General features: G+C 31.2%; 5 protein-coding genes and 1 long non-coding RNA gene across 14 annotated transcripts; 2 read left to right on the top strand and 4 right to left on the bottom strand.

The window, feature by feature from the left end:
- Positions 1–2212: 2212 nt before the first annotated feature.
- On the bottom strand, positions 2213–3582 carry LOC129289283 (extensin-like). Its single transcript, XM_054926060.1, has 2 exons — positions 2617–3582; positions 2213–2521 (listed from the first exon to the last, which is right to left on the bottom strand). The coding sequence occupies exons 1-2, from the start codon at positions 3580–3582 to the stop codon at positions 2213–2215; spliced, it is 1275 nt and encodes a 424-aa protein (XP_054782035.1).
- A 10559-nt stretch (positions 3583–14141) lies between these two features.
- Positions 14142–18519, top strand: LOC129288743 (probable receptor-like protein kinase At1g80640). The gene is made up of 10 exons (XM_054925476.1): positions 14142–14611; positions 15391–15561; positions 15665–15906; positions 16009–16141; positions 16237–16300; positions 16382–16478; positions 16570–16669; positions 17662–17780; positions 17900–17989; positions 18079–18519. Exons 1-10 carry the CDS (start codon positions 14515–14517, stop codon positions 18229–18231), a joined length of 1266 nt encoding a protein of 421 aa, XP_054781451.1. The 5' UTR covers positions 14142–14514; the 3' UTR covers positions 18232–18519.
- A 980-nt stretch (positions 18520–19499) lies between these two features.
- Positions 19500–23115, bottom strand: LOC129287790 (ribonuclease 3-like protein 1). Its single transcript, XM_054924036.1, has 5 exons — positions 22842–23115; positions 22540–22723; positions 21754–21865; positions 20426–20714; positions 19500–20222 (listed from the first exon to the last, which is right to left on the bottom strand). The coding sequence occupies exons 1-4, from the start codon at positions 22965–22967 to the stop codon at positions 20549–20551; spliced, it is 588 nt and encodes a 195-aa protein (XP_054780011.1). The 5' UTR covers positions 22968–23115; the 3' UTR covers positions 19500–20222; positions 20426–20548.
- Positions 23116–30956: 7841 nt separating this feature from the next.
- LOC129289282 (transcription factor bHLH18-like) lies at positions 30957–35721 on the bottom strand. Its single transcript, XM_054926059.1, has 5 exons — positions 35689–35721; positions 34634–34888; positions 34350–34559; positions 32385–32810; positions 30957–31040 (listed from the first exon to the last, which is right to left on the bottom strand). The coding sequence occupies exons 1-5, from the start codon at positions 35719–35721 to the stop codon at positions 30957–30959; spliced, it is 1008 nt and encodes a 335-aa protein (XP_054782034.1).
- Positions 35722–39442: 3721 nt separating this feature from the next.
- On the bottom strand, positions 39443–44207 carry LOC129289578 (plasma membrane ATPase-like). The gene is made up of 15 exons (XM_054926368.1): positions 44096–44207; positions 43850–43969; positions 43629–43727; positions 43397–43534; positions 42962–43295; positions 42551–42918; positions 42354–42473; positions 42146–42268; positions 41955–42059; positions 41566–41875; positions 40858–41372; positions 40532–40705; positions 40234–40416; positions 39962–40143; positions 39443–39854 (listed from the first exon to the last, which is right to left on the bottom strand). The coding sequence occupies exons 1-15, from the start codon at positions 44141–44143 to the stop codon at positions 39758–39760; spliced, it is 2916 nt and encodes a 971-aa protein (XP_054782343.1). The 5' UTR covers positions 44144–44207; the 3' UTR covers positions 39443–39757.
- LOC129289579 (uncharacterized) lies at positions 39721–43511 on the top strand. 9 transcript variants are annotated; one of them, XR_008588168.1, is made up of 6 exons: positions 39722–39871; positions 40005–40072; positions 40526–40645; positions 40865–42062; positions 42190–42763; positions 42855–43511. It is a non-coding gene; the product is annotated as an uncharacterized LOC129289579 (long non-coding RNA). The 9 variants fall into 9 exon arrangements; XR_008588164.1 differs by having other exon boundaries at positions 40005–40197; positions 40297–40645; XR_008588163.1 differs by having other exon boundaries at positions 40005–40645; positions 40865–41054; positions 41205–42062.
- Positions 44208–58322: the final 14115 nt, after the last annotated feature.

Below are 58322 nucleotides of genomic sequence, written 5' to 3'. Positions count from 1 at the left end.
TTTCAAACAAATTTCAATTTTTATTTTAAAATTTTATTGTATAAAAAAAATACAAAACATATTTTTGAGATATTTTAAAAATGTAAAAAATTTGTGAGACTTAAAGTTTACAAAAGAAGATTAAAATACTTTTTAAATATTATTTTGAGATATTTTACAAATTAAATAATAAAAATATAAGAATGTGAACATTTTAAATGTTTTAAGAAAATATCTATCATAATATACTTAAGTATAAGTTCTCTGAGCACAAAATGAATAGCCTCTGTTGAAACTTTTTGTTCTTCGTCCGCTCTATCGAGAAGTCAACATCATCTCGAGACTTCTACTTTGACTGTTGGCTCTTTGTCTTCTTCGTTTAAGGTATGCTTTGCAATTTCTCCTTCGCAAGATGGTCAATTTGGAGTTGTAGAGTTAAAGTATCATTTTGAAATTTTGCAAATGTTAACACACGCAAGAAGGAAAAGATATTTTTACGACCTCATTTCTATTCATCTCTATTGCCATTGGTTTTATGAATAAAACAATGCTACTCCAACAATGCTTTTTCTCGATATTTGCTTGAAATGATATGTAATCAAAATAAACATTTCAAGTTTCAAAATGTTGTCAATGAAATCTCAATGAATTGCCTTCTATCTTTTTCTTTTAGTCTTGTAATAGTGCTAATTTTCTTTTCTTTTCCCAACGGAATTCTTTTTCTTGAATGATATTAAACTCTCTCTCTCTCTTTTATATTATTTAGTTTTATTAATATATATTTGATTTACATCTAAAAAATCTCTCTCAATTCACTGCACTTTTCACTCTTGCTTCAGGCATCACTTGATGATCTAAATGAGCAAAAACATGGCGTATTAATTGGGAGGAGGAGGTTCTTGAAGGAAAAAAATTGGCTTTCTTACAAATTACTTGAACTTGGAGAGAGAATTACTTTACTTGCTCACCTACGTGTTTTCCTTTATAACACATTTCTCATTATCACTAATATTCTTCTTTCACTTTATTTCTTTATTTTTGTTTTTGGAGATAATGTCCAAGAACTTTTGAAATTTTTAGAGCTTCTCACCTTAATTTCTCATGCTGCATCTGCTTTCTTCTTGCATGAAAACTGAATTCTCTCTCAAATTGATTGCGTTTTGTTGATTGATTGATCTATATAATGTTAATGATAATTTTCTTGTTATGCAAACAATTGTACTTGCCATGTGCTCTTTTGTGATGTAAATTGTAATTATGCTTTAAAAGTTGGGGGTGACATTATTGGTTGAACTTTTTTTTTTTTTGGGCTTTAATATGGTTTTCAAGTTTTCATTTGAAGGGTCGTTTGCGTCTTTTTATTTTATTGCATCTCCAATTCCTTTTTATGACACCAAACATTATCAAGTAAAATGGAATTCAAAAATTCAAACTACAATAGATTTTGTATTATATATTATTAATTGATTAAATATTGATAAATTTCGTCCAAAAAATATTGATATATTAATATATCAATTGAACTTGTGTTACTGCTCAACTTTTAATCAACTGATAAAGTAAACTTTAATTAAAATATTAAGGTAAAATTAATTCATAAAACATTTCAATTCCTTTCATATAATTTTATCAACACTTAAAAATTTCAACATACATTTTTTTTCAAAATTCAAAACAATTTTTATCATGAAAAGTTAGAATATTTTTATGTATGTTGTGTTATTCAAACGATTCGTATATATATTTACAAAAACATAAAATTAAAGTAAGTAATAACGTTATTGTAAGCCATGAAAATAAAAGTATTGTTTTTAAAATTTTATCTAAATAAGATATGCCTTATTAATAAGATGGAAGAGTCGTTTATATATTCTTCAATCCATTACAAATATTTAAATGCTTACTTGAGTTAGCAAGGAGGCATGCTAGATAAGTAGATAGACATTATCGAATAAGAGAAATGAGCAAGAGACTTCGGTAAAGATTTAATTTTTTTTAATCATCATGCAACAATCTTTAATAACCAACGCTCATTAAATGATTTTAGGCACTCCGCAAAGTTTTTTAGTTATTTAAATTTTAAACAAAAACATAGATATTATTTGGGGAAAAAAACAGAATTGGAAAAAGAAAAAAAAAAAATTAAAACGCAGAATCAGTTTTTGAAAGGAGGAGCATCAGATGGCGGGGGAAAGAATACTAGTGGTGTTGAGGGTGCTTCTTGGGATGGTTCTTAAAGGATAATCTCCGGCGAGGGTGGAGAGAATGGAAATGGAAATGGATCTTGCGGCTCTCCGGGAAGCACTGGATTTACCGGTGACGGAAGGAAAACATCTGGTGTCTGGGGCGTAGTTAAATCCGGCGGCGTGAACGGAAAAGTCGGTGGTTCCTCTGGAAGCTGCGGAACCATCGGAGGTGGCAAGATGATTTCTGGCGTCTCTGGGATAGGAAAGGCTGGTGGGGTGAACGTAAATGACGGTGGTTCCTGGGGATTATCTGGGAGTTTTGGACTGGCTGGGGCCGGCAAGAAAATATCCGGCGTCTGCGGGAAGGGAAACACCGGCGGTGTGGAAGTAACCGGATTATCAGGCAGTACGGCGGTGTTTGCGGGTTAGAAAACTCCGGAGTCGGGATCACGCCGGTGTCCGGCGGAGTTGGGTTTGGTGTGAGAGGGGGTGGAAATAAGAGAGGATCATCCGGTGGTTGTTGCGGTAGCTGTGGAGTTCCCGGCGGCGTCGAGAACATCGGGACAAGTGGCGGTGCTGGTGTAGATCCATCTGGGGGAAAATTTAATGCAGGTGGTGGAGTATAAGTGCCCGCATCAGGAGGTGCTATCCATGGCAAAGTTGGTGTTTGTGGCATATCTGTCGTCGGAGGACTAAGGACAAGCGGAGGTGGAATTATCAACGGTGGCAGAACGGCCGGTGGAGGGGCCAGGGACGGTGGTGGTGGTGATGGAACTAACGGCGGAAGTGGGGGCAATGGCGGCAGTGGGCTCGCCGGTGGGGCAGAACCAGATGGAAGACACGGTGGCAGACATGAAGGAGGTGGTGGTGATGGAGACGGACACGGCGGAGGCGGTGGTGGTGACGGAGGTGGACAGGGACAAGTCGGTGGGGGTGAAGGACAGGGTTGAGGTGGAGGTGCACATCGTGGTGGTGGAGACAACGACGACGGTGGCGGCAATGAAGTTGGTGGAGGAATTACCAATGGTGGCGGAGAATATTGAAGCACCGGTGGTGGTGGTGGAGGAGGAGTTGAGATTCTTGGCGAGTAAGAAGGAGTTACCGGCGGCGGAGAAGCCAGTGGCGGAGGGGAATGATATATCGGAGTCTGATCAAATGGATTGTCTGCTGAAGGATATGTAGGAAAGGGCCATTGACCACATTTGGAGAACAGAAACAGGTAAAAGGAGTCACACTTGTTCCCTCTTGTTCTTTTACCTCCTCTACTTCTTGTTTTGCTGTTTCTGCCATGCTCGATCTTTCTTCTAAGCACTCTCAATTCTTCATCTTCTTTGCCTTTTTCTCTACTTTCTGCCAGAGACTGGGTAAGCAAAAAGAGTAACACTAGTGTTACAATCACAACACTGTTTGCTTTCATTTCGCTACTGCATGTTCATCACGTCCTGCCCATCGCTCTGGTTATACACACACACACAAATGTTGTTTACGATGTGTATGAATCTGTGCATAAGAGATTAATGTGGCGAGTACACAAGAGAAGCAGTAAATAGTGAGAGAGAAATGAGAACATGAGAAAGGGGATTTGGATCTAGTGATTGGCACAAATCAGCTCATCAATGAGTGTCAAATCTCAAATTAGTTTTGGATGGTACAGCATATGTGAGTGTTCTTGATTGTCGAGAGTGTTTTGAATTTTTGAAAAAAGTGATAAATTTCAAGTGTTAACGAAATCTAATAGTTTTACAGCACGTGTAAGTGTTCTTGGTTGAATCGTTAGATCAGTATATTAACTGATTTAATAAATTTTTTTGTTTATGAACGGTTTGATCATGATTTTTATCATTAACTCTTGAACCAATCTCTTGATTGGTTTAATGATTAGTCTGGTTTTTAATACCTTAAATAATTATAATTGATATATTCATTGACTCACTGTATCCAAATCTAGAGAAAGGGAACAGTGGGTTTCACGCACACACAGAGGAAGTGGAAGGAGGGTGCCTAGTTGTATGTGCCAAATTCACTGCCGGAGACTTGAATTGAATATAAATACTCTCAGTACTAATTTAATGCAAGTAAAGGTTGTAGGCGCACACCTCAGGCTCTGCCTTGTGGCGTGTCAATTCTTTAGATCTTGTGTGTTTGCATGTTTTAGTAAGTTGCAACGAAATGGCACGCCAAGTTAGCGTTGAGTAAGAATTTATTTTTGGCGCAAGCTGATGATGTCTTCTAAAGAATTAAGTTATAGAGAAATAGGAAGAGAAGAGCTGGTTCACCATGTGTGAGTTTTATAGGTGTGGGGTCTAGCCTACATGTTTATTCATATTACTTCTAACTTTTATGATTATACATTTCTAGGATCCTCATTCTGTTTTTGGCCGTGAAAATTAGTAGGCACCTAGCATAATACACTTTCTGATACTAAATATAAGTACTAGTTAATAAATGTTTTGATCTTAAATATAAGATCTCAGTTCCTTGTTTTTTATATTTGCTAGTTATTTTCAAACTATTCACTCATTAACGTGTGTAATAATCAATAGGGATAATTTTCGTTGTAAATGATTAAAAGAAGGGTTGTTTTAGGAAAACTAATACTCCCTTCATCTCAAATTATAAGACACTTTTAAACAAAATTACATATGTCAATAAATCTCATTAAATACACTTTACAATTTCATATTTAAAAAAAAACTTTCAAAAATACCCTTCATTTATTACTCCATTTATAGAAGAATATTAAACAGAGAAAATATAATGGGAAGGGTAATATTAGAAAAGAATCATTGATAAAATCTTATTTTTATCAAAATGTTTTATATTTGGGACTGAATCTTCTCCCGAAATGTTTTATAATTTGGGACGGAGGGAGTACTATATATATATATTTATAAATAAGTTATTTAACTAAATTTTATCATATTTATGAATTACTCCCTTCATTCCTACTTCTAAGTTAATTTTACCTATTTTACGCAAACTAAGAAAACTAATTCATGTCTTTGAAATTATTCATCTTTATGCAAATGCTCTTAATTAAATATTATTCTCTCTTAATTAATTAAAAGCATCATTTTTCAAAGGCCATTGTTGGAAAAAAAAACATATTAATTACTGCTTAGATTTTGTAAATTGTCTCATGAATAGGGACACTCAACTCTTTTCTACATCAGAGGGAGTATTAGTGAAGTGTTTTTTCTTGTTTGAAAGGGAGGCTTTCTGAGTGAAGGGGTGAGACGTTTCAAGAATAAAGTGTTACATTAAAGCATATCCCGTTAGGCTTGGAATATGTGCAATGTAAAAATTATAAAACAAAAAACAACATAACTCATGGTCCTCAACAACTATTTTGGCCTTTTTGTTAAAAAACAAGGATCATCATGTGCTTTCTGCCTCCAACATATATGTTCTTTCATGTGCCAAGTTACCAAATTCAATATGTAAGGCTATTGACTCAGCTTGCACTGATTTTTTCTAGGGAAGAGTAAAGGATAAAAAGAAAATCCATCTTAAAAAAAAAAAATGTCCTCACTCTCATTGATAAAGGTGAATTGGGTGTTAGACCAAGAACCATTTGTCAATAAGTCTGTACAAACAAAACAAGTACGGAGAATTCTAAATGCTGATCCTCAATCCTTCCTTTCTAAGATCTTAAGGTTTTATTTGAATGGGTGGATTTAAGTTAGGAATTTGAATTTAAAATCTCATTTGAAATCTCACAATTGAAATCCAAAGATTCTAATTCTTTGTTTGGATGATATAAAAAATTTTAAATTACAATATTAAAATCTTTTGTTTGGATCTAAAGTAAAATTTTAAATTTTAAATTCTATATTTGAATTTAAAAACAACTTGAAAGATTGGTCAAACCCGACAATCCTAATGGCCAACTTTCAACAGGATCAAACAGCCAAAGCCAACTAGGACTATGGCACTAGTGACAACCAGGATAATCGGGATGGGATGCCGAACTTCCACTGGGACTGGATTATCGCGATGACAAGGATCGAACGGCTAACTTCCACCAAGACTCAACCAATGGGGATTAGAAAGCCGCCTTCCACAAGGACCGAACCAACGGTGACGATGGGAATTGGACGGCTGACTTTTACTGGGACCGAACTGATAGTGATGACAGGGACCAGACCCACGGCGACGATTAGGATAGGACAGCCAACGTCCACCAGGATAGAACAGCTGACTTTCATAGAGACAAGACTCGATGGAAGTCGACTGTGGGGTCCTCGTCATCACTATTAGTCTGGTTCCGGTGGAAGTCAATCTTTCGATGGTTGCCATCGGTCCAATCTTGGTGAAAATCGGTCCTCCGGTCCTTGTCATCATCGTCGGTCCGGTCTCAATGGAAGTCGGTCATTTGGTCCCTGTTGTTGCCATAGGTTTGGTCCTGATGGAAGTAGGCTGTTTGGTCCCCGTCATCATCGTCAGTTTGGTCTCGATGGAAGTTAGCCGTTCGGTCATCGCTGCTGCCATCATATGTCCTGTCCCAGTGGAAGTTGATCTCGGAGAAAGTCGTCCTTCGGTCCTTGTCGTTACCATCGGTTCGGTCCTGGTGAACAATGGTAGCTTGTTTTTGTCAACTTTGGCGGTTTGGTCCAATTACCCTTGGCATGTCGATCAAGCCATCATGGATTTGGGTCAAATTATAAAAGAGATTGAGTTAAGATTTGAAATAATTGGGGTCTAAAAAGGATTTTAAATTACAAAGAGATTAAGGAAGAACTTGAATTTGGGTTTGGGTTTGGGTCAAATCCAAATTCATACGTTTTTAATTACTCGAACAATAGATTTGATTTAAATCTATATCCAAATCCATGTATATCTAAGCATAGCATAAATGTCAAATACATGGATCTGAATTCTTCATCTATCATTAAAAAGCCTTACAATTCTTCTTCGTTCTAGAAAGGTATTTATTTTTGTGCTGACTTGATCATGTCCTAGCTCAAATGGAGAACTGGACTGGTAATGGGGAAAACATTTCTCTAAACCATCCTGAATGGTTCCAACTCATTCAGTTCCCTAATCAATCTACACATAATCATTCTGTTGCTGATTTGTTTAGGGTTTAGGGTGACTTGAACTTGATTTACATTTCTCTAAGCCATCCTAAATGGTTCCAACTCATTCTGTTGCTTGATTTGATCCTTCTTCAACCTTCATGTTGGATGGCCAATGCTTGAAATGCACCTTTGTTTAACCAACTTTACAGAAGAGTTGATGCTAAACTCATTTTCAGCACTCCCCTACCTTTAACTCCTTAAGAGGACAGACTCATCTGGAATGTCGCACACAGTGGTGAATATAAGGTCAAAGATGGTTTCTAGATCTTACTCAACCAAAAAGCTTAGAAAGCTTTGTTAACCCTTTTTTAATCAACCCATTTCGAGTTTGTTGTGGAAGCTCAAGTCAGCAATGAAATATCTACTTTTTATCTAGAAACCTATTCATCAAGCTTTGCCACTAGAAGATATACTACTTCAGAAACATCATCAGAATGTCTCAAGTAGCTATCCTTTTGGCTTGTCTTGTCTGATGGAGAGACCATTGATCATATTTTCACTCAGTGCAATTTTTCTAAGCATTATGATTTTCTTCTGTCTTCTCAATATGTCCCTATAGCTTTTAGACAGTCTGGCTCATCAGTTGGATCTTAACCACCTTGAATGGGTTATGTATGAGATTGGTGGCTTAGATCAGATAAAAAAGGCTTTTCACTTTGCTGAACATGGTTTAGCAGAAAAGATATCTGGTTGTTTGTCAAGATGATCTTCAAACACCCTCTCAAATTCATCAATGAATTCCAGGGCATTCTTACCTTTTGGATTCTGTCTGTCAATGGAAATTTTCCATTCCTTCAACTGTTTCAGGTCCGGTCCTACTTCACTTTCAACACACAAAACCTCGCATTGCTTTGGATGGACGTTGGATAGTTTAGATGAAGAAACTAAAATACGTAAGACTTTGCATCGTGGTTCGTTATTCAAGAAAACTCTAATATCATACATACTGTTTATCCCATATTTTGTCTTTTTCGGCCCAAGCCCAAAGAGGTCGAAAAAAGCTTCTAGAATGGGGGAAGTTACTTGCAAAAAAGATTAAGCAATGCGCCACTTCGAAAATGGGGGGCAAGTAGAAAAGTTCAGGAAAAACTGCAGCAAATAGTCTTGGAAAAGTGGAATATAGAGTCACGGAAAAAACTATCTACGTTGCCTATGAAATAAAAGCAAGGCACAACATATCAAATCCCTTGCAGCACATTATCAGAAAAAGTACAGACACTTCCTTTTGTAAATTCTATGTAGTTCCTTTGTATCAGCACGCATCACGCGATCATGAGAAGAGCAACAAGTCCCTTGCAGCAACACCGGTAGAACAGCAACACCACTAACGCAGCACTACTACTCCCGCTTTTTCTTCTTCTTTTTTATTACAATTACAATTTCTGTAATTTACCGTAGAATAGTAATAGTATTATGTCTGCTCCTGTTATGCATTTCTTTCATTTTGCTTCATCTTTTTTTCCCCTGTATTTTTAAACACTTATATTCAGGAAAATTGTAACAAAGTATCCTGAGAACTCACCTTTTGATTTAGAAGTTAGGTGCATGACATTGTTTGAGGACAAGCTCTCTTGACACGCCTGCGCACCACAAACACAACAAACACATACCATCATCAAATGGAGGAAGAATTTAAACAAAACGATACTCAAGTTCCATCTTGCATGTTTCAGAGCTACTCTGATGGATACTTAACTGTCAAAATAATTTCATTTCCTTCAAGCCTTCATGCTTATTTTGTCTTAAGTAGATAGGGTTGAATCACTTCTCATTGTGGATATTTCATCAATGTTTCGCTGGTTTACTCAATTTGATGTATTCTTAACGAGGATGACTCTATGCACTTCCTTTTTAGTTTTTCTCTTTGATAGCTAATGCAATATTGTATTTTTAACATTTTTAGTTAATATAAACTTTGTTTTTCTTCCAAAAAAAGGTGGGCTTTGTATTTTATGTTTTACATTTAGCATAGAAGAAAATTCAGGTTTATGTAGACTCACATAAGAGGTAATTTTCACTATTTTAAAACCCAGACTGACCCAAATGGTCGATTGGTCGAACATTACTTGGAGAAAAAAATGGTATGGTTCAACTATTTGGCTCGTTTTGGCTGTTGGCTTGCTTTGACTTAGGCGGTTTTTTGAAGATTTAAGCAAAAACTCGAAACTCAGAGTGGTTGAACCGTTTTGACTGTTTTTAATATATAGGTATGTAAATATTATTTTTTATTTATTATTATATCACTAGTTGAACCATAAGACTTGTGACTCATTGATCTTTTTGGTTCATTGTCCAGTTTGAATTTTAAAATGTTGTTAATTTTCTCTTTTAATCTTGTCTTAAGCTTTCCAAAACTTCTATTTCTAAGAAAGGATTGTTTTTTTGTTCCTGGTCAGAGAATTCATATCTATTTTATATAGTTTAAAAAACTCATAATATCAAGGAGTTTTAGAAGAATTTAGGTTGGATTCATTATTTTTATATAATTATTTGATTAAGTCAAATTTAAGTATTGTTAGACATAACTGAGGATATAATCTTTACTCGAATATGTGAAATTTACTTGAATAATAATAAACATATGTTTTATATTTATAAAATTAGTGAAAAAGAAAAATTATAGATACTGTGTTAGCAGCATTATGTTGACCGTAAGCAGTCCCAATGTCACAAGTCGTGGGACCATGAATCTCAACTTGCTGGATGGACTGTTATCTTTCATTTTGTCATTAAATTAAAATTTAATAATATGTAACTGAAAAAAAAATTAAATTTATAAATTAATTTCTACATATTTTACCAAAACAAATAAAATTTTAAAATTTATTGATTCTATCCAAAATTAGTAAATTTTTAACTTTATCCTTATTATATATGTATTTTTTTTAAAATTTAAATATGCATACTTTTATAATATTTTTTTCATTAATATTTAATGTGATAAAAGGAGAAACTTGTAATAAAAAGTTAAGAACATGAGTTATAAATAGGATAAAAAACTCTATCTCTATCTCTTTATCTTATGAATATGATTGGAAGTGTAAATATAATTAATATTATGTTTAGAATAAAATTTAAATAAAATAAAAAATTTTGATATTAGATACTCTCTGTTAAAAACTATAAGGCATTTTTAATTAAATTTTAACCCTCAATAAAGTAGTTACCTACTTTCTAATTACTATATCTTTTCATATTTACCTTTATTAAATACTCTATAATAAATATAAAGTAATTATCAATAGATGTACTTTAAAAAAAAGACAATAATTATACCTTAAAAGATTAAAAATGCCTTACATTTTTAATAGAGGGAGTGTTAAATATATCTTCATAATTAATCATATATTCTATTGAATTAGTAAGAAATGTATTCCAATTAAAAATTATACATTCATAAAATCTTAATTTTTGAGTTTCTGATTAAAAAAAAAATGTCTAATTTTTGTTTATGAATTGGGGAGTTCACATGATATTTGTGAGAAAGGAAGTACGCAAAACGTAGCCATCATGATTTTGATTGCCCTATCATCCAAGTCACGACATGTCAATAATTAATTTATGGTTTTGTTTGTGGGGTTTCTTTCTACCAATATAAAATATAATACATATAACGACAAAAAAAAAAACTCTCTCCATTACATTTATAAAATATTTTTTAAAAATATTAATATTTTATTTTTTATAGTATAATATGCTTTGCAAAAAATAATGATATCTAAATCAATATTATCCCAAAATTCCATCATTATAAAAGAGGAAAGTGGGATTTAAAAATTAGTGTTAATGCATTTAAATTTGAGTAAATTATAAACACCTTCAGAGCCAATGAAGCTGGCAAAATCTTGAATTTGTTGAGATTTGAAGATGCCAAATCATGGAGGGACAAGTTAGAGGTCTAGTCTATTATTTTATATATATATATATATATATATAATTGATATAATCATTATCATTGTCATTACTCAATACTCATTATCCACTGTTACGATTAATTTAATAAAATTTATAAAAAAAATAAACTATGATTAAAGCACCTTTAATCCTTTAATTTTATATAAATTTAATTTAATTTTTTAATTTTATAAAATATCTTTTTCAATCCTTTTAACCCAAACATCCTTAATTCTAAATATTATCTGTGGGTCAATCATTGTCATAAACTTATAAGTAAGCATTTGTGAATGTTTTTTAAATATTTAAAAGTTTAGTGTAGAAATTTTTTTTATTAATAAAACTACAGTGTTAGGAATATAGCTAGTACTGGGCAAATGAATTATGGGCTAACTCGTAGGCTAGTCCACGCAGGTTGGCATTTTTATAGGTTGGGTTGAGTTAACTTGTTAAATAAAAAAGGCTGAAAAACTCAATCCAACCCATTTTCTAATGGGCTGACGAGCCTGTAGGCTAGCCTGCAAAATTTTACCAAATTTTTTTTACAATTTAAAATTTATATAATATAAATATATATTTATTTCATATTTTAAGGAAATTAGCAATTAAAGGACTTGTAAATAAATATAAAATTTAATCAAATAAATTTATTTTGTTAGATTTTTACTATTATTTATTTTCTCGCCTAGGTGTGTTATCTTTCTCATTGAGAAAGAAAATCTGAATATAACTAATTTTATTTTTCCTAATGAATTCTTATTTATGATTTCAATTAATAGATCTTATGATATTAATAAATAATATATATTTAAAAAATTTCTATAAAAATTAATAAAGAACATATTTGGGAGTCATAGATTATATATTTAAAAAATATTATCATTATTGTAGATTTATAAAAAGATATAATATGATTAAAAAATAAAAAATTATTTTTTAAAAATTTTGCTAGCCCGCAGGTCAGCCCATTTTAGCCCTCTAGTTTTGCAGGTTGGGCTAGCTCAGCCCCTTTTAAAAAATGAGCTAATTTATTTAACCAAATCCATTAATTTTTGTGAGTTAAATGGGCTAGCACGTGAGCTCAACCCATTTTTTTGACTCTAGATATATGATTGAAAATATATTTTATAAAAATAATGGACCAAAATAAAATCTTGTATAAAGTTAGAAAAAAAAAAAAGCACTTTAGCCTATAACTATTGATCCATATAGCATGTTTTAATATTAGTTCCTAAACTTTATTTTCATGACTCCAAGTCTCTTAGTTTCATCTGTAAGTAATATTAATCCATATATTTTTAATTTAAAAATGATCATAAGGACCTAATGGTAACAAATTTGTACATAAACTCCATTACTTTTTGTGTTGACTTGTTAAAATTATAATAAGTTGTATAAAAATAACTAGAAGGCAAACAAACAAAGAAGAAACATTAACTCAAATTCTTAAATGCACAATGGATGAAGCTTCATAAATTAGAAGACATAATAACTAAGGTGACTGACAAACAAGTAGCAATTTGGTTTATGAAATGTCCAACTCATCATAATTTTACCAACTCAATAATAAGATCAACAAAGTTATGTACACATATATAAATTTAACTTTCTCAAATAAAGGCTAACATTGTAAATAGATAAAATTTAAGAGATTTGAAGTAATAAAAAAAATATAAGAACTAATACCAAAATATACTAAAAGTATAGAAACCAACAATTATATTTTTCCAAAATTTTATAATAAATTATATTATTTATAACTTATAAATAATATACTTTAATAATTACTACTACTCCGCAAAATGGAGTAATGTACTAGCAGTGACAAATTATATGAAGTTGTTTCTTTTTGGAAAAGACAAGTTATATGAAGTTAAAATGCCCAATATAATATGAGATTGATGGTGTAAGAAATACTTTTATTATCAATTAAATATACATTTAATTTTTAATTTTATACAATTTTATTTTAGTTCCATAATTTTATAAAATATTTTTCAGTTTTTTTTAACCTTAACACCATTAGCTTCATTAAAAAAAAAGTTTTACATTAAATTTTTAAATATTAATAAAATATTATCAAATGTTGGTATATTAAATTTAATTTTTTTAAAAAATAATAATGAATGGTACAAAAATTAAATTATTTGAAACTAACACTATTAAGGTCATATGACTGAAAATTATTGTCTCTGGTCTTATTTATAAATCACTTCTGACATATTTTATCAAAATAAATAAAAATCTTAAAACCCCACTAACTTTATCTTAAAATTTAATAAGTTTTTACCTTTATCCCTAATAAATATTTTTAAATCTCATTACTAGTATTTTTATTTAAAGTATTTAATAAGGACAAAAATGTAAAGAGAAGTATTGAAAATTAGTAAATGCCCTATAAATAAGATTAAATTTTTTTTTCTTTTTACCTTATAAATAGAACTGGAGGAGTACTTTATAAAATTAAGAGACTAAATTAAAACTTCGTATAAAGTTAGAGAACAAAAAATATACTTTAACCTTTATTATATATTAACAACAATTTATAAATTATAAGTATACCATAAACTAATTTTTGTTAAGAATTATAAGAACTTATTGCAAAATCTTAAATAATACAAATTAATTGAAAAAGGTAAGTAAAAAAGTCGTTGGTAAGAAGTTAAAATGAAAAATAGAAATATTATAAAGCAAGAATTTGTTTTATTATATAAAATATAAAATTCATGGCAAGTGGACACGCCCATAAATCGTGGCACGATGGAACTCCATAATTAAGAACCCTCACCAGTCTTTCTATTTCTATTTAATATAAAGAGCCATGAACACAATAAATAAATATATATACTTTATTTAAACTTATTCTTTCATTTATTCAACTTGACAAACTTTTGACAACAAAGATTTCTTTCAAAGAGCTAAAGATAAAGCTTCAAACTTTAACCTGGTGTTGTGTTTGTGTAACATGCATGATTTCTTCAGTTCTTTCTTTCGTTCCTATACTGCCCCCCCTCTCTCTCCCTCTTTTCTCTCTCTCTGTCCCCATAACTTTGGAACGCTCACCTTTGCATAACCGCCACATGATTTCTTCAGTTCTTTCTTTCGTTCCTATATTGCCCCTCTCTTATTCTCTCCCTCATAAACAAACAAGCCTACTCATCTCAATCATCAAATTTGGTAGTAGCTGGACTCAAAAGCGCTTTCTTGGTTTCCCTGAAAGATCCTTTGTCCATTTCTTCACAGGTTATTACTGCCAAAGTTCAGATTCAAAATCAAACCCCAAAAGAAGTTTCTCTTCTTTCAACACTTGCTCTCATTCTTATATTCTCCTTCTCTGTGTCATTGTTCTTCCTTCATCACCCATCTAAGGCAACATGAATAATTTTCTTCTTCTGTTCCTACTCATTTGGGTATCAAGCTTTTCCCCTTCAGTTTCTCATTTTTTTGCAAATGCTGAAGCTCAATCTCCAGGTACTGCTGCATATCTTCGGGAATTATCTACTTGTTTCATTAATTTTAAGCTTTGAAGTTTCCTGTTAGCTTTCTGTTTGATATCATGCCTGGTTCACCATCACTTCGAAAAGCATTAAAAGCTCAAAAGTTTTAATCCCCACCAAAATCCTTGGTCTTCACTTTTTTTGGGGCCATAAATCAATGAGCGATTTGGATGGGGTTCACTGTCAAGTTACTGTATAAAATTCTCTTTGGTTTCTGAAAAATTCAGTTTCGCCGGTAAGCAAACAGACAAAAGTGGTTAAGCAGCAATTTATGCCTTTCCTCAGTCTGAAACCATTTGATGAAATAAAATAACTATGTTTTTTGTTCTAAGCATTATCATTTTCAACCATAGATCTGATGATACCAGTTTATTTTCCCATTTTTGCTTAATTATTAGAATTAGACCATAGAAAGCTGCTTACTTTCAGAGGTTCTCCTTCCTACTTGTTGATATCTGTGTCAATTAATTACTTAATTCTGATGATACAGTTCAATTATAGTTCGCCCGAATCACCCCCCCTCTCTCTCTCTCTCTCTCTCTCACATTCCTGTGCCATTGCCATTTTTATTGAAGTTTTTTTAACCTTATTTAATAATCTGTCTGCTTATTGATCAAGTTGTGTGGGTTTCTTTTTTTTTAACCTTATTCCTGTGTCATTGTAATTTTTATCTAAGTTATTTTACCTTATTTAATAATCTATGTCTTCTTATTGATCAAGTCATATGTGGTTTTATCTCTCTTGTTGAACCAGGTATAGCGGAGGTTAGAGAAGGCCATCACCAGAATTTGAACAAGAGAATTCTAATAGCACTTATTGTTTGTTCTGCTCTTCTTGTTTCAATCTTCCTAATTTTAACATATATCTGGTTTCATCGACACAAAATCTTCAAAGTCCCCAGTTCTAAAAGCACCGAGAATATCGGTATAGATACTTTTGCATGAAAATCTCTTTTTTCCATTTATAGATCACGAATGCAGATAATTTTCTTTTCCACCCCTCATTTATATGTTTATTGAATTTGCAGAAGCTGCAAAAGGGGCGTCACTTAGCCCTATTGATGTTAAATTTAATTACTCAAAAATGGTAGACAAGAAGAGTTCAATTGCTATATTTGACTTCGAGTTGTTAGAGGTTGCAACAAACAACTTTGCCAATAGTAATATTCTGGGTGAGAGTGGTTCTAGGCTAGTTTACAGGGCTTGTTTTGATGAGCATCTCAAGGCAGCTGTGAAGAAAGCAGATAGCACTGCTGATAGAGAATTTGAGGTAATGGTCCATTTATTTATTATTTATATTAAAATCTCTATTTCCTGGGATAAGGTTTTGATCTTTACAGAGTTTGCCTCCAATTATTGGTTAAATTTGCAGAATGAAGTGAATTGGTTAAGTAAGATTCGACATCAGAATATCATAAAACTTCTTGGTTACTGTATTCACGGTGAATCAAGGTTTCTTGTATATGAAATGATGGAGAATGGATCTTTGGAAACTCAATTACATGGTATCATTTTTCATCTATTAAACGAGCGGAACTAGTGTAATACTATATATAGGGTGCATAAGCATCACATGTTTCATCTGTGTTTACAATTGTAGGGCCCAATCATGGATCATCTTTAAATTGGTGTCTCCGGTTAAGAATTGCTGTTGATGTCGCCAGGTAAGTCTGTGAATCTTATTGGTGACATCTTCTGATTTTTTTGATTAAATAGGCTGATCTAACAATCTCTGTTTCTGCTAGAGCATTAGAATATCTCCATGAGCACTCTAATCCTCCTGTGGTTCATAGAGACCTAAAATCTTCTAATGTTCTTCTGGATTCTCGTTTTAATGCCAAGGTCAGATTCAAAATCATTTATTCTTTTTGCTTGTCTTTTTTACTTAAATTGTTTACTTATGATTGCTTTTGCTAAATTTTGATTGATTCAGCTATCAGATTTTGGGCTTGCTGTAAGTTCTGGAATGCAAGACAAGAACATAAAGATGTCAGGAACTTTGGGTTATGTAGCACCTGAGTACATATCACACGGTACATGAGAAACATTTGTCATTATCAAACAAATATCTTACTCCTTCCTACAGTGTTTTCTTTTATCTTAAATTGAGTAGTTGTATCAATTCTCCTCCTTTGGAAGTGCTACTTTTCTTCTCCATTTTAAGATTGTTTGAATGTGTTGGCTAAAATATACATTGAATCCTTTAATTTTATACAAGGTTTCATTTTAATCTCTTAACTTTATAAAATGTCTTTTTAATCTTATAACCCTAATATCGTTAGTTTCATTCCAACAAATTTTTTCATTGAATTTTCAAATATTAACAAAACATTCTCAAATATTGACATATTAATTATTGAGTTTAATTTTTTAAAAATAACAATGATTGACACAAAAAATAATCATTTAAAACTAACGGTGTTAGAATTAAAGGACTAAAAAAATACTTTATAAAATTAAGGAAATAAATTGAAACCTTATATAAAATTATATGACTAAAAGTATACTTTAACCAAATATGCTTCACTGCTGCTCCTCCTGTTTGGTATCTTCATTTTTCCTTTGGGAAATATTTTTGTTAAGTTTCTGAAGATGAGAACTATTTTTGAAATTCTTATTAAAAGAGGTCTTTATTAAAATTATTATTTTAAAGATGGACAAGATGACTTGTGTTATAAATTCAGTATAATTTGCCAGCAAATTAATTTCATAGTCATCTGTAAATGTGCTATTTCTGTCAAGTTAATTATGAACACAATATTCTCATGAAACTGGTCATCATTCAATCTTGATGATTTTAAATGCTGATTGGTATATAAACTTAGATTTATTTAAGGAGGAAGGGATTTTTCTTTTTCTTGTGGGAAAATGATCTTCATCTTGAGGAAGAGAAAGGATCCCTTCCATTATTTGAGACTTGTAATTTTCAGTGCATCATCATGCTTCAATTAACAAATCTGAGAACCTAAGAAACCTTGTTCATTTTTGTTGTTGTTAATGGAAAATAACAACTTTTTGTTTTCAGGTAGGCTAACTGATAAGAGTGATGTATATGCTTTTGGGGTTATCCTTCTTGAGCTTCTAACAGGAAGAAAAGCCATGGACAATATGTCCTCAGACCAATACCAATCCATTGTCACATGGGTATGTTAATTTCACACTATCAAGGCCGTTCAATATGGCCAACTTTAGCTGCAAATTCTTCAGTTCATCAGAGCTTGGTGATTTATTAGAAGTTAAAACATATTATGAATTGCATGCAGGCCATGCCTCAGCTAACTGACAGAACAAAACTTTCAAGTATTATAGATCCTGTAATCAGAAACACAATGGATTTGAAGCATTTATATCAGGTTCACTAAATAGAATCGCCATAATTGCGAGTTTTTCTCCTTAATTACCGATAATTGGAAGTTCTATAACTAGCATTAACATTCTGCAGGTTGCTGCAGTGGCTGTACTTTGTGTTCAACCAGAACCAAGTTATCGGCCGCTAATTACTGATGTCCTGCACTCTCTTATCCCTTTGGTACCTACAGAACTGGGAGGGTCACTCAGAGTTTCAGAATCAGTCTGCCCTGAGAATTTGGGTTGATTCTGGAGATGGTTAAAACTCTGATGTCGCTGCAAAGTTTGTATTTTGAAGAAGAAAGATGATCAATTATCATGTTTTGGAGGTGACAGAGCATGGTAGTTTGTAAATCCTGGTGAGATTACAGATTACATTCTATTTTAGGATTAGCTGGGGGTTATCTAGTCCTTGTTGTTGCGAACAAATTACAATCCTAAGCTGAAAGAATCAGCCTTGAGTTTTGTTCTCTCCCAGACATTTATGAATTATAAGTGAAATATATGATTCTCATGGTAAATTTAAAACATCAAATATGCTCTCAACAAGGGAGAAGGAATGCATTCTACCTCATGAAATTAATGTTTAGTTACAGTTAGTGTATATCAATTTTAAATGTAACGATATACTTTGACTTTAGATAAGACCATGAGTTAACATTTTTTTGTAAAATTAAATAAAGGTCTTATGTTTTGCAATAGTTAAAAGGAATGGGTTGCATCATTTACTGGACCCAGAAATTTAGAATGTGAGGACAGCATGCATGTGCATATATGTTGTGGGGTAATTATAACTAATATTATTAAATTTAGAAATTATTTATAAGCAATATACATATAAACTATAGTATAATGAATTGCTTTTGGGGGACACTTTGTCCCTGGTTATTTGACCAAACATCACCTTGTCCTCACCGAGTAAAGGCGGTGGGTGATGAAAGAAAATTGTTCCAGATTTTTCCTACTCTTGTAATTTTTTTTTTTAAATTAATGGACACACATTTTTCATTGAAAAAAAGTTAAAACCGACGATGAAACGCGACTTTTGTTTTGGTCAGAGAGAAAATTGTCTCAAAACACAAGGAAAAACAGCAAGAAAGTGGTATAACACAGAGACCATTGCTTTAGAATTATTTTCAAGCATTTATTGATTTCCTTGAGATTAACTATCACGGACGGTGATTTCCACACACGCATTCGGATATTTGTAAGTAAGATTTGGCTTCCACGGAGAGGACACAAAACACAACTTGCGCTTCAACAGTCTTAGTGAGAATCACCGGTTCTTTGTAATAACCTAGCGGCTGGAGGAAGCTTGCCATTATATACGTAATTTACACACACACACACACACACTACAGACCAATTCCAACATAGGATAAACCAAGATTAATTCCATCAATGATGTATGACCGCCCAACTGTTTATCCATGAACGAAGGAGTGGGGGAAAGCAGCTTGATATTCTTTGACAGGAACAAAATAAATTTTACAAAAAATAGCATTAGAAGAAAAATTTATAAAAGAGCATCTTCTACACAGGAGATAACTGCATAATACAATTTACTTGGCCTCATCGGTACAAGGATCTTATGCATTGATGTTATCAACGAACGAAACAAGTAACAGCCAAGAGTTTTCATACATTCAATGACAGAAAGTAACCAATGCATCTTATATATATATATATATATATATATCTATCTTAGTCTTGCTGAATTATTTATACTTAAATCCTCCTCAGGTTTTTTCTTGCTCTCATGGGATGATCTCGTTATTCCCCCAACACTGGGTTGAGTCGGTTGCATACACTAATTGTTTCCTTACTCCTCCCTTGCCTAAAATACAGAGAAACCATGTCAATTTCAAGCTGGATTTGCACCAACGGTTCAAAAACTCTGTTCCTTCGGATTGTTCATCCTGGTGGTCGTAATGAGCTCCTTGACAGGCCTGTGCTTGCAGCTGAGATTATGTGTCATAACCCAAGATGCTGCATTGCATATCCGCACGTGTTTCAACAGCCATGGGCAATTGTTGCTCCAGACACCATGCTCATGCCTGGACAGAAGTTCTATGTAGTGCCATTAAGCACCGTAAGAAAGCTCCAAAGGCTTTCTCCAAAGCGTTATCCTTCTCCATTTCATGAAATTAGGAACGTCGGATTCAGCAATGAGGAAGATGATGGTATGATCTCTATTTGTTGTATATTCAGGAATAAAATTCCCAAGCAACATGACAGCTACAAACATGAAAGAAACAAAAGAGAGAGACCACAAATAAGAAAGAGTGTTTGCTTTTATGTTGATAATTGCTTTCCTTACTTGTTTAGTGGAGTCACAACTAAAGAAAAACCTGATGATTTGCTAAAAGAAACTGGATTTTGTGACACCAATACACTAACCAGGAAGAGGACACAAGATTTGACAGGAAATTTAGGCTCACCTGGGCGATTATTGTCTTCTGTACTTTGGCAGCCAAGGCTAGAGAGCATCACTGAAGAATGAAATAAATTTGGTGGTTGTTGAAGCTTTGGCTCAAGATGATATTCAGTGATTATTATCCCCTTTATTGGTTTTTCTTCTTCCTAACATGACCTTGATGCTTTAAGAACCACAATGCTCCCTCAGCTGCGTGGTCTGCTGCTGTTTTCTTTTTTTGATGAGGGGAACCAAAGCACTCTATAGTGGTTTTCATTCCTGCTTCTATCTCAATAATAACCTTGAAGGTGAATCTGTGAAAATCATAAATCAGTCTCCATGAATAACAAAAATATAATTTACTACTGCACATCACCTAGTTCAATTGAGAGGGAAAGAGAGGCAGCAAAAGTCGTCATTGTGACGGAGAAGGAAATGATGGTGGTGGTGGTAATGATAAGAGTGACAATGATGGCAAAAGTGCTGGTGGTATGAACATATTAGTCTCTTGGAGAAAGTGGTGATAGTTGGGGTAATAAATGCGAATAATAATAGTAGCAATGATCAGGCAGAGGTATCGTCTGATGAGGGTGATAACTAGTAAGGTGATAGCAGTGAGGCTGATGGTGATGGTGGCAATAGTGGAGTGTTGGTGGCAAGAAGATAATAGTGGTGGTGGTGGTGGCAGCAGAGAAGGGAGGATGTGATGGAGGCAATAGTGATAATGGTAATGGCATGATAATATACTAGAAAATAAGGATAGTAAAGATTTTTGTTATTAAAAAAATTATACATGATTGCTTTTCATGGCTTACCCCTCAACTCTTGAGTAGAAAGTGTTACAGGGTAGCAGCCAAATAAAAAGTCCTACTTGTATAAGCTTACACAATTCTGCTGGCGCACCAACAACCATGGAAATATAAGCATGGATTATATTTGCTTATACGATCACCCTCATCCTATACACAGTGCAAGTTTATATCTGAGAATTCATCCAATAAACTGGAAATTTTTTGTATGCCTCTATGTTGTATAGCTCCAGGTAAAGTAAACTTTGAAAACTTCTCTTCCTCATCAATATACCCAACTTGGTCACTACACGGTATGGTTTTCCACACAATGTTAGTTTCTTGATATTAGTCTGGTTGGTTTCATTGACATCTGACATTCAGGAGCCAACTCACAAAATGTGGCTTGTATTCACTCCCAGAATTTTCTTATGAGAAGCATAATTACATATCAGTTGTTTATGATAGAATATAAACAAATGCACTGTAGAACTAAAAGACTACACTGCAGATATTTTAAGTTAATTTACATAATAAAATATCAAGCAGAAGCAGTTGGATATACATTTTTTGATGACTAGGGCCTTCCTCTTTGCAGCAATCAAATGCAGGGGGCTTCCAATGGTTTGCAGCACAGACCTCATACAGATTTGACCTAGCAGATCCTTGCTTCATACCTAAATCCAGAGAAGGAGTGTTATAATGCTCCAGTGGCATATTTAAATGAAAATTGTGAACAAAATATTAAACGGCAGAATGATTGGGAAAAAAAAGGAAGAAGAAAAAGCACAAGTCAAAAGGAAAGCATCTCCTCTGCCCGACCACGGAAAATCCAAAATCAAAAGAAACCTTAGAAGAAAGTACTCCTATCTATCACCGATGAGCATGTAGCTCAACTGGTAAGGGATTGTGCTGGCTTAATGAATGGTCTCAAATTCAAGCCCGGAGTCCTACCGGCTCGGTCCATGAATATCGAGTAATTGTTTTTATAAAACAAAGTTCTCCTATCTATCTGGTCGAAAATTTGGCAGTGTATATTACTTACCAATCTGACCCAGCGAAAGAAGAAGGATTTTGAAAGAACAAAACACATTATTGTAAAAGACTGGTGGGGCATATAGTTATAGAGTTTTGTTATGGGGTATTTGGGCGCTATAGGGTCCTCGTTTTATATTCTCAAAAGAATAATAGCAGAATTTCAAGGATATCTTTGACTTCCTTCCTCCAGAGGAAATACTCGAGGAAATCGATCAAATAAATAAATAAATAAAAAGCCCGAAGGAGGACGATGGGTGTATACACAAAGAACAAAAACAAATAGAAAACAATAACTCAAAAGCCAGTTCTATACCATCGTCTGCAGAGTTTGAATCCGAGGTGGTGTTCCAAGGGGTCTCACTTGTTTTGCCAGATGAAATTGAGCCAGAATTTGATTTTCTGAGTGCTTGGACAGATTTAAACGACTTCAGTCCCCTATTAAAGTTGGGCTTCACGTTTTTATGAGCAGAACCGGCGCCAGATTGTCTCGATTTACCCTGGAAAACCAAAATAACGTCAACATACAGGAGAACGGAAATTTCTCAAATATATATACGACTTTCAGGGGGAAAAAAGCGAAAAATAAAAAATTGGATGAGAGAGACAGAGGATTACGTTGAAGGACGAGTTGACGATTGTGGATGGATCTATCGGGGGAAGCTGTTTGAGATTAATAACAGAATTTTCAGGTTGCGAGAAATTGTTCTCCATCTTCGATTCTTCGTGGCCTTGTACATCCATTTCAGATCTAGAAAACAGAGTTTGGGTGAGGAAATGGAAACGAAAGAAATTACTAGAACGAGGTGTGGCAGTTTTGTTGGTTGAATCGTAGAACTCATTTATCCTGTGGGCGGTGGCTACATATACAAGGCATCACTAAATTTGTCAAAAAATCAAAAGGACTGATTTACCTGCTAATTGACATGAACTGTGGCCTTTTAAACGCTGAACCAATCGTTGAATCAGAAAAATTAGCAGTCCATAATTTACATGATCCAACTCAAAGTCTTGGGGCCAACGGTTAAAACGATGACAGAATAATTAACTAAAAATTAATAATAATAAAAAAATTCAAATAATTTAATAAAATTTTTTAAAACAAATAAAAATAAAATTTAAAACATATTTAAAAACTCAAAATAAAAAATATCTTTATAAGGATCAAGAGTCATTTTTACCTTTCAACTTTATTTGAAGAGTTATTGAGCAATTTAAATTTAATTATAAGTTAATTTTATCATTTATCATTTAAGATTCTCTTTTTTATTACCCGAACATTCACTTTCTGATAATTTTAGTAGGCCTCACATAGTAGGCCTCACATTGCATTTTTTTAAAAAAATTATAAAATATTTGAGTACAAGGCATCTACTAACCCTTTTGTGGTAAAGTTAAGAAATAAAAATAACTTTTAACCTAATATTTTATAATAAAAAATAATAAAAATGCAATATAGACCCTAATAATGAAGTAATGACAAGTTAACATTCTGATGATGAGAAAAAGAATTTTTAATATTAAAAGATATAATTAATTTATGATTGAATTTATGATACACAATAAACTTTTAAGTAACGTTAAGGAATAAGAGTTAACCTTGACTTTTTTTACAAATATTAAAATAAGATATAATGCATATAATAGTCATTCATTTTATTCTCCTAAAAGTAAGAATAAGGAACCACATTTGGTGCTCATCATGATTGATTAGGGGTGAGCAAAACCAAATCGAAACTGAAAATCGAATCGAATCGAATTTTGTCTATTTGATTCGATCTATTTGATTTTTCGATTCGATTCGATTTTTTTATTTTAAATATTTCGGTTGATCGGTTCGATTCGGTTAATAAAATTTAAAATCGAATAGACCGAACCGACCGAATTACATATAATTTATTAATTTATAAATTATATTTAATTTATAAATTATTTTATTTTTATTTTTATTTGTTATTTTAATAAAGAATAAAAAATAATAACATCACTTGAAACCCCATTTCAATCAGTCACTCTCATCAATAGGTATTGTGACTGGATTATGAGGCTATTATTTGATCATCGATGTTTATTTATGGTTGTTCATTTGATTATCCATGCCTTTATAATATTTGGGCTTTATGTCATATGGGTAAAATTAAAATGGGCTCATATTGAAAAAAAAAAATAAAAAAAGGCCCAATTTTGTAGTGTTGTTTGTTTTAATATTTAAAAAATAGGCTCAAACTGAAAAACCGAATTAACCGACCAAACCGAATTATCAAATTTCAGTTTGGTCCTTATTCAGTTCGATTGGCTTGTTCGGTTCGATTTGGTTTTTATTTTCAGTGTTATTCGATCGATCGGTTCTGCATATTTTGAGACCGAACCGAACTGACCGATGCTCACCCCTATGATTGATGAGCATCGCTTGCTCATCATTCTATAGGGTAATTTGGATCCTTCATTTCCCTTTAAATGATATCTACTGATATCTACTGTTAATTTAATATTATTTTTTAAATATTTTTATATTATATTTATTAACATAAAAATTATAAAAAAATTATAATATTAAATTTAGACTATTGAAAGTATATTTATATGGTCAACTTGTTAAAATTATAAAATTTTTAATATTAAATTAAATCTTTCTAATTATATCTATAAATCTCTAATACATTTGAATAATTAATTTGAAAAAATTATTAAAAATTAATATTAAATTAGGTTATTTAAATTAAATACATACTGATCAGATTGGTGATAAAGATAAATAGATTTATTAAATATTTATATATATATTTATATATTTTTATTTTAATAAATATAAAATGACAATGAAAAATCTAAATTTGAACTATTCAAATCTTATTAGAGGTGATGAATATCATAATATTTATTCTCTAATATGCATAAAAAATAATTTATACTCTCTAAAAAATATAAGATATTTTTAATAGAATTTCACCTCTAATGAAATATTTACTTATTTTTAAACTAACCCTATTTTTCTATATCTATCCATATTTAATAAAATATTTCACCTTAAAATAAATATAAAGTGATTTATTTAATAGGGACACTTTTAAAAAATACGATGATTATACCTTAAATTTTTAAAAATATTTTATATTTTTTAACATTCAACCCCTTAAAAAATATTTTTTAAAACTAAGAAAGTATTTAGTATTGTTATTTTTTATTTTTTTATTTTGATAAATATAATATACAATTATTTGAAAAATAATTTTAAATCATTGGCAAGATTATTGGAAAAGAAATAAAGGAAGATCAACCTATGGGAGCATGCCATCAAGTCTCACATCAAAGGAATTTGAGGAGGATCCTGATTATATAAGCAGGTGCGGTGCACACCTCAGTAAGCTCGCTTTTTGAAAAGAGAGTAATGACCTCGTGATAAAATAGTATCAAAGTTAGATTTGAGTTTGCCCAGTTGGTGGGCCCTCTAATGGGCCACTCGTGATGGGGGTGTCATAGATTGGCTGAGAGAGCTATCAAGTCCTACATTAGAGTGATTTGGAAAGGATCTTAATTATATAAGTGGATATACTGCATACTTTAATGAGTTAGTTTTTTAAAAAGAGAGTAATGACATTATGGTAACACGATGTTTATCAAGCGATTCTGTCTGAATAGTGGACAAGAAAGCTAGCAAAAGAAATTAATGCGGCATCTTATCCTTATGTAGATGCTTTCAACCGCTTGCCCATTAAAATTCACTATTTAATTAAAATCATATTAAATTATAATAATTTTTAAATTTATTTTAATAATATATGGCAAGAACAAGTAAAACATATATTTTCTCTGTAAAATATTTTTTATCAAACCTCACTTCCAAATAAAATAATTATCTATTTTTAAATTAATTTTATCTTTTTATATTTACCCCTATTAAACATCCTACAATAAATATAAATTTATTATCAATAGGGACACTTTAAAAAAAAAGATAATGATTATTACATATTTTAACATTCAACTTTTCAAAAAATATCTTACATTTTTTAACGGAGTAAGTAATTAATATCTTTTTTTTAAATGAGGCTGAAATTATTTTATTATTTAAAAATATTATGACATTCGTTATATTTAGAATCAAAATAAATCTTTTAAAAATATCCTATATAAAGAAAGAGGGAGTATTATTTTAAATATTTTATTAGTTGTTTGAACATTTCACTCATTTAGCTAGTAGATTTTTAATTTTTTCCTCAACTTTTCCTCTCTTCACATGTTGCGCCCTCCCTTCCTCCTTGGACCTTGCGTTTTCCATCTTCATGTGCTAAAAAATATGCGACTGGCTTCCTTGTTGTGGATGAAAATCAGCAAGATTCGGCATCACTCAACCACTACAGTGGCACATGCAAGGTTTTCTTCTCCTTCTTCGCGGACAGTTTCTTTTACTTCTTCTTCTTCTTCTTCTTTTCTCTTCTTAGGAGTTAGCCATGGAAGAGGGTTGATGTCCTCATTCATAAGTGTCAAACATCAAAATATTAGAGTTAAAAGGAGAAAATGGAGGGACATTTTGAACTGTCTAACTCTTAAGAACTTAATCTCATTCGAGGCTTAACTTTAGGTTCTGTTTTTGGTTTAAAGACTGGTTTAGGGTGGTCTAAAGTAACCCAACATTTTAAATGGTTTTTTTTTTTTGTGGTCCGGCTTTCAAATTATTAATATTAATAATACAATAATTTTAATTAACTGATATTTTTATTTTTGTTTTATATTCTACTCTGTGTGGGTTGGTCTAAGTTTGATTTTTAAAGGCTCATGCTCATAAATCCTCCTTCCCTACAATTAGAAATTTTCTCAAGTACAGCTCCCATTGACTAGGTTTAGAGTGAGGCCTAAGAGCTAGAGTAATTTTTTTGTTTATTTTTGAATTAAAATTTTTTAATTATACTAATACATATATAAATTATAGAGTACCTTAATTAATATATAAAAGATAATAATATAAAATCTCCTAAGTGTAATTAAAATAATGTAGACTCTAGAGTATAATATAAATCATATCAATTTAAATTGTCTATCTCCAAACTGTAAATATTTTTTAGTACTTATTATCATCAATTTTCATTCAAAAATAAAACATTAGACTCCTAAAATGAAAGTCCACTTGGAAGAGATGGTGTTATTTTTTGAATGAAAAGTAGATCCTTAATCGAAGAATATTACACAAGAGTCTAACAATCTCCTCTTATCATTCACTACCATGACACAAAAGAGATGAAGGTTAATCAAAGGTAACATAACATATATAGTCATTTTGAACCTAAGTTGCCAATAAATGAGCACAAGAGTTAGTCTCCCTAAACTTGAAATTCAAGTAAATGCTCCAATCCTAAAAGAATAAACCCTAGCTTGATAAATAATCTCTCTAAACAAGTGATGGGAAATATCATTTTCTCATAATCATGTTGATCGCTTTGTGTAGATTCGCACATTAAGGAGGTTCCTTTTCCAACATAATTGAAGACCATAAATAATACCTATCACTTCGGTTATAGGAGGATGGTAATTACCAATATTTGCATTAAAGCCACAAACCCAATCAGCATTATGATCTCTCACTACTCCATAATTACTAACACCATCCATAATCCTTATAACCTTGTAGGTCACTTCTAACCTTGTAGAGTGTTGCATGTCCCAGACACATAAATTCAACCTTTTCATCAAAGAACACCTGTTTGCATCTAGAGCACCAAATTTCCCAACATATATGCCTAAATAAATCATTCCAATGAACTTGTTTTTCTAATATCTTTGCCAGCCTCATTTTGTAAATTCCACTTGAACCACTCCTCTCTATTCATACCGTTGAAGGGAGCCCAAACGTTCAAATTAACGAAGCAAGCCCACTTTTCTGCTGCGTGAGGGCAATCTCTAAACAATTGAAGATGACATTATTTCAACAACCTTACCAATTTCATCTTTATCACCTGAAATAAATATTTAACAAATTATATTATTTTCATATATTAATTCAAAACTTTAAGCAAATTATATAAATAAAATTTTTTAAAAAGTTATAAGGGCTTAAAGGCTAATATGAACTCGAGCCAATTTTTATAAGACTTATAAAGACAGAGCTTAAAAAATTTTTTATACAAAAATTATTTATTTTTTAAATCTTGGTGCTCAAAGTATACAAAATCTAAAAAGATACTCTCTCCGTTTAAAAATATAAGATATTTTTAACTAAATCTTACCTTCAATAAAATAGTTTTCGACTTTTCAACTAACCATATCTTTTTATATTTACCTTTATTAAACACTCTATAATAAATATAAAGTCACTATCAATATGACACTTTTGAACATTTAACTTTTTAAAAAATATTTTATATTTTTAAATGGAGGGAGCAACCCATTAGGCCTCACCTTATTAATGGCACTCTCTATGTATATATTAAGTAAAGTATATTTTTTAGAGTAAAATGTACTTATCTCCATTTTGTTTTATTTTGTTTTTTTTTTTTTTTTTACACTTCTTCTCATAGGAAGAAAACTCACACACTCTCCATGATTACCCACTTTGGGCTCGAACATCCTCCTTGTTATGGGAGGAGTGTTGGTGCCATTGTGGCACAAGGCCACAAGCTCCGTTTTGCTTCATTAAAATTACATAGATCTATGTTTTGCTTCCAACAACTACACTTGAATCCAACTTTTAATATAATTAAGAATATTTCATTAAATATTTCAAAATAAATAAATTTTTATTTTTAATTATGTTAAAAAAATTAAATTTTTAATTTTCCATTGAAATGGAATCGTCTAATCTCTCTCTCACAGCTTAAGGAATTTTAAATAATTAAGTATGAAATTATTTAAATAAATAATTTAAAAATGTTGTGCTAAAATTAATAATATTTTTATAAAATAAACATAAATTATGATGACTAATTTTTTTTATTATACTAAGTTCCTGTTTCATTTAGAGTTTTTGTATATGCCTTTTTGAAATATTATTTTAATCAATTTATATATTTAATTTTTTTAAAAAAATTACTGAATCAATAAGTTTTCATAACTAAAAATTTTAAAATAGTAAAAGAAATAAAAATATATATACATTATTTTTTTGGTAACTTGAATTATTTTTAAATAACATATATTTAAATAGTTACTTCTTTTATATATGTGATTTAATGGTTAAATAACTGTTGTATAGATGAGAATAAAATCTTAAAAATAAAAGAAAAATTTGTGTTTTGCGACTTTTAGGTATTAATTTTAAAGAAAGATCATATTTGTTTTAAAAATAAATGTATAGTATCTGTAATTAAAATAAAATAAAAGAATAATTAGAAAGGGAAGAGGACTACAGTTATGGCATCGGGAAAAGAGTATCACTATTGTTCAAACTTCAAAGTTATAAAAACGGATATATTACTTATTAATAGCACAAAATAATTAACCTGAACCGACTAAAATTTGCAGTGGATATATTATTATTGATGATGAGAGACCAAGATATTATTTACATATATTCACTATTAAAAAAATAAAAATTAGTGAGAAAATTTAGCGAAGGATTATTTATTCCTCTCCAAAATATTAAGTTAGTGAGAAAATTAACGAGGGATGTTGATTTCGTAACTTAACTTAAAATTAGCGAGGAAATTAGTGAGGGACTATCAATTCCTCTCTAAAATAAGAGAATTAGCGAGAAAAATAATAAGGAACTGTTAATTTCTCTCTCAAATAAAATAATTAGCTAGGGATTTAGCGAGAGATTCTATCCTTAACTAATTGCTATAAAAAAAATTACCTTTTGACAATAAATTTTAATTATACATTTAATTATTTTTATTTAAAAATAATAATTAAATTTAAAAATTAACTAAAATATTCATAATAAAATTATTTAATATTTTCTTTATTTTAAGTTGATTTTCATTAATAAAATAATATTTTATTAAAAATATAATATAAAGAATAATTTAAATAAAATATAAATATTTTTAACATATTAATAATTAAAAATAAAATTTAATATGTATATGTGTGAATTTTTATAATATATTATTTGATATATTTATGTAGTTAAATAATATATATATATATATATATTTAATTTATCATATAATATTTATAGGTGTCTTTTAGTTTAACTGAGAAAGAAAAAGAGTATAAAGCTTGAAAGGTATGAGGTTAAGGGTTCAAACCTTAGCTTTGGCATAAACATGATGAATATATGATATGGTAAAAAGCAAGTAACATAGTGTAAGGTGGACAATGACGTGTCATGAATTGTCGCACATGTAGTGGGTGATAGGGCATGAGATGATAGGTGACATGGTGGTTGACAAAGTATGAGGTTGTTGATGACATGTCACAAGTTGACATCACACATGGTGGGTGATGTGATATAATTATTTTTAAATATAAATATATTTAGTGAAGAATTCAGTCCCTGGCTAATTTTAGCAAGGGATTCCCTCACTAATTAGCGAGAAAAATATAATTTTTTGTTAAATTTAACGAACCCTTTTTTAGCTATGAATTGAATTTTTCACTAAATAGTGTGAGGAAAATATAATTTTTTATTAAATTTAACGAGTTTTTTTAATTATAAATTTAGTAAGGGATAAATTTTATAATTAAAATATAATTTAATTATAAAAAATGATATTTAATGATATTTAATTTTTCTAGTAGTAGTGATTGTCATCATATAATTAATTTCAAACAATCATAATTATGCTAGAACTCGGATCACTGTTGGTTGCCAGATGTCTTCAACAGAGCCAATCGAAGCTTTTCAACAAGCTCCTTCAACGTTATTTTATGTTCCTCGACCTTCACACACAACAATAACAAACCACATCAAATTAGGGCCACATGTTAGATAGTAAATACTTATATTTTTTTTGTTTACATGGCCCCTCAAAAATCAAAGTTTATTTTCCTTACACAAACCTATTTTATTAATTACAAAGATAACTTAGTTCACTTTTTTAACTTTAGATATAATTATTATTCATAACCAACTTTTTTAAATTATATGAATTGATTAAAATTTTATGTGCATATGGAAGCAACATAAAAAAAAAAAAGAATCACTTAGTTTAAAATATTTTTAATTCAATTGTAGCTTAACTTTTAAACTTTAACTTGATATAATTTAATATTTTTTATAATTTGATTCCGTCAGGATGACTTAGTTCTTGAACCTTAACTTAGTGTAACATATTCCCTACAATTTTAGTCACTATTTAAAACATTATTTCTTGAGCTTTAATAATAAATTTATGCTTTATAATTTTATTTTCTAATGTAGGTACCAACATTTTAAATAGATAAAACTATAATGATTAAGTTATAATCGAATCAAAGTTTAGTGATTAAGTTTTAACTTAGTCAAAACTATAAAGCCAAAATGATTAAGGAGAATGATAGATAAATTTCTCTAAAATAAAAAAATAACAATTTGGCCTCATAAAATATGATTATAATAGTGAGATTTTAAGGGACTTCTTTGAGATTAAATTTTTATGTGAAATTATTTTAGTACTCATCTATAACTAATTTTATATGATTTACAAGTTTGGTATAAGTATTCACAAGTTTGATTTTACTAATAACTAAAACAATTTAGAAAATCACAACTTTCTATCAGCAAATTTCTTCGTTCAATAAAATCTAACTAATTTTATATACTTTATAAGTTTAATATAAATATTTGTAAGTTTGGTTTCACTAATAATTAAAACGATTTAAGAAATCATAACTTTTTATCAACAAATTTTTTTATTCAATAAAACGTAACTAATTTTATATGGTTCACAAATTTAATATAAATATTTATATTTTTTGGTTTTATCAATGACTAAAACGATTTAGAAAATCACTTTTTATCATTAAATTTCAACTAATTTTATATCGTTTACAAATTTGGTATAAGCACTCACAAGCTTAGTTCTACCAATAATTAAAATAATTTAAAAATTAAAATTTTTTAAATTACAGAGGATACTAAAGTAATTTTACATTCAAGTTTAATTTCAAATATCTCTTGAGATCTCATTATCATTAGCGCATTTTGTGAGATTAAGTTGTCATTTTCTTATTTCAGAAGGATTTATCTGTCATTCCCAAATGATTAATTTTCTCAAACATATATAGATATAGCTGGATGCGTACCTCAGCAATGATGGTAATGTCAAGAGCAGAATTTGCAAATGTTAAGACGCTGGTACTGATGATGGAGAAATGGAGGCTTTTGAGTTCGGCCAATATATTAAGCATCACAATGTTTTGCTTCGCACAGTGGATCCTGATCAGAATCTCCTTCTGTGAAACTCTCGCTTCAACTTCAGGCAATGCTTCGTTCATTCTGAAGCACTCATCATCATCATCATCATCATCATGATCAGATTCAGAGCCCAGTGTCATTGTTTCAGAAGATGATGTTGTGTCTTGATGATGATGGTGATGTAATTTCTTCATGCTTGACAATGATGGTAACTCGGTGCTCATCTTCTTCTTCTGTTTCTCTAACTCTCTCACTCGTTCTTGAAGTTTCTTCACGTAGTTGATCGCTTCGCTCAATACTGACGACTTGTCAATCTGTCATATATACACGTGCATCATCACCAAAACACTTAGGTCCTTTTGGTTATAAAAATAAAAATGAAATGAAATTAATTAAAAAATTAATATAAAAAACTTACTAACATATATTACAATTATGAGAATCATCACATTCTTAAAAAATATCATAAATTATAATTCTCAATCCTATAAACTAAATTATTCATCTTTTTTATAAATATGGTTCACCATCTCTTTTAATAATTTCATTTTTATTTTTAATTTTTTCAATCTATTTCATTCTATTTTGATAACCAAACCTTACACCTGGTTTAATTCTAAGAATGATCAAATTTGACTTGATTTCAGACCCGTTAACAAGAGTTAGTTCGACCCTTAAGATCCTAAATCAATAGACTTGCATATCCTAAATTGATCATTTTTTTTTTTAAAGAAAAACTTTGGTCCTCATTGACAGAAGTCGGGGTTGATTTGAAAGGTCGTATGTAACTATTTTTAGTTCTTTGTTTAAATTTTTAATTATTGTAATAATATTAACAATTTCAACAAAAAAAATTAAAAACCAATATTCCAAAATTTTTTTTTCTTGAAATTGTTAATATTATTACAATAATTAAAAATTTAAACAAAAAAAATTTGTTGGAAAACCAATATTCCAACAATCTTTTTTTAAATTTTTAATTATTGTAATAATATTAACAATTTCAACAGAAAAACAATTTGTTGAAATATTGTTTAATTAATTAGTTTTTTTTTTGAATTAATGATAACAACCGTAGAGCAAAGAATGTAATTAGTAGCAGTACTGTAAGTTAATATAATAAACACGACGATCATTAATCCTATAACCTAAAGATCTGTACCAGTGAGGGCAGCTTTCTGGAAATTCTTCAAACCAGTAATAGCAACAGAGCATCTGGCTATTACTGGTGATTAATATCCTTCCAAAGCATATGGCTTTTCTGGGCGTGTTCAGCTCTCCAATTTAGATTAATTCTTGATCAATTTGGGATCATTGAAGACTAAAGTGATGCCAGAAAAGCTTGGGGAACCGAAATCCTCTAAGTCAGTAATCCATTTGACTACAGATCTCAACTCTGAGAATGAAAGATTGCTTAATTAGTTATTAGTGAGTAGAGTTAGTGATAATTGTGTCACGTTAATTCACTCAATGTAAGGCGAAACTCTAGTCTATATGTATAAACCATCAAAGAGTCATTCACTTCATGTATCTATTTGCAGTGAATCCTAATTAAAAATGGAAGTTAACACGTAGGTCCTCATTTTATGAGTCTCCATGTAGTTTTGGGGTTGGTTTCACCCCTTATATACCATTGATGGATTAATATCATCTTGTGAAAATTCATATTTTTGATTCATTATTTAGATCACTTAATATAATTTTCAATAATTTCAACCCCATAGTAAAAAAAAAATCAGAGAAAAATACCAAGTCTAAAGTCTAAACAAGCTGCTCGAACTCGATGGCCCGGCTCATATATATTATGAAAAATAAAATGTGAAGACATATATAATGAAATGAATGAAACTGACCTTCTTGAGACCAGGAATTGTAGCAGAAAGAGCAATGAACTTCTCAGTGAGTTCTTGTCTTCTTTTTCTCTCAGACATTATATGATCCAGCGACTCGGATAAACTTCTCGTCTTCCTCGTCCTTTGATTGGCCTTTGGGTCACTGTTACGGCTTTCTGGCGGAGTCCGTTTCAGCGAAGCACGCTTGTTCTCAGGTTCATGTTTCTCAGGCTGGCGGCCGGTAATACCGTTGAGTTATCAAAAGACAGAATGTAAGTTGACTGATGATGAGAAGATGAGTTTGCCGGCGGTTTGTCGGAGATAGTACTGAGTCCTGAGATGATCGAACTCGGGCTGTTATGCTTCGGTTGGCTGGCGGAGGAGTCGTTACTGACGGCGGCGATGCTTTCGAGAAGGGGAGACTGATGAGTAGTGTGACTCATGGAAGAGAAGTGAGGAGGTTGGTGAATGAAGTCCTTAAGGAAGTCATAATCCTCAGGATCAATTGTAGAGTTATTTATGCTGAATAGTTCATTGAAAGAATCGGTCTTCTCCACATCCTATGAGGAAAATCAAAACATCACTGTTCGATGTAATCTGACTCCTGAAAACACTTTTAACTACATCATCAAAGAATTAAGAAATGTTGTTAAAATTATTTAAAATCTTTTTTTTGTTTAAAAATAATTTACATAAAAATTCTAAATTACCTTTTATTAAAATTAATTAGTAATTTATCTTTAAATTAAAGTCAAATATATCATCAAATAAACCAATAGGATATGCACATATTCTTAGAAATAACTCATTAATTATTCATTAAACTTTATAAGATATTTTATATTAAGAATCAAACAAAACTTCTAAAATATATTTTATATTAAAAATTGGAGGGAGTATACAATAAATTGATAGTTCTATAGTTTTATATATTAATTAACTAGCTCAGAAAGATGAAAAGGACTTTTAGAAGAGATTGATAGCCGATTTTATAAGAGAGAGAATATAGTGTAAATTTTAGAATTTTTATTTAAATATGGATAAAATTAATTTTTTTCAATTTTTCAGATAAAGTAACGACTTAACCACATTCTTTAATTTTAATAAAATTGTTATAAATGTTTCATATAATATGGATAGGAGGGAGTTATTTTTAAAATAAAATAAATTTAAAAAGTCAATTCATTTTAATGTTAGACCATTCGAGTGGTTGTACTTTTTTGTTTTTGTTTTTCCATTTCTATTGAAATAATTAGAAGGGCATAAGTGTGTCTATATATGGGAACATGGATATGAAACCTTTAAGAGGAATAATCAAACTAATTACTAACACCATAGAAAAGTTTCAATCAATGGTTACCAGATCGGAGAAACAATTCTGCCACGTCGTCATCTCTATTAAGATTGGAAATAACAGATGGCAACGGGTGCAAATGGCCTGAAAATTAAAAAATCGTTTTTCAAAATGAGACCAATGTTAAAAATAGTCTTCACTCTTCACGAACATTTAAAAAAAAATCTTTAAACCATTTAAAAAGAAGGAAAAATGGTCCAATACTATAGAATAATATTTGAAAAATTTATTTATTCATTTTATAAAAAATGGTTCAATAATATCTAAGAGAACTGAAGACTCGTCTCACCCCGCCCTATGATACTATATAAATGATGCATGATTGTTTAAATTTAAATTTTTATTTGTAGGAAATAATAATGATAAAACAACATTTTTTTTTCTATATGTATATATACAATAATTTGAATTTTCTAAATTTTTGGAGAATAAATAAAAAATATACCTTTTTGGTTATACTTTCCAACAAACTTTAATTGTTATGGCTAGGGCTGCACAAAAGACTAATATGACAAGACATAGGCCAGCCCAAAACCTAATCTCTTTTATAAAAAGAATTAGATTAAACAATTTGTAATTTAATCTTGTCTAAACATAATATAAAGTTGAACAAGACCAGACTTAGTCTATAAAATTAGAAAACTGATTCCAGTCCAATGCATCTCTTTGTCTTTTTTCTCATTTTTTTAAGAGAGACAAGAATTCATTTCAACTTAATAAATTCAATTAAAATAATAAAAATACTTATAATCATATATTAAAAGACCCACAACCATGCAACATGAGCAGCACAATAAATGGTGAAGAACAGGAGCCACCGAATCAGATATTAGAAGAACATGAGCATCACTCAAAGAAGCAACATGGCGTACTACATGAGAGAGGCTAGGGCTAGAGGACTGCTAGTTCTTGCTTCCATGCGGCATGAAGAAGGAGTGAAGAGTGAAGGAAGAAAAGAGAGGTAGGAAATTAGGGAATGAAGTAAGACATTGCATTCAACAATCAAGTTTTAGACATCACTTTCAATTATATTAAAAAATAAAAATAATTATAATTAGATTTACATAATTTTATGGTACCAAACCAAGTAGTATGAAAACTTAGTTTTTTGTCCAGTTTCACCCAAATATAAAATTTACTCTTGTTAGTCCTTTAAGTCCTTTGAGTCAATTTTTTCATAGGACCAAATCAAATTTATTCAAGTTATACTGGATTGGATAGGATTATCGAGCTTTTGCACAACACTAGTTATGCGGCCTATGGTGACTTATTGTCGGATACAACAACTCCATTAATCTTATCTACTTACAGAGATTCATAGGTCTCATGTGGTACTTTAAATACAATGAATATAAATAGTTTAATGAAAAATTATGCCCAAGCCCTTTGAAGCCTTACAGAGGAGGGGTGTTGCAATGGGATTTAGAGTTGGGATCACTCAACAAATGTTTCAATTATAGTAATTAAATTTCATCTATATTTAATAACTATTAAAATATATTTTTTAATTCAAAGGCTTTAAAAAAAATTGAGATTTAGTGTTTAGGAGTATCATATGACAAAATTCAAAAGAATTTACTCATTTATTGAGTGTCCCAATTATAGTTATTGAATTTTATCAACATTTAAAAATTATCAAGATTTATTTTCCTCAAAAATTCAAAGCAATTCTTACAATTAGCCCTCCACATACATTGTTTTCTTTAAAGTTTGAGATTTAGCTTATGAGTATCATATCACAAAATCTCAGACATCCATTTGATTAAATAGATAACTATTACTGTACATACTCCCTTAGACACTTTTTGAATTAATTCATGGACTTGCACCAATCACAATCAAAAGCAGAAGCGGTGAAATACACGATTTGTAAAAACAAAAGAAACAAACATGAGAAAACTCTCACGTAGATAGCATAGAACACTTGGGGGCACAAGCTAGAGACTCCGCAAAATGTGACACTTTACAATCCAAATAACATAGAACACCGAGATAGAATCCAATTAAGATCAACAACAGCCCCAGCATCATACAAAAATCACCATAAATATTAAAAGAAAAGGCATTGAATCCATTCTAATGTGAAGATATTACCTGTCACTGTTCGAAATTAAATTCCAGAACAGGAGGTTCATTCACAACTCCTTGCCTTTCTTCTTCTTGTGCGTTCCTTCCAGATTTTCTGAATCGATGTTTTTATAATTCAAACTCTCCCTCGCTCCCAAATCCCAATCTTCTTCTTCTTCTAGCTTCTCTTTAATTTATAGCCCAAAACGCTGATATGTGGGAGATTAGAGAGGACGATGGATGGTCCTCTCACTATAGTTCAAGGTGCAGCAATCCTGCATGGCTACAAGCTCGAGCTCGATCGAGACCGATGGCGACAAGAGAGAGAGAGAGAGAGAGAGAGAGAGAGAGAGAGAGAGGAAGGAGGAAAGGTAGGTGAGACGTAGAGGGTCGTTTCTTTTCTACCATTTGCTGTGTCTGGTCATGAAGCCTTTTTGGGCTCCTCTGTTCTGTGGGTCGGCTCTCAACATGAAAGAGGAAAGGATTAGGGTTTTCTCTCTAATGGTCTAATTGTCAACATGAAAGAGGAAAGGCTAAGGATCAATGAAATTGAAATATGCATGATTTCGGGACGCGTGTGTAGGGATGGGCTCACTATACAGAACCTGGTAATAATGTCTACTTTCAAAAGCTGTTCGATCGCGGAGACATGTGAGCGGGTAATTCAACATGCATATACTGAAAATTAATTCATTAAAACATGGTGTTAAAACACCACTCCTCAGTTGACTTGTCAAACCAGTAAACTGATGAACCAGTTCCTAAACTGGTTTGATCAAGAGTTTTGAACGAGTTAACAGATTTCATTTTATATATATATATATATATATATATTCTTTCCTTAATCATCCTGAAACGACATCGTGCTTGTTTGATTGATAATGATTACTTCATATAATGCTGAAGGGGCTTCGCAACAGCAAGGTAGAAAACTTTTACGAAACAGGAATATAATGTCATAATAAGAAAGTTGGTATGCGAATACGATAACACTGATTAAGTTAATTAAACTAGGAATCCATTGGCATACGATATTCATCATCATAATGTGAATTTAAACTTTCAACTACTCCATCTAGTCTAAAATATACTCCCTCAGATTTTAAATATAAGAGAAAATATCAAGTCATACAATTTAAGAAAGTTGATTAATTAAGTATATTAATTATGTTTGAAATTTAAAAAATTATACTAAATTATCCTATAATTAAGGAAACAATTTTATTTAGTAAAATATAAACATTAATTTTATGAGGAATATTTAAAAAAAGTAATAAATACTTCTTAAAATTTATAGTTTTGTTTATAATAAAAAAAAGAGACACAGTAGTAGTTTCTTTTATATTAAAAAAATGGGGAAATATGACATTTTTTATCAACTAATATTGGTCTAAAATTTAAGATGCTTTGTAAAAACTCAAATGCATTGAGTTTTTTTTTTCCACAAATGTCATTATTAATTATATTGTAAAGGGATATTATATAAAAATAAATATAATTAAGATAAATAATTTTAATTGAAAAATAATGATAATTTTTTACTTATTTAATTATACAAATTATAAATTATTTTTAACTACTTTTCTTAATACATATGAAGATAGTTCAAAGTAACCCACATTTTAGACAGAAAGAAGTAATTATTCAAAAGAAGGAAAATAAAAATTGGCCAAAAAAAAAAAACAGAGAGAGATGAAGAAATACAAAAAGTAAGTTTATTGATTTATCCCTCATAGACAGCACAATAAATCAAAGAATAAAGTGAACCGCTAGCGAACTACTGGGGCAAAATTATTGGGTCTCTTAACGATACCAAGTACCAACCTTGGATTGCTTGGGGCACAATCTCATAGGCTTTGGAGACCATGCCCTATAAAAGGGCCAATTCAATAGAAGAATGTTCAAAACGGACAACCTTATTACAATGACACTTTAACCAAAGTCAATCTAATTTTTCTCCTCTAAACCTATCGTCGGTCAAAACTAAAAAGCTTCTTGTTTCTCTCTTTCAAACTGTGTAGTGTTGCTGAATCGTGTCTATGTCAAGCCCCTTCAGTTTCACCACCGATTCCACGTGACCCTTCAACGTGTGAAGCTCCCTCAACCTATAATCATCCAATAGGTAAATCTCTCAGTAACTTTGACAGATTCTGAGACTGAATTCACAAACATACATGTATTTTGATAATTGTTTGAATCGAGAAGATTTTACCTTGCAACTTCAGCGCGTTTCCTTGCTTGTTCTGCGAGTTCAGATAGTTCGCCATAGGAGCTCATGTCATTGAGGGTTTGCTCTGTTTGAGGAGGATTGAGCCCGTGGAGGGTACGTTGAGCTGTGGCCCATTGAGCTTCTCTTTCGCCTCTCCCGTAATCCTTCTTCGTTGTGAAAGCGGTCTTTTACAATTGCACAGAGCAACCAGAAAAATGTCAAGATGAAGAAGAACCTAGGTTTTATCGATTTTTTGTTTTTGTTAAGATACGTACCCTGTTCTCAGTAATATTGTTCCATGCCTTCCCACTCAGTGCATATCGGATTATGAATTTCAGAAAATCCAAAGGAACGTAGAAGATAATGCTGTAAATCCATATTACTCCTGCCCATCCCCATCCGATTCCTTCTATATCTGCAAATCCCCAGTTTGCATACACCGCTATTATCGTGGCGATCTATCAATTCATCAAGAAAATGCCACTGATTAGTTTGTAAATTGTTACACAAGGTAGGATTAGCGAACCTTAAACCCTTTTAAGACATAAATTTGTTAATTGTGTACAGCCTTACCAATTGTGCTATGAGAAAGGCTCCCATCAGCAACAAACCAGGGCGTTCAACGTAAGACCAGCTTCTTGACCGAGTAACAAAGATGAGAGCCTGACTCACAATACTCACTTGAAGGTAAACGGCTGATGTTAGTGCTCTATCATTTTCTCTGATAGATTTCACCCCGAATTTTTCCTGCAAAATTTTGGGTCTTGTATAGTATGCATGTCTGTGAAATAAATTATCAGGTAGGGCCAAGACATTTGTTGTCTGGCATTTCTAACGCTGATGGCATAATCTATGTCTCACATGCTGTTGGTGATTAATTTATTGTTTTTGGAACTTACTGTGAAGAAATCTGAAGCATGAGCGGCCCAGAAGAAGACGACAGTCATAACAGCCAAGTAGGATCCAAGTACTATTCCAGTGGCGAAAATCTCATTGAGTTTCCATGAATCTGGAGTAGGTGATGGCTTGACCCTGTCCTTAGAAATGGTCATGATGGTCCCATCATTTAGTATGGCAATGATCAGAACCATAAAAGGTGAGAAATCAAATTTCCAGATAAGAGCAAGTAAGAGAAAGCCCAGCACAATTCGGATTGTTATAGAAACTGCATAGATGGTGTAGTTCTTCATTCTTTGGAAAATGGCTCGGCTTGTCAACACTGCGCTAATAATCACACTTAAACCAGGTTCTGTCAAAACTATGTCAGATGCACCTCGAGCTGCATCAGTTGCATCAGCCACTGCAATCCCAATGTCTGCCTTTTTCAATGCAGGAGCATCATTCACACCATCTCCAGTCATTCCACATATGTGTTTCCTATCTTGTAGTCGCTTCACTATCTCATATTTGTGCTCTGCACTAGACATTAGTTAGTAATTGACAGACACTTCTTGACATTAAATTATCATTACATGCATGTCATTCTTTTTACACAAAATCTAGAGGCTGATCTGACCAATTTAGTCAAATCTTGTCGCATATCATTAGTTGGTAATTGTATGCTATATGTCTATGCATGTATATAGATATGTATTATGCATATTTACCCGGAAAGACGCCAGCAAAGCCATCAGCCTGCTCAATGAGCTCGTCAATTGGCAATGTAGCAATAGACTCATCCTTATTGTCACCAAGGAGTGAGGAAGAAGGATACATGTTGCTTCCCATGCCAAGCCTACGGCCAGTCTCCTTTCCAATAGCTAGCTGATCACCAGTAATCATCTTCACATTCACTCCAAGATGAAGAGCACGTTTGATAGTCTCTGCACTGTCATGCCTTGGAGGATCAAAGAGTGGTAAGAGACCCACAAACTGCCATGGCGCTCCTGGACTCTCCTTGGTCTTTTCCGGAACTTCCTATAAGTTGACAGATAAAAACTTCATTAAACAACTCAATCATGGATTCAATAAATAGTGAAGAAGAACCATCGCTTACCTGTCTTGATACGGCAAGAGAACGCAAACCACGTTCAGCAAACTTATCAATAATGGAGTGAACTTTTTTCTTTACATCTTCTTTGAGTTGACAAAGTTCTACAATCTGGTAAGAATTTTAAGAAAGGTTATGTAATGGAGAAAGATACAGTGTCATCAACTTTCTGCACTAAAAGATCTGTATCTAGTTACCTGTTCTGGTGCTCCTTTGCTTACTCTGTGCCAATTGCCTGCAGAATCAATGTATGTTATGGCCGTACGCTTGTCCACTGGATTGAAGGGAAGAAAATGCACCTCGGTGATGCCATCTCTGGCCTGCAAAAAGTAAGAGGAAGTTTTTATTTATTGCAATCAGAAGTATCTTTGATTCTCTGCATACGATCCTTTGGTTCAAGCATACCTCCTTCGGGTCACCCAACATTCCAACAATACAAGCATCAATAGCATCTTGATTCTCCACCCTTGAGGCTCTAGCTCCAAGCAATATTAAAGTGTCCTTGTCTATATCTTTTACAAAAACCTGCACACGGGCACGTCACATTTATGAATAACAAGTCAGAATGGGGTTTCTTTCTTTGTATCATGCTTGATTGATACCTCGACCAAGCTCTTGTCAACTGTGAGCTTGTTGAGTGTGAGGGTGCCAGTCTTGTCACTGCATAGAACATCCATCCCAGCCAACTCCTCAATGGCTGTCATCCTCTTAGTGATAGCACCTTGTTGTGACAACCTGTGAGAACCAATAGCCATCGTTACCGATAAGACAGTTGGCATGGCAATTGGAATCCCTCCGATAAGAAGCACCAAGAGGTTGTCAATTCCACTCCTATACTTGCGATGTTGTATTGGGTACATCACTACAATCTCTATAATAATCCCAATTGCTATTGTACAAATGCAGAAGTTTCCAATGGCCGTCAACACCTGGCCACAAAAAAAGTAGCAGCAATCCCAATTCATCAACACTATTTGCAAGGGCAATGATAATGATATGGAGAGCTCAAACACGAGAAAGAAAATTTAATACCTTTTGAAAGTGCCCTACTTGGTTAGTGCTATCAACCAAGTGAGCAGCTTTTCCAAAGAAGGTGTGTACTCCAGTAGCAATCACAATAGCCTCAATCTCTCCTTGCTTCACGGTCGACCCCGAGAAGATTTCGTCAGATGGGTTCTTCGTAACCGGCAAAGACTCACCTGTAAGTGCAGACTGGTCAATCTTCAGAGGGTCTCCTTCTAAGAGACGAGCATCTGCGGGAATAATGTCTCCTAACTTGATGCTGATTACATCTCCAGGTACCAACACAGATGCATCCTGTTCAGTCCACCTTCCATCCCTTAAAACCTGCCCCACAACGGTTTAGAGAACAATAAGGATTCAAAAACATCTCTGCTATATAAGGGAAGAGTAATAGTAGCTTTGTGTTTTTGGGACAGTAATAGTACCTTAGTTTTCAATGCAAGGCTTGCCATAAGTGCTGCAGCAGCATTACCTGCATTGTTTTCTTCTATGAAACTAATAGTGGAGTTTATGATGAGCAATGCCACAATTCCTACGAAATCTTGCCAATCTGGTGGTTGGCCCTGCATGTTTTAAAACCAATAATTTAATCAATATGTGCACATGCACACACACACAAAAATGTGTTTTTGTGTGTGAAGACTGAAGAGTTGTTACCCCTCCATTGGCCAAAACGATAGCCATGATAGCAGCTGCTTCCATGACCCATGAGAGAGGATTCCACATGAAGCCCAGGAATTTAAGAAACTTGCTTTCCTGTTTGGATTGAACAGAACAAGTGTTATCTAGGCTTGTTCTTGATTCAAGAAACCTTTGTCCTAAAATAGTGGGAAAAAAGTTAAACTGAGAAAAGATTCATTGAATTATTATATCATTGCCTTCTTCTCTTCTAGCTTGTTGAGCCCAAAAACTGCGATTCTCTTTTGCCCCTCCTCACTCGTCAAACCCTCTTTTGTACAGTTCAATTCTCTGAACACTTCATCTATCGGTATTCGCTCCTGTTAATCCATCATTCACAGATAATCATCAATATCCAAGAAAAGAACAAAGATCATGCATACATATATATAGAGTACGAAAATGATCTTTCTAGAATTGAATACGATGAAGAAGAGGGGACATACGAGGTCGACATTCTCCTTCTTGATCTCTTCGAGGCTGCCTCCTGCCATTGTTAGATGTTACAGAGTTTCTGTCTTTTCGTGTGTGTGTGTGTGTGTGTGTGTGTGTGTGTGTACGCAAGTTTAACTAACAGAGGAGGATTATTATGATTAATAAGTGATTAGCGTGGTGTGTTTTTTTCTTTGATTTGCTTCTTTGCAAAGCTAATTAGGTTTTGTTCTTCGTGATGTGTGTGTATATATGTGTGTGATGCGCGTGTGTGATTAGTTTGTGTCTAAAAACTCTCATTCCCACTCATTCTTGTTCCACTATACCTCACTTTGTGCTTTTCTATAATTATCATGTCAATTTCTCTTTCTTTATATAGGAATTTCAATTATTTATTTATATATAGTATTTGTGAACTGTGATCCTTCTTTTGACCCCGGTCTTGTGGCCAAACCTTTCTTTCTTCAAAAAAAAAAAAAAAAATTATATAAAGCATTAACATTTTCTGAAGAAAATGAATTTTGAACTTTTAGTATGCAACCAAGGTTATATTTTTCAGGGATTTCTTATTATTAATTATAATCAAGGTATTCTAAATTTTCCAAGATTTGACTAAAGGGCATTGCTCTAATTAAGATGTGATTTCACAAATTAAAAGGTTTAACAAGAAAATATTGATTATTTTAAAAAGAGAAAACTTTGGTTTAATTTTTGAGTTTCTTTTATTATGGTACGTGACACTACTGTCGAATAGCACCAAAATTAATAAAAACTAAATTTTGCAGTAAAGTGCAACCTAGGTCGTCTCCCTAAGAGTTAATAGAGTAACTATTTAAATTATGATTATGAAAAGGTAAATAATGGGGGGTTTTTTTTATGCTGAAATTAAAAACTAAATTATAAATAAATAAATAGAGGAAATTCAACTAAGAAAATTACCGAGAATAAGCAGCGCAATCAATCACAACCCAATCACCTAAATTTAACCTTCATCATCCACAAAATAAATTAATTTTATTCAACTTTATTATTCTGGTTTCATTATATATTTCTCAAATTATCATTCAAGAATTAAACAAGAAGTTAAGTTATAGATTAATTGAAATCTCCCTTAACCCACAACCTAACAATTGTTTTATAGCCACACCAAAAACAAAGCATGGATAATCACCCAAGCCAAGCCGAATTACTCTTACAATGCTATATCAATCGATTATAGCAATTAAAACCTCAGATAAAATTTATAACTTAAAAATTATGCAATAAAGCTACTCTAATCAGTAATAGTAATTAAAGCATAAAATTTAGAGGTAGAGAGAAGAAGAGAAAATTGGAATAAAGCTAAAATAAAATCTTCCCTGAATATTAAAGACTCTGATTAAAATTTAGGATCATGGTTTGTGATTGATCACACCAAAAAAAAATTAGCTCTCCATAGAATTAAAAATCAAACAACATGAAATGAAAAATTGAGAAGCCATCACCCAAGAAATTGGAGGAAGGAAAGACGAATGGCGATCGCTGCTCTGTTTCCCTTCTTTCATTTTTTTTCCCAGATCGTGCTTCCTCTCTGTGTCCCCCATCTATTCATATATATATATATATATATGAAAAGTGGATCCTCTCCCCTGCGTCTCTCTTTCTTTCTTTTATAATAAAAACTAATAGTTTATTAAAAAGATAAAACTACCTTAAATAACCCTAATTAAAAATTACACTAAATAATCCAAAATAAATTCAAATAAAATTTTAAAGATTTGATTCTTGATTTGATCTCCAAGCATGCCCATATTCTTCTTATCCAAAATATTCTTCATCAATATCTTTCAAATTGAATCTAAAAAATCTGCACAAATAAAATAAAATTAAATAGCACCTGTGCAAAAATATTAAAGATATTATTTATATTTTAAAATCAAAGATTTAGTTAGTTAAAATTCCAAAACTGAATATTAGCTAATAAAATCAAATAATATCTAATTAAACTCAATTAGCCTTAAATAAATATTTAAAAGTCTAAATTAAAAGAACAAAAATATACAAAATTATCATTTATCAGTACGATGGATTTATTTTCTCTAAAAAAACATCAGTCTGCTCTAAATCAACCTGTTTTTGAGAGAGAGAGAGAGAGAGAGAGAGAGAGAGAGAGAGAGAGAGAGAGAAGTATTCAGAGAGTGAACAGTGCAACCTGTGATTATCAATTGATAACCTAAAAAGTATTAAATTCTGAAAGTTTTTATTATTTTGTTGTATATATAATTTATTATCAATGTAATATTTTTCTTTGTTAAATCCATCCAATATAACGTTAAATGGTTAGGAGGCAAGGTAGTTAAATCAATAATCAGTCATGCATGTTGAAGTAGAATTTCTCCTTCTATATTAATTTCTTTTCCAAAAGCATTTTATAAAAACTTTTCTACAATTACAACAGATCTAGCTTGCTAGCCATCTTAACTTAGTCTCTAGACAACTATTTGCTATTTAGCTACTTTTGATTGAGCATAGGGCTTTGATTATCATGTCATTTGGCATTTCAAATTTGCGTTCGTGCGGGGACACAATCAATTACCAAATAGATTAATAACAATGAAGGCATGAGATTATAATACTACTAAATTTGTTTGTGTCACACCCATTTTTTTAATTCATTTAAAATTCAAAAAAATTATAAATATATATATATACATATATATACATATATATATACATACATATATAATATTTAAAATGATTGAGCACGAAATTGTATGATTAATTATAATAGTCGCTGTTTTCTTTTCACCACGCGAACACGGATCACACTTCACATGCAAAGAGCCCACTTACAAGACAGCATATGGTAAAACATTAGATCCTCTAGAAATTAGAACTTGAGTATTGTAACACACCAAATTTTTTTTTTAAATAATTTAACTCAATCATAGTTGGGTTACAGCCACCCAACATATTTTTATATCAATAATTTCGATATAAAATATTTTATAATTGGTTTCAACTCACACACTATAACATTTCAGATAAATTTTTACCTCCCACATGCCATTAGGCTAAATCACATTTGTCCATCCTTATACTCCCAACAAGTAAACTAAATCACATTTGTCCATCCTTATACTCCCAACAAGTAAAATAAGCAATTTAGTCAATTTTCAACACAAGCCAGTTATTTGGCCTTATAATCATGCCATTTTAACCAATCCAAAGTAAACCAAATATTAAAATTACAGTCATCCAAATTGTACCAAAAATAGAAATAGTTTGAAAGGCATGATTACATTTATATATTCATATAATTGACAATAAACAAAAAGCCCTAATATTGGCAATATAACACATTATAAATCATAAATTAAATACCCAAAAGAGACAGTGGACCACTAAGCTCTGGGACTCCTCCACGTGTCACTCATGGCTCTTCTCCTGAAAATTGTTAACCACATAATGAGACTCAAAAGTCCCAGTAACCAAAGCCAATTTATGATAGTGTATACAAACAGTTAAGTGTGTGTTTACTAAGTGAGAATTAAAAATAATATAATTCCAATAAATATAAGAAATAATACAATACACACAAACAACCATCCTTATATCCCTCCATTAACCTCGAGCCGTAGCCCTCACTCGGTACTAAATTACCCGGCCAAAGGTAGATTAGCCCGAGTCCTTACAAACCACCTATTGAGCTCCAATAGGGGCATACCACGTGGCACATAAATACAACAACAATAGCAAGTCTCCCAACACCTCCCACAATAATCAAATAAATTTATAATAATATTGCACAATTATATAATATTACAAAATTTATAATTTTCTCAATAATCACCCAATTAACATGAAGTAACACTAATCATAAATTAAAAGCATGGTTACCTTGTGGCTTTTTCAATAAATTATTCCTTAAAATTTCTCTCTCACCACAATCTTCACCAGTAATACAATCTACAAATAACATATTATTTATAAATATTAGTTTCAATTTTTGAAACTAATAAAATAATTCTAATAATAGAATTAAAAATATAACATAATTCCTAATCTCAATCTTAATACAAATCTATAGTTAATACTATTAAGTAAAATTTTTAACTCCTCTTTTAATTATCAATAAACATTGATAATCTAAAAATCAAATTTTAAACTAATTTCTATTATCAAAATTTTCTTTTTATTTTATAAATTCGTACCTAAAATACCCAAAAATTAAAAATTAAGTCTCTAGCTTAGAATCATAATCCTATAGCCATAATAATTCATTTCTCATTCCAAATCATCATCTAAACCTCAATAAATCAACATATATTTTCAGATCTAGTTTAGAATTTGATCCATAAGCCACAAATTCAAAGATCACCAATAAATTTATACTCTAGAATATTTATTATACTACTAACAACCTCAAAAACCATATTTATTCAACATAAATTCATCCCTCTTCCAGATCTTAAATTTTCTACCACTACAAAATCAGAAACCAAAGAAGAAAGATGACTAAGAAAAATTTTTAGAACACTTACTTAGTCTTGAAAAGCTTAAAATCACACCCTAAATATCCTATTAAAAACTCTTACCTTAAAAATTTAGATATTTCGCACTGGCAACTCGCTTCTCTCCGCCTCAGCTCGCGCGCAGGAAAGGAATTGAAGAAATGAAAGGAAACGGGTGAGTTTTATAAAAATTCAGTGGGTCCCACATATTTTTTTTATTATTTCTTCTTCTCTCTCCCCCTTTTTTTTATTATTATTTTATATTTACTATTCATGCGGCGCCGAAAGCAAATTCGTTTTCTTCTTCTTCTTCCTTTTTTTTTTGGCATACCTTTTCCCCTTTTTTTATTATAATAATAATTTAATAATTTTTTTTAATTAATTTTTTTTAAATTTTTTTTAAAATTTCTATTAACCTAAATTAACTATTAAAATTTAAATTGGGATGTTACAACCCAACAAGTAAACTAAATCACATTTGTCCATCCTTATACTCCCAACAAGTAAAATAAGCAATTTAGTCAATTTTCAACACAAGCCAGTTATTTGGCCTTATAATCATGCCATTTTAACCAATCCAAAGTAAACCAAATATTAAAATTACAGTCATCCAAATTGTACCAAAAATAGAAATAGTTTGAAAGGCATGATTACATTTATATATTCATATAATTGACAATAAACAAAAAGCCCTAATATTGGCAATATAACACATTATAAATCATAAATTAAATACCCAAAAGAAACAGTGGATCTATACCACTAAGCCTCTGGGACTCCTCCACGTGTCACTCGTGGCTCTTCTCCTGAAAATTGTTAACCACATAATGAGACTCAAAAGTCCCAGTAACCAAAGCCAATTTATGATAGTGTATACAAACAGTTAAGTGTGTGTTTACTAAGTGAGAATTAAAAATAATATAATTCCAATAAAATAAAACTATTATTGTGGACCATGCTAGACATCTTAAAATTGTTTTAGAGATATTAAGAGAGCACAAGCTCTATGCCAAGTTGAGCAAATGTGATTTTTGGCTTAAAGAAGTTAAATTCTTAGGCCATGTTGTTTCAGAAGAAGGGGTAGCGGTGGACCCTAGTAAGATAGATGCAGTGATGAAATGGGAACAACCTTGAAGTGTGACAGAAATTAGGAGTTTCTTGGGTTTTGCAGGCTACTATCGTCGTTTCATTAAGGGTTTTTCACAAATTGCAATGCCCTTGACTAAGTTGACCAGGAAAGATGCTCCATTTATTTGGACGAACGAGTGTGAAATTGCATTCCAAGAACTGAAAAAGAGGTTGACCACCACACCGGTGCTCACCTTACCTATTCCAACTGCTCCTTATACCTTGTATACTGATACTTCTAAGAAAGGTTTAGGTTGTGTATTGATGCAGGAGGATCGAGTAGTGGCTTATGCCTCTCGACAGTTGAGACCTCATGAGGAAAATTACCCTACTCATGACTTGGAGCTTGCTGCTGTGGTATTTGCCTTGAAGATTTGGAGGCACTATCTTTATGGTTCTTCTTTTGAAGTCTTCAGTGATCATAAAAGTTTAAAATATTTGTTTGATCAAAAGGAGCTCAACATGAGACAGCGCAGATGGATTGAGTTTTTGAAGGATTATGACTTTGAGTTGAAGTATCATCCAGGGAAAGCTAACGTAGTCGCTGATGCTCTGAGCAGGAAGCTTGTACATACTGCTCACATGATGGTCAGAGAACATGAATTATGGAGTAGTTTTCATGCAGTAAATGTAGAAGTAGTCGAAAATCGTTTGGCTACTCTACATATTACTGAATTTGAGAATAATTTTTGGGAAGAAATCAGAATTTCGCAGCAGAAGGATGATTATTTGAATAAGATTAGGGTAGAGATTGGGGCTGGAAAGGCTGAACATTTTGATGTGACCGATGATGATGTCGTAAGATATAAAGGTAGAGTGTGTGTGCCTAATGATACTCGATTGAAAAATATCTTACTTGAGGAGGCTCATCAGAGTAAATATACCATTCACCCAGGAGCAACTAAGATGTATCATGACTTAAGACGTGGTTGGTGGTGGCCAAGGATGAAGAGAGATGTAACTGAACATGTAACTCGTTGTTTGACTTGTCAGAAAGTTAAAATTGAGCATCAGAAACCAGCCGGGATGCTACAGTCTCTTGATATTCCAGAGTGGAAATGGGACAGCATTTCTATGGACTTCATTACACTATATGGGTAATCGTAGATCGACTCACCAAATCAGCTCATTTTCTGGCTACTAATATCAAGTATTCTCTCAAAAAATTAACTGAAATCTACATAAGAGAAGTGGTGAGATTGCATGGAGTGCCGACAAATATTGTATCTGATCGTGATCCGAGATTCACATCAAACTTTTGGAAGTCATTACAGGAAGCCATGGGTACTCGTCTGAGTTTTAGCACAGCTTACCAGCCCCAGACCGATGGGCAAACGGAACGAACCATACAAACTCTTGAAGACATGTTAAGAGCTTGTGCCATTGAGCTTAGAGGTAATTGGGATAGTCACTTGCCATTAGCTGAATTTGCCTACAATAATAGTTTTCATTCTAGCATTCAGATGGCACCTTATGAGGCATTATATGGAAGAAAATGTAGATCGCCACTGTGTTGGACAGAATTAAGTGAGAGAACTGTTTTGGGGCCGGACATTGTTGATGAGACTACCCAAAAGATTGCTTTAATCAAGCAAAAATTACTCACAGCTCAAAGTAGACAAAAGAGTTATGCGGATAAGAGGAGAAGATCGCTTGAGTTTGAAGTTGGTGACCATGTATTTTTGAAAATCTCTCCAGTAACTGGTGTTGGAAGAGCTACATGTTTCCAATTCTTATAAATTATGAAATTGTTATACATTAACCTAGTTTATTGGCAATATACATTATTAAATCATAATGCTTCTCCATTATTTTTCTTGTCTTGAGATTAGTGTTAACTTAATTATGTGACTTCCATCCTTTAGGAGGGGAGAGATGGTGTCCAAAACTAGGAGAGGTGGTGAAATTGTCGGTGATTCTATAGAGCCAATAGGAAATGACATACCTTCACTGCCACAACCAGAGCCCACACAGCAACAAATCGGGCAGGGCGAGCCTATACAGTCACAACTAAGACAGGATGAGCCAACTATGAGGCAAATGATGGATTTACTATATAATCTTAGTAACCGCATGAAGAGACAAGAAGAAGAGTTGGCCGCTTTAAAACAATATAAGGAGAATTCCAACCGAGAGGGAAATGGCCAACAAGAAGGAAGCCATACCAAAGTATTAAATGCGAGCCAATTTGCTGATGAAGGCTCACCTTTCTATTCTCACCATAAGACTAGTCCGAAGAATGTGAGTCTCCACTCTGAGCAACAGACATCCACAATCACAAAGATCTGGAGTACTTTTCATAAGTTTAATCCTCCTACTTTCGATGGAAATCTTAAGCCGGCGGTAGTTGAAGAATGGATAGATCAATTGGAGAGTATTTTTCGTATGGTTGTGTGTACTTCTAATCAAAAGGTGCAGCTGGCAATATTCTTACTACAGAAGAGTGCTAAGAAATGGTGGGAAACATCAGGACCGAAGGATGATTGCTCTCTTACTTGGGAAGATTTTAAAGCCATATTGTTCGAGAATTATTTTCCTACTGCACTGAGAGCAGAAAAGGAGGCTGAGTTTCATGCATTTCGTCAGGGTGATCTGGAAGAGGGATGAATTTATGTTGAATAAATATGGTTTTTGAGGTTGTTAGTAGTAAAATAAATATTCTAAAGTATAAATTTATTGGTGATCTTTGAATTTGTGGCTTATGGATCAAATTCTAGACTAGATCTGAAAATATATGTTGATTTATTGAGGTTTAGATGATTATTTGGAATGAGAAATGAATTATTATGGCTATAGGATTATGATTCTAAGCTAGAGACTTAATTTTTAATTTTTGGGTATTTTAGGTACGAATTTATGAAATAAAAAGAAAATTTTGATAATAAAAATTAGTTTAGAAGTTGATTTTTAGATTATTAATGTTTATTGATAATTAAAAGAGGAGTTAAAAATTATACTTAATAGTATTAACTATAGATTTGTATTAAGATTGAGATTAGGAATTATGTTATATTTTTAATTCTATTATTAGAATTATTTTATTAGTTTCAAAAATTGAAACTAATATTTATAAATAATATTTTATTTGTAGATTGTATTACTAGTGAAGATTGTGGTGAGAGAGAAATTTTAAGGAATAATTTATTGAAAAAGCCACAAGGTAACCATGCTTTTAATTTATGATTAGTGTTACTTCATGTTAATTGGGTGATTATTGAGAAAATTATAAATTTTGTAATATTATATAATTGTGAAATATTATTATAAATTTATTTGATTATTGTGGGAGGTGTTGGGAGACTTGCTATTATTGTTGTATTTATGTGCCACGTGGTATGCCCCCATTGGAGCTCAATAGGTGGTTTGTAAGGGCTCGGGCTAATCTACCTTTGGCCGGATAATTTAGCACCGAGTGAGGGCTACGGCTCAAGGTTAATGGAGGGATATAAGGATGGTTGTTTGTGTGTATTGTAATATTTCATATATTTGTTGGAATTATATTATTTTTAATTCTCACTTAGTAAGCACACACTTCACTGTTTGTATACACTATCATAAATTGGCTTTGGTTACTGGGACTTTTGAGTCTCATTATGTGGTTAACAATTTTCAGGAGAAGAGCCACGAGTGACACGTGGAGGAGTCCCAGAGGCTTAGTGGTATAGATCCACTGTCTCTTTTGGGTATTTAATTTATGATTTATAATGTGTTATATTGCCAATATTAGGGCTTTTTTTGTTTATTGTCAATTATATGAATATATAAATGTAATCATGCCTTTCAAACTATTTCTATTTTTGGTACAATTTGGATGACTGTAATTTTAATATTTGGTTTACTTTGGATTGGTTAAAATGGCATGATTATAAGGCCAAATAATTGGCTTGTGTTGAAAATTGACTAAATTGCTTATTTTACTTGTTGGGAGTATAAGGATGGACAAATGTGATTTAGTTTACTTGTTGGGAGTATAAGGATGGACAAATATGATTTAGCCTAATGGCATGTGGGAGGTAAAAATTTATCTGAAATGTTATAGTGTGTGAGTTGAAACCAATTATAAAATATTTTATATCGAAATTATTGATATAAAAATGTGTTGGGTGGCTGTAACCCAACTATGGTTGAGTTAAATTATTTAAAAAAAAATTTGGTGTGTTACAAATTTGTCTCCAATTCATAATGCAGGATATTTTTGAGTTATTTATTGCTTCAAAATATTGGGCATTTTGTAATTTTAAGAAATACCCACTCCATTTAATATTATAAAACAGTTTTAATCAAATTACATTTTCAATGAGTTAGTTAATTATTTTTTAAATCATATTACACACTTTTTTTAATATTTATCTTTATTAAATAAAATGTCTCAATTAAAAAAATTATTAATTATATTCTTATTTATATATTTTTGAAAAAACTTTATCGATTGCACCGTTAAAAACTTAAAAAGCTTTATATTTTTAATATAAAAAATGCTTATAATATTAAATGAAAAAAGTGGTCTATTTTCATTTACATATGTGTTGGTTGATGACTTATTAAAGCTGGTAATTCGAACAGGCTGGAGTTATTCGAGTCGGGCTTAAAATACTTGAGTATATAAAAAAATGGTATGGCCAAGCTTCACTTTATAACACCTCAAGCTTATTCGAGATTGCTCGAATATTTGAATTGTTAAATACTCCCTTCGTTTAAAAATATAAAACATTTTTAATCAAATCTCACCCCCCAATAAAATAGTTACTTACTTTTAAACTAATTCTATCTTTTTATATTTACCCCTATTAAACATCCTATAATAAATATAAAGTCACTATAATAGGGACACTTTTAAAAAAAGACAATAATTATACTTCGAAAGATTAAAAATGTTTTATATTTTTAAACATCCAACTCCTCTAAAAATACCTTACATTTTTAACAGAAAGAGTATTATTTATTTTATTTTTATCTTATTTCAATTTTTATCCCAAAAAAATTAAGATTTTCAATTTTTATCTTAATTTCATTTAATTTTAGTAATAATAATAATAATAATAATAATAATAGAATTAGGGTATATGACTTCAGCTAAGACCATTTGAATTCAGGCTTATTCTGATAGCCCAAAAAAGCTTGAAATAAAAAAAAAATTTAAACCAAAGCCTAACCCTAAAAATTTTCACACTTATTTAAATTGGCCCATCGAACTTAATTTAAATTATTAACCCTGTAACTTAATGTGCACCGAGTAAGTATAAATGGGAATTGTGAGTGCTAATCGTGAATTAAAGAAAAAAAGATGAAAAACGAAAAAGTCAATTTTTCATGAGATATGAAAAATGAATTAATTTTCTTAATAGATGTGATACATGTTAACACGTGAAAATACCTTTGCAAAACTCTGTTTACACGTGGGTGTATATATTAAATATACTTTCTCTACTCTTTATCTCCATTTATAAAATATTTTTTAAAATAAAATTACACATATCAATAAAACTTATTAAATATAATTTATAATATTAATTTTTTTTAAATTTGCAAAAATGTTGCCCTTCATTAATATATAAGAGAGGGGGAAGAAATATATTTAAGGAGTGAATAATGAGGGGTAAAATTGTGATGATCATAATTAATAAAGCCTCATTTTTTTTCAAAATATCTTACATTTTGATAAACCAATTCACATCCAAAAATGTCTTATAAAATAAATTTTAAAGAGTAAACTACAAAGTACTCCCTCAATTTAAAATGTAAGCAACTTTCAATTATAATATGCATATCAACAAAATTTAATTGTATCTTTATTTTTGTGAAAATATATCATAGTTTTTTTTTTCTTTTTACCACCAATGATGAATTAAATTAGAAAGAGATTTAAAATGATGATGAGACACACAAGAAACCAGGTTAATAAATACAATGTGCAAAATAAGGAAAATAATTTCTACAAATACTAAGTTTTTTACATTTTGGACAAAGATTAGTCAAGAAAAACGATTGACTTTTTGAACTGGAGGGAGTAGGTTATATTTGGAGTAGAATTTCACAAAATCTAAAGGCTTGAACTTTAGAAGATCAGGTTTGTTCACTTTGTTCCTTTATGTGTTTATATATAGCCGGAAATGTTCACTTTAAGGTAATAAGGTTGATATATAAATGATTATCAGCTTCAATGTTTGACAATAATTCATTGGAATCTATGATTGGCATGCCTAGGAACATGTGGGACCTCTGTAGCAACCAATCAATGTCTTCATTGTAAGCATGGACTGCAATAATCCTATCCACGCCATTAAAGTTGACATCAAAACCTATATACTATCTCCCTCCATTCAGGATATTATTTTTAAAATTATACAAAATTAATCATTTAATTTATATAATTTTAACTCTGTTATAACATAATTATAAAATTTTAAATTATTATAATTTAATTATTATAGTTTTAAATTGATTATAACTTAATTTCTAAATTTTTTTTTACAACTTAATTTCTATAGTTTTAACCATTTAAATATTAATTCTTATGTTTTAAAAATTAAAAATATTTTAAAATTTTAATATTTATATTCTCTATAAAGATTAAAAGTGTTTAGTAATTTAAAATATTATTCATAAATTTTAATATAATTTTAATATATTATAATTTTTTTTTAAAAATATAAGAACTAATATTTTACATGGTTACAAATATAATGATTGAGTTACAAAAGTCAAATTTTAAAAATTGAGTTATAATTGAATTAAAATTTTAAGGACTAAATTACAACAAATTAAAATTTAAGAGTTGAGTTATATTTTTTGACATGATATTTTAAAGGAAAAATATCATGTCAAAAAATAGGAAAAATACTATGTCAAAAAATATAAGCTATTATTTGTCTTTCAACATGTAATTAATAATTTTTTTTCAAAGTTGTCCTTAAGAGTGTAGTTAATAAGATTTTTTAATTAAAATACTCCATTAAATAAGAATAAATATTGAAAGAATTTGTAATTTTAAATGTCATTAATTAATTTATTATTAGAGTGTTAATCAGTTAAAGCGTTTTATAATTCTAAATGGATGGAGAGTGTGTGTGTATACACACCACACCCACATACAAATCTTAATTTAAAATTACAATAATTTGACGCCGGGGTGAGGTGTTAAATATGTGTATGATAAGGAAGCTAGGCATGATCAAATATTCAAACGTACTCGATGAAGTTTACAAATGAAGAGCTTATTTAGTTTTTTTTTTTTTTCCTTTTTGTGTGGGAATGCAAAGGTCATGATGAAATCACGCGGGAATAAAACTAAAAACTAAGTTTGGTCAGCTAATAACAAGCTTCTGCATCCTAAGAGTGGGTCATTATAGATAGTAACATTAAACGTGTCTTGATTAGCATGATGAGTTAACCAATCAATACAGGTATTTGCTTCTCTGAAAATATGATTAATTGTAATAGCCCAATTATGCATAATGAGTTCGTTGCTAGTCCAATGTGTCTGATTGGGAGATGATTATCAAAATATTTATTTTAAATGAGTGAGATTGCTTTTGAGTATTGAGAATGAAAGCGGGAGGAAAAATGAGAGTGCAAGATCAAAAGGTTTTAATGAACAAAAGGATCGAATAATGCTCAATAAGAATGTTTATTTGTTTAAGGTGTAAATGCAATCCATAGAACTCAAACCAATTACCAAGTGTCATTTCTAGAGATATGTGTGTGTGTATATCATGCGTAGTCTTATATACTTAAAGTGCTTGTTTTTAATTAAATCAAGACACATTAATCTTTTATAAATTATTTATTCCATAAAAAAAGTCTTATTGTTTTTTATTATTAACACAATAAAATTAACTTGTTTTGATCTAATAAGATAAAAATATATTAAATATATAAGACTATCTATTTAAGTCTTGCACATATACATATACATATGTGGACATTGATTTCCTTTACTTTTGAATGAAGGGTGACTTTAAGAGTATAATGTGCCATAATTAAGCATGGGAGTGAAATTTAAAAAAAATATAAAATAATGATGAGTTATACTATTTATAGCTTTTAAATAGTACGGTTGATAATAATGGATCGCTTCAATTAACCTTAATGCCTTAGCACAACAATGAGAATAAGGCTATCTCCTGATGGTCATTCAATGTGACTTCAATAATTAGATATCTGTAATTGGAATTAATGGGTGGAAACAAGATTCTTGATTCTCATTTCAATTTGTCTTTTTAATATAAAGATCTACTTGTGATTAAATTGATCATGTAAATGGTAAATTATTGATCGAGTTTAATTTAATTAACATATCAACATTGGTTCATCAAGAATGTTGAAAAATTTTAATTTAACATTAATGTTTTTATATGGTCTTTACTTGTCATTCTCCCTTCTAATAAAGTCTCCATTCTTATTGAGCTTTTATTTTGGGTCTTGATCTACTAAGGATAAATAATCCAATAATTATTTTTACTAGACTTAACTCTGGTCAATTTTCTATATATATATATATATATATATTTCATTTAATTTGACAAGTTTTAGATTAACTTGACTATTGTGATCATTATTGATCCCGTTTCTTTTCCTTGTTATAATATCGAAAGCTTCTTTGTGTAGATAAAGATGATAA

Source organism: Prosopis cineraria, unplaced genomic scaffold, assembly GCF_029017545.1.
Source record: "Prosopis cineraria cultivar Desert tree isolate PC_DT_omini unplaced genomic scaffold, ASM2901754v1 PC12, whole genome shotgun sequence".
Classification (NCBI taxonomy): Eukaryota; Viridiplantae; Streptophyta; class Magnoliopsida; order Fabales; family Fabaceae; genus Prosopis; species Prosopis cineraria.
Note: the sequence above shows the minus strand (reverse complement) of the source record. Positions and strands in the feature narration are given on the sequence as shown.

Excerpts from the sequence above, each read along its gene's own strand:
- LOC129289578 (XM_054926368.1), bottom strand. The coding sequence starts at position 44,143 with ATGGCAGGAGGCAGCCTCGAAGAGATCAAGAAGGAGAATGTCGACCTC. Across the intron at positions 43,535-43,628 it reads TCGTTTTGGCCAATGGAGGG|GGCCAACCACCAGATTGGCA; the intron begins GTAACAACTCTT and ends TAAAACATGCAG. Across the intron at positions 40,706-40,857 it reads ATGCTTCAGATTTCTTCACA|GAAAAATTCGGGGTGAAATC; the intron begins GTAAGTTCCAAA and ends AAAATTTTGCAG.
- LOC129289282 (XM_054926059.1), bottom strand. The coding sequence starts at position 35,721 with ATGACGACGTGGCAGAATTGTTTCTCCGATCTG. Across the intron at positions 34,560-34,633 it reads CTATCTCCGACAAACCGCCG|CCTGAGAAACATGAACCTGA; the intron begins GCAAACTCATCT and ends ACCGGCCGCCAG. Across the intron at positions 32,811-34,349 it reads CAATTCCTGGTCTCAAGAAG|ATTGACAAGTCGTCAGTATT; the intron begins GTCAGTTTCATT and ends TATATATGACAG.
- LOC129289283 (XM_054926060.1), bottom strand. The coding sequence starts at position 3,582 with ATGAAAGCAAACAGTGTTGTGATTGTAACACTAGTGTTACTCTTTTTG. Across the intron at positions 2,522-2,616 it reads CAACTCCGCCGGACACCGGC|ACGCCGGATATTTTCTTGCC; the intron begins GTGATCCCGACT and ends CCCTTCCCGCAG.
- LOC129287790 (XM_054924036.1), bottom strand. The coding sequence starts at position 22,967 with ATGGATGTACAAGGCCACGAAGAATCGAAGATGGAGAACAATTTCTCG. Across the intron at positions 22,724-22,841 it reads TCGTCAACTCGTCCTTCAAC|GGTAAATCGAGACAATCTGG; the intron begins GTAATCCTCTGT and ends TTGGTTTTCCAG. Across the intron at positions 21,866-22,539 it reads TTCAAACTCTGCAGACGATG|GTATGAAGCAAGGATCTGCT; the intron begins GTATAGAACTGG and ends CTCTGGATTTAG.
- LOC129288743 (XM_054925476.1), top strand. The coding sequence starts at position 14,515 with ATGAATAATTTTCTTCTTCTGTTCCTACTCATTTGGGTATCAAGCTTT. Across the intron at positions 15,562-15,664 it reads TAAAAGCACCGAGAATATCG|AAGCTGCAAAAGGGGCGTCA; the intron begins GTATAGATACTT and ends TTGAATTTGCAG. Across the intron at positions 17,990-18,078 it reads ATTTGAAGCATTTATATCAG|GTTGCTGCAGTGGCTGTACT; the intron begins GTTCACTAAATA and ends AACATTCTGCAG.